General features: G+C 43.0%; 3 protein-coding genes across 10 annotated transcripts; 2 read left to right on the forward strand and 1 right to left on the reverse strand.

Moving 5' to 3' along the window:
* Positions 1-14959: 14959 nt before the first annotated feature.
* Positions 14960-15127, forward strand: CTXND2 (cortexin domain containing 2). The gene has a single exon (XM_045203504.1). The coding sequence runs from the start codon at positions 14960-14962 to the stop codon at positions 15125-15127; it is 168 nt and encodes a 55-aa protein (XP_045059439.1).
* Positions 15128-21374: 6247 nt separating this feature from the next.
* Positions 21375-49302, forward strand: SETDB1 (SET domain bifurcated histone lysine methyltransferase 1). Of its 4 annotated transcripts, none has more exons than XM_045203538.2 (22): positions 21375-21505; positions 22689-22959; positions 23873-24024; positions 30590-30624; positions 31026-31125; positions 31793-31918; positions 32084-32285; positions 32849-32922; positions 34180-34370; positions 36784-36913; positions 37583-37778; positions 37870-38028; positions 38660-39328; positions 39766-39882; positions 43973-44142; positions 44723-45351; positions 45949-45977; positions 46088-46220; positions 46505-46670; positions 48051-48262; positions 48504-48592; positions 48777-49302. In XM_045203538.2, the coding sequence occupies exons 2-22, from the start codon at positions 22700-22702 to the stop codon at positions 48892-48894; spliced, it is 3957 nt and encodes a 1318-aa protein (XP_045059473.2). In that variant the 5' UTR covers positions 21375-21505; positions 22689-22699; the 3' UTR covers positions 48895-49302. The 4 variants fall into 4 exon arrangements, with proteins under 4 accessions (XP_045059473.2, XP_024425878.2, XP_045059474.2 ...); XM_024570110.3 differs by lacking the exon at positions 21375-21505 and adding an exon at positions 21530-21689; XM_045203540.2 differs by lacking the exon at positions 21375-21505 and having other exon boundaries at positions 22820-22959; positions 23904-24024.
* A 246-nt stretch (positions 49303-49548) lies between these two features.
* Positions 49549-59064, reverse strand: CERS2 (ceramide synthase 2). Of its 5 annotated transcripts, none has more exons than XM_053914665.2 (11): positions 58782-59064; positions 53449-53622; positions 52934-53051; positions 52601-52719; positions 52364-52421; positions 52005-52055; positions 51670-51762; positions 51353-51481; positions 51036-51142; positions 50758-50911; positions 49549-50566 (listed from the first exon to the last, which is right to left on the reverse strand). In XM_053914665.2, exons 2-11 carry the CDS (start codon positions 53619-53621, stop codon positions 50426-50428), a joined length of 1143 nt encoding a protein of 380 aa, XP_053770640.1. In that variant the 5' UTR covers position 53622; positions 58782-59064; the 3' UTR covers positions 49549-50425. The 5 variants fall into 5 exon arrangements, with proteins under 5 accessions (XP_053770640.1, XP_053770642.1, XP_053770639.1 ...); XM_053914667.2 differs by lacking the exon at positions 58782-59064 and adding an exon at positions 58579-58730 and having other exon boundaries at positions 49549-50563; XM_053914664.2 differs by lacking the exon at positions 58782-59064 and adding an exon at positions 58579-58730.
* Between the last annotated feature and the right edge of the window lie 3562 nt (positions 59065-62626).

Raw genomic sequence — 62626 nt, forward strand, 5'->3', positions numbered from 1 at the left:
TGCCTCCTGGGGAAACCTTATCTGTTGATCCCACCACTGATCTGAACCACATAACCCTTCCATTCTTTCCCTAGAGCATCGGCAGCAACTTCTGTGGCCATACATGTCTCATAAATGGTACAAAGTTTACATTCATTGTCCACTTGAATGAGTTTCTGGCAGCCAGGGGCTGAGAAAGAGATGTGCAGCTTCATCCTGGGACAGCCGACTGCCCCCAAGGCACCATGGAAAAGAGAGGAGTGCCACATTTCAAAAAGGATATAGACACACTAGGAACTCTTCAGTGGAAAAAGACTATAGTGATAGAAATACCATAAGGAAATGAGTCAAAAAGTACTTGATACCTATCTTCAAATCCTGAAAATCTGGTGTATGGAAAAGATATGTGTTGGGCTACATGGCCCTAAGTTAAAAGTAGAGCAGTGCTAAGGAGGCAGATCTGGCTCAATGTAAAGAAAACCCTTAAAAGAATGGACCTTAGGAGATAGCCCCTGAAGGCTCCTGAGGAAACCACTTAAACAATTAAAGCAGGGGCTTTCAGAAAAAATCAGAAGGCTGATACAAGATGACTTTTAATGGTTCCTTCCAACGATGCGATTCTATGATTTTGTATCTTTCATGTATCATGCATTCCACCACACTGAATTAGGCAGAATTTCCCCCAAAGTTCTTGTGCTTTATTGTCTCCATCACTGTTCTTTCTATGCCCATAGGGCCTAGTTTTTGTGCCGTGCTTATTAAATGGTAAAGGATGCATTGAAATTAAATTTAAAGTTGATAGAGTTCAGGCCCTGGCCGGGTACCTCAGATGATTAGAATGTTGTCCTGATACACCAAGGTTTCAGGTTCAATCTCCGATCAGGGCACATACAAGAATCAACCAATGAATGTATAAAAAAGTGGAGCAAAAAAATTGATGTTTTTTTCTCTCTCTCTCTCCCCCCCAACCCCTGTTCCTCCTTCCTTCCCTTATTTTCTCTCTCTAAAATCAATAAATAAAAATTTTAGAAAGTTGATAGAGTTCAAATAGTAATAAAGAGAGATGGATTTGTAAATTCTTTATCAAACCGCATAAGTCTGAAGGTGAAATAAAGTGAGAAGAGCCACCGTAAAGGAGTGTATCTTGACCTCACATACCTTAGGACTCCTGTCTGAGTAAGCCCGGGCCAGGTGGGTCAAAGAACACTTTATCTCACAGACTCTGTATTGTCCAAATCTTACATCTCTTCTGCCTCTAGCCAGACCCAGGAATGCAAACTATCTCCCTTAGGTGAATTTTTCACCAGGAAAATCTCTAGTTAGAGATAAAACAGATGGCTGGAAATCCCATTACCAATGATCTTAAAAACTTTCCTTGACACAGAAATTCTGGGGTACACACAGCCTAAACTTAAATTGGAATCCTTTCTTCAAATCATATCATACATTGAATATCTATTACATTCCTAGCGCCAAATGAACTTAACGCAGAAGAGTTGTGAGAGCTTTGAATTATGGGTTCCAGGCCTTCTTAGCTTCCCTTCACTGTTGACGTTAGAAATTTTCAATGCTGCACAACTGTGACACATAAAGAGTGTGCTCCAGAACACCACTAAATGAAAAATTTAAACAGCATTGAATTTCAGATGCTCCACAGGAAGCAAAAAAAGGTGAAAGAAATGAGCAACATGGTAACCTAAAGAGGATAAAAAGAGCAAACACTTGCATAGCAGATGGCATGTGCCAGGCACTATTTTGTGTGTTCTACATTCATTTATTTAATTTCAACATCTACCTCGTAGGACTGTTATTTATTATCCTCATTTTATAGATGAGGAAACCAAACCTCTGAAAGGTTAAGTAACTTGCTCAGGATCGATCACCAAGCTTTATTAGAGCAAGGATCCAAATCCAGATGGATTGGCTCCAGAATCCATGTTATCCACCACCGTGTTATATTTCACGATTGCCTTTAATTTGTTTTTGTTGAGCGTTGACTTATCTGGAAAGAATGCCCCTTGCCCTTCCAAAATCAAAAATTGCATGGACAAGCAGGAGTTTCCGATGAGCTCTCTCCCTAAAGCTCTTTGGCTCTTCAAAGGACTGCACCCTCCCTCCGCCCCCACCACACACACACACACACAAATTGATCTCTGGAGCCAATGAGTACTGCTGTCCCACAGAACTTTTGTGTGTATGTGCCAATGAGGCCAATTTCTAATTATGCACTAATGAAAAGTTTAATTTGATACCATATTTAATTTTTCTAATTTCCCACAGGAAGTGTTACTCCTCACAAAGAGTTTTAGCAATCAAAAACGTTTCTTTCTTTCCTGACTGGTATAGCTCAGTGGATTGGGCGTCATCCTGCAAACTGAAGGGTTACTAGTTCGATTCCGGGTGGGGGTATGTGCCTGGGTTGCAGGCCAGGTCCCCAGTTGGGGGTGTGCAAGAGACCACTGATCACACACACATTTCTCTCCCTCTCTCCCTCCTTTCCCCTCTCTCTAAAAAATAAATAAATAAAATCTCTTTTAAAAAACCAAACATTTCTTTCTTCCAGGAAATAAAAGGGCTTCTCTTATCTCAGGAGAATTGATGGCTATCAGTATTGGTTTGATTTTCAAATATCTTTGTTTTAAAATAAATTAAATTATAGCCCTGGCCAGGTAGCTCAGTTAGATAGAGCATCCTCCTGATATGCCAAGGTTGTAGGTTTGGTCCCCTGAGAATCAACCAATGAATGTATAAATAAATGGAACAAATCTATCTCTCCCTCCCTCTCTCTCTCTCTGTCTTTCTCTCAAAACAATAAATAAAAAATAAAATAACAAATTCTATTTATATAGATAAGACCTGCTTATCTCCCTACCAGTTATGAGGTGGAATATCCTGGAAGTCCAAATATTAGTCTGATGGGAAAAGCTGGAGGGAGCTTAGCAAGGATCTGCCATGGGGAAGATGAATTAGACATACACATGTAAGAAAAAATAAATGCAGCTTAAGTATAGAACTGGAAAGCCTACAGTCCAAGTCACTGCAACAACTATGGGTTTTGTTGTTGTTTTAAAAAAAATGTCTAGGTACTCTCCCAGAATACTTCAGTTCATTCCACAGAAGTGATACATGACCTATTCTTCACATGTAGAGGGTTTGCACAGCCCTGAAAACTCATTTGGGAAGTAGATGAGTATAAGCTAATGAATTAGGGAAACTTGTCATTGTAATGCAAATTATGATTATAAGATAATAAGCGCCATTATATCAGTTTTCAGGGAATTAGAGTGAGTCATTCTAATGAAGACTTTGGCTTATACATTGCTGTGGCCAAAAGCCCCATAAAATACATCAAGAAGAGTTTTGGAAACAAAGCTGAAAATACGTCCTTACCTTTGTATATGATCTAGGATACCATACACATTTTTTTTAATTTACAAATATAATTATGTGTACTACTTTTTTTTCTTTTCCATTCTCCCACCCCTCCCCTTTGGCAACCATTGGCTTATTCTCTATATGAGTCTTTTTCTGGTTTTTTTTTCATTAATTTTATTTTTTTAGATTCCACACATAAGTGAAATCATATGGTATTTTCTTTCTCTGACTTATTTCACTAAGCATAATGCCCTCTAGGTCCTTCATGTTGTCACAAATATCAAGATTTCATTTTTTTATTGCTGAATAATATTCATATATATATACACACATGCACACAAACATAACTTTATCTACTTATCTATTGATGGACATCTAGGCTGCTTCCATATCTTAGCTATTACTAATAATGGTACAGTGAACATTGAGGTGCATATGTCTTTTTGCTTTGGTGTTTTGGACTTCCTTGGATAAATACCCAAAAGTGGAATTGCTGGATAATATGGCAGGTCTAATTCTATTCCTCTATTTGAGGAATATCCATCCTGTTTTCCACAGTGGCTGCATCAATTTACAATCCCACCAACAGCATATGAGAGTTCCCTTTTCTCCACTTTCTCATCAATATTTATTATTTGTTGATTTATTGATGACAGCCAATCTGACAGATGTGAGGTTTCTCATTGTGATTTTAATTTTCATTTCCCTGATGATTAGTGACATTGAGAATTTCTTTATAAGTCTGTTGACCATCTGTATGTCCTCTTGGGAGAAATGCCTACTCAGGTGTTCTGCCCATTTTTAAATTGTATTGTTTGGTTTTCTGGTGTTAGGTTGTATGAGTTCTTTTGAATATTTTGAATATTAACGCTTTATTGAATGTATTATTTGCAAATATCTTCTTCCATTAAGTAGGTTGTCTTTTTGCTTTGTTGATTAAGTGGGGTGAATTTATTTTAATATAATTTTCACTGTGCAAAAACTTTTAGTTTGATGTATTTAACTTTCAGTTGTATTTAACTTCATTTGAAATAATTTGTTAGGTTGAATTGTGACAGCTATCATATGAGTATGCACTAAAAAAAAAAAAAAAAACTTACCAAAATTGGTGAATTTTTGCCCTGGCTGGTGTGGCTCTGTGGATTGAGTACTGGCCTGCCAACCAAAGTGTTGCTGGTTCAATTCCTAGTCAGGGCACATGCCTGGGCTGCAGGCCAGGTCTCCAGTAGGGGACACAGGAGAGGCAACCACACATTGATGTTTTTCTCCCTCTCTTTCTCCTTCCCTTCCCCTCTTTCTAAAAATAAATAAATAAAATCTTTTTTTTAATTGGTGAATTTTTGTGCAGCCATTTTAATATTGAAGATGGAAGAAAATATGCAATGTTTTCAGCATATCATGCTTTATTATTTCAAGAAAGGTAAAAATGCAACTGAAATGCAAAAAAAAAAAGATTTGTGCAGTGTATGGAGAAGTTGCTGTGATTGATCAAACATGTCCAAAGTCATTTGTGATGTCTCATGCTGAAGATTTCTCACTGGATGGTGCTCCACTGTTGGCTCGACCAGTTGAAATTGATAGCAATCAAATCAAGACATTAACTGAGAACAATCAACATTCTACAATGCAGGAGATAGCCAACATACTCAAAATATCCAAATCAATAAAATTATTCGTGAAAAATGAAAAAATGTGTCTTTTATTATACAAAAAAAAACTAAATAGAGTTTTGGTCAACCCAATATTTATGTACTATTCATTTCTCTTTTTTTGTGAAATGCCAGTTCATGTCTTTTGCTAATTTTCCTATTGAGTTGTTTGAGTTTTTTAAATTAAGTGGGGTGAATTTATTTTAATATAATCTTGGATACTAAAGATGTATGGCAGACCTAACTAGTGTGACTCAGTTGGCTGGACGTTGTCCCACTGCAGGTCACTGGTTTGATTCCCAGTCAGAATATGTGCCTAGGTTGTGGGTTTGGTCAGGGAACAAATCCATGAGAGGCAACAAATTGATGTTTCTCTCTCACATTGGTATTTCTCTCCTGCTCTTTCTCCCTCCCATCCCCTTCCTCTGAAAGGAAATAGATAAAAATCTTAAAAAAAAAAAAAAAAAAGTATGGCAGCCCTGGCCAGGTAGCCCAGTTGGTTAGAGAGTCATCCCAATACACTAAGTCTGTAGGTTTGTTCTCGGTCAGGGCACATACAAGAGGCAACCGATGAAAGCATAAGTAAGTGAAACAACAAATCTATGTTTCTCTCTCTCCCCTCCATTTTCCTCTTTTTCCATAAAATCAATAAATTTAAAAAATGTATAGCAAATATCTTCTCTAAGTTTATTATTTGTATTTTAACTTATAGTGTCTATGGTATTCAGAAGTTCTTAACTGTAAAGTCAAGTTAGCCAATCATTTTTGTGAAAAATGATTATTTTAAAAATATATTTAATTGATTATGCTATTACAGTTGTCCCAATTCTTTCCCCTTTACCCCCTCCACCCAGTACTCCCCATTCCCTCCAGCAGTCCCCCCTTAGTTCATGTCCATGGGTCATGCATATCAGTTCTTTGGCTACTCCATTTCCCATACTGTTCTTAACACCCCCCTGTCTATTCTGTACCTACCAATTAGTATTTCTTAATCCCTGAACTTTTCCCCCCATTCTCTCCCTTTCCCTTCCCAACTGATAACCCTTCAGACGATCTACCTGTCTATGATTGTTTCTGTTCTGCTTGTTTTCTTTGTTTGTGTTTTAAATTCAGTTGTTGATAGTTGTGAATTTATTGTCATTTTAATGTTCCTAGTTTTGACCTTCTTTTTCTTAAATAAGTCCCTTTAACATTTCATGTAATAATGACTTGGTGATGGGGAACTCCTTTAGCATTACCTTGTCTGGGAAGCACTTTATCTGCCCTTGCATTCTAAATGATAGCTTTACTGGACAGAGTAATCTAGGTTGTAGGTCCTTGCTTTTCATGACTTTGAATACTTCTTGCCAGTCCCTTCTGGCCTGCAAAGTTTCTTTTGAGAATTCAGCTGACAGTCATATGGGAACTCCTTTGTAGGTATCTCTCTGCTTTTCTCTTGCTGCTTTTAAGATTCTCCCTTTATCTTTAATCTTTGACATTTTGATTATGATGTGTCTTGGAGTGAGGCTTCTTTGCATCCACCTTGTTTGGGACTCTCTGTGCTTCCTGAACTTGTATGTCTACTGCTCTCACCAAACTAGGGAAGTTTTCTTCCATTATTTTTTCAAATAGATTTCAAATTCATTGCTCTTTCTCTTCTCCTTCCAGCACCTCTATGATGTAAATGTTGGACCACTTAAAGTGGTCCCAGAGGCTGCTTATACTCTCCTCATTTTTTTGGAGTCTTTTTTCTTGTTTGTTTTTTGCTTCCTTATGTTCCAAACCATTGATTTGATTCTCAGCTTTATTCACTCTATTGTTGTTGCCCTGCAAGTTGTTCTTTATTTCAGTTAGTGTATCCTTTGTTTCTGACTTGATTGAAAGGGCTGCTGGTTTGATTTCCTGTCAGGGGACATGCCTGGGTTGCAGCTAGGTCCCCAGATGGGGGTGTATGAGAGGCAACCAATCCACTCTCTTGCATATCGTTTCTCTCCCTCTTTGTCTCCCTCCCTCTTTGTCTCCCTCCCCTCTCTCTCTAAAAATAAATAAAATATTTTTTTGAAAAAGAAGTTTGAAGACAGTGCAAAGCTGCTAAAGGATTTTAATCAAAGGACTGTGAAAAGTAATATAAACGAAGCCACTTCAAAATGGAGTCGGAGTTGCCATTCCAGAGAAATGAGAAACACTTATCAAACCTCTGAAATATTTCAATGTTCAAAACAACCTTTGGAGTGAACCTAATGCAGCACTGTATTCCAAACTGCTTGCAAAGCTAACAAAAGCAAACATTCTGACTACTGGGCTGAAAATTAAAAACATCCTTTAGAATCAGCTTCACCAGGTATAGCTAAAGAATAACTTGGGTTATTTGCACCTATAGAAATTCCTTCCTTCTGTTTATGTAATTATTCCCCTTTCCTTTCTCATAAAAACCCCTTGCCTTCACCTCCAATGGGAACAATATTTGGATTTCTGCCTGAATCAGTGCTTCCCTAACAGCTACTCTTTTGGATCTCAAACCCTCGTTGGCCTTTCACTTTTGTCTTTCATTTTTAGGTTAGCAGGACTGATCAATTCATGTTTATGAAAGATCAGTTTGTGGCTTGGAGGGAATAAGAGTGTTTTCAGGAAATCAGAAAGCGTTTGCATGAGTCTAGCATTTGATGGCCTAGGAGGTACAGTGCTGGCCAAAGGCATAAAGAAAAGGAAATTGATTTGAAAGATAGTTTGGAAGTAGGCCCAAAAAGATAATAACAGATATAGGGAGTGAGGAGCCATTGAAATGTGGAACATAATAATGCACACGACCCTGCTCTCTAAGAACACTGTAGAAAGATTAAGTCACAAATGACCCATTAAACCATTTTTCAAAACAAATCTCTTGGCATTTTCTCTCTCTAGGCTTGAATGACATCCAGGGCTCTTTCTCAGAGTATGTGCTTTTTTTGTTTGTTTGTTTGTTTGAATCCTCACTCGAGGACATGCTTATTGGTTTTAGAGAGAGGGGAAGGGAGAGAGAGGGGAAGAGAATCACCAGTCAGTTGCCTGTCATACATGTTCCAACCGGGAACAAATCTGCAACCTAGGCATGTGCCCTGACTGGGAATCGAACATGTGATCTTTTGTTTTACAGGGATGACACTCCAACCAACTGAGACACACTGGCCAGGGCTCATGATGTGCTTTTCATGGTTTCCTCAGAAATTCCCTCACTAGGGTTGTCTAACTTCAGATCCCTCAAGAGTCAATGTCCTTCCTCTGGCAGGTCTTCACAATGCTGAATCCAAGTTCATGTCCAGCCACATTCTATTAAGGTAAGTTCATCCTAGCAGGAAGCCCTCTTGGCCTGCATCCTTTGTTATATGCCCTCCACCCTGGCTGGTCCCTATCTGTGAGGTCCATATTTGGACCTCAAGAAAGAAAAATTCTCTTAAATCAATTCAATTGCAATTCTGCCTTTTTCTTTGTGGCCTTAGACCTCTTCAGCCAACCTCTTTTCTTCCTTTCTTTACTTTTTTAGATTTTATTTTATTATGGTAAGAACATTTAACATGGGATCTACCCACTTAAATGTTTGAGTGTGCAATATATTATCATTGACTGTAGGTACAATGTCATACAGCAGATCTCCAGAGTTTATTCATCTTGCATTACTGAAACTTTATGCCTGTTGATTAGTAACTTCTTTTGGTGCATGGGATGATGCTCCAACCAACTGAGCCACTCGGCCCGTGATTAGTAACTTCTTATGACTAATGATGTTGGGCATCCTTTCATGTGCTGATTGGTCATCTGTATGTGTATATCTTGTCTTAGAGAAATGTCTATTCTGACCCTTTGCTCAATTTTTTATTGGGTTATTTGTATTATTTGTTGTAAGAATTCTCTATGTATTCTAAATACAAGTCCCTTGTCAGATACATGATTTGCAAAATTTTTCTCCCATTCTGTGAGTTGTTTTTTCACTTTTTCTCCAATTTACATTTTATAAAATCAATATTTTATTGATTATACTATTACAGTTGTCCTGATTTTCCCCCCTTTAACTCCCTCCTCCCAGCATCCCCACTCCCTCAAGCAATCCCCACACCATTGTTCATGTCCATGGTTCATGTGTATAAGTTCTTTAGTTACTCCATTTCCTATACTGTACTTTACATCCCCATGGCTATTCTGTAACTACCTAATTGTATTTCTTAATCCTCTCACCTCTTCACCCATTCCCTCACACCCCCCTCCTATCTGGCAATCATCAAAACACTCTCTGTATCCATGATTCTGTCTGTTCTTCTTGTTTGCTTAGTTTGATTTTTAGATTCAATTGTTGATAGATATGTATTTATTGCCACTTTATTGTTCATAGTTTTGATCTTCTTTTTCTTAAAAAGTCCCTTTAACATTTCATGTAATAATGACTTGGTGATGGAGAACTCCTTTAGTTTTTTCCTATCTGGGAAGATCTATATCTGCCTTTCAATTCCAAATGATATATTTACTGGGTAGAGCAATTGTAGTTACCTGCTTTTCATGACTTTAAATATTTCTTGCCAGTCCATTCGAGCCTGCAAAGTTTCTTTTTCAAAATCAGCTGACAGTCTTATGAGGATGCCTCTGTAGGTAACTAACTGCTTTTTTCTTGCTGCTTTTAAGATTCTCTCTTTATCTTTAATCTGTGGCATTTTAATTATGATGTGTCTTGGAGTGGGCTTCTTTGCATCCACCTTGTTTGGGACTCTGTCCACCTTGTTTGGACTTGCATGTTTATTTCCTTCACCAAATTAGGGAAGTTTTCTTTCATTGTTCTTTCAAATAGATTTCCAATTTCTTGCTCTTTCTCTTCTCCTTCTGTCACACCAATGATGTGAGTGTTGGACCACTTAAAGTGGTCCCAGAGGCTGCTTATACTCTCCTCATTTTTTTGGAGTCTTTTTTCTTCGTTTGTTTTTTGCTTTCTTATGTTCCAAATCATTGATTTGATTCTCAGCTTTATTCACTCTACTGTTGTTTCCCTGTGAATTGTTCTTTATTTCAGTTAGTATAGCCTTTGTTTCTGACTGGATCTTTTTTATGCTGTTGAGATCCTAAGTTCTTTGAGCATTCTTATCACCAGTTTTTTGATCTCTGCATCTGATAGATTGCTTATGTACATTTCATTTGGCTCTTTTTCTGGAGTTTTGATCTGTTCTTTCATTTGGGCCATATTTCTTTGTCTCTTCATTTTGGCAGCCTCCCTATGTTTGTTTCTATGTATTAGATAGAGCTGGTATCTTGGTAGTGTGGCCTAATGTAGTTGGCCCTGTAGGGTTCCAGTGGTACAACCTCCCATATTACTTAAGCTGGGTACTGGTTGAGTACACCCTCTGCTTATAGTTGAGCCTTGATTGTTGTTTGAAAGTCAATGGGAAAGATTTACCCAGGCCAGTCAGTTGCAAGGCCAGGCTGTGACCACTGACCACCACACTGTACCCTCCATGGAGAATCAGCTGTGCAGGGGCGGGGTCTTGGTACTCTGACATGGTCTGTACCTGCCCACTGGGTGCTCAGGCTTTCAGGTTTCCTGGGTGGTGAAGGGCAGTGTTAGGCCCCACCTGTGTTTTGACCTGGGTCACCAACATGAGCTATAAATCAATCTGAGATGGCTGCTACTTGCGCTGGGCTCGGAGATTCCTAGGTGAAGTCAAGCTGTGAATCTAGGATGGCTGCTGCTAGTGCTGGGCCTAGGGCTCAGTGAGGCCAGCTTTTGCTTGTTTGAGAGGATTTGGGAAGTTGTGAAAACATGAGGCAGAGTCCCAGGGATCTCCAGTGCCAGTGAGGAGCAAACAGTGTTAGCCAGGTTGATGGAGTCTCAGATATGGCACCAGCTTGCCAGTTCTGTGGAGGGAGGGCTCAGAAAAGGAACAATGGCCTCTGCTCACCTTGATGCTAGACACTTCGGTTCCTCCCAACGTACCACTGGTTCCTTTCAACCTGCTAGGTGCTAGAGCTCGAAGTGAGTCTGAGCAGGTGAGTTGTGTGTGAGTTTTTTAAGAGAAACTGCTTGAGGCTCCAGCAGTTTTTCCCAGAGACTCAATCTCTGCTGGTTTTTGCAGCCAAAAGTTATGGAGCCTTATCTTCCTGGAACTGGAATCCTGGACTGAGGGGCCTGGTATGGGACTGGGATTCCTCGCTCCCAAGATATCCCTCCCAAATTTGTATCTACCACGTGGTGTAGGACCAGCCCATTCTGCTTCTCTGCCCCTCCTACCAGTCTGGATGAATGTGGTTTCTTTAATTCTGTAGTTGTCAGACTTCCATTCAACTCTATTTCTGCCCATTCTGAGTGATGATTGTTCTATGTTTTAGTTGTAATTTTGATGTGGTTGCAGGAGGAGGCAAGCCATGTCTGCCTATGCTGCCATCTTGACTGGAAGTTCATCTTTTCACTTTTTTCATAGTGCCTTTTGAAACACAAAAGTTTTGGGGCTTCTGGCCAAGATGGAGGCATAGGTAGACACACTGTGCCTCCTCGCACAACCAAAAGAAGGATAACAACAATTTAAAAACAAAAAACAACCAGAACTGACAGAAAATCAAACTGTATGAAGTCCAACAACCGAGGAGATAAAGAAGAAACATTCATCCAGACCGGTAGGAGGGGCGGAGACAGGCAGCCGGGGCGGAGGGGACTTGCAACAAGGGGGCAGCTGGCGGACCCAGCTAGGTAGAGGATTGTGGAACAGGGCAGGCCAGGCTGCAGCTAGCAGACCCCACAAGGTGGTGACTGGCAGACCCTGCCGCCCCACATTCGCGCATAGATAAACCGGGAGGAACAGCAGGGGAGCAAAACAGACCTCGAAACCCAGGGCTCCAGTGTGTGAAAATAAAGCCTCAAACCTCTGATTGAAAACACCCGTGGGAGTTGAGGCGGCAGCAGGAGAAACTCCCAGCCTCACAGAAGAGTTCGTTGGAGAGACCCACAGAGGCCTACAGCATGCACAAGCCCACCCATCGGGAATCAGCACCAGAGGGGCCCAGTTTGATTGTGGATAGCGGAGGGAGTGACTGAAATCCGGCAGAGAGTGGAGCAAGCGCCACTGCTCCCTCTTGGCCCCTCCCCCACGTACAGCATCACAGCGCAAGACCAGTGTTACCCCACCCCGGTGAACACCAAAGGCTCCACCCCAAGACAAAAAAAAAATGGCCCAAATGAAAGAACAAATCAAAGCTCCAGAAAAAATATAACTAAGCAATGAAGAGATAGCCAACCGATCAGATGCACAGTTCAAAACACTGGTAATCAGGAAGCTCACAGAATTGGTGAATTTGGTCACAAATTAGATGAAAAAATGAAGGCTATGGTAAGAGAAACAAAGGAAAATGTACAGGGAACCAATAATGATGGGAAGGAAACTGGAACTCAAATCAACGGTATGGACCAGAAGGAAGAAAGAAACATCCAACCAAAAAAGAATGAAGAAACAAGAATTTTAAAAAATGAGAAGCTTAGGAACCTCCAGGACATCTTGAAACGTTCCCACATCCGAATCATAGGGGTACCAGAAGGAGAAGAGGAAGAGCAAAAAATTGAAAACTTATTTGAACAAATAATGAAGAAGAACTTCCCCAATCTGGCAAAGGGAAGAGACTTCCAGGAAGTCCAGGAAGCTCAGAGAATCCCAAAGAAGCTGGACCCAAGGAGGAACACACCAAGGCACATCATAATTACATTAGCCAAGATGAAAGAGAAGGAGAGAATCTTAGAAGCAGCAAGAGAAAAGGACACAGTTACCTATAAAGGAGTTCCCATAAGACTGTCAGCTGATTTCTCAAAAGCGACCTTACAGGCAAGAAGGGACTGGCAAGAAGTATTCAAAGTCATGAAAGGCAAGGACCTACATCCAAGATTACTGTATCCAGCAAAGCTATCATTTAGAATGGAAGGGCAGATAAAGTGCTTCTCAGATAAGGTCAAGTTAAAGGAGTTCATCATCACCAAGCCCTTATTCTATGAAATGTTAAAGGTATTTATCTAAGAAAAAGAAGATAAAAAATATGAACAGTAAAAATGACAGCAAATTCACAGTTATTAACAACCACACCTAAAACAAAAACAAAAGCAAACTAAGCAAACGACTAGAACAAGAACAGAACCACAGAAATGGAGATCACATGGAGGGTTACCAACAGGGGAGTGGGAGGGGGAGAGAGAGGGGAAAGGGACAGAGAATAAGTAGCATAAATGGTAAGTAGAAAATAGACAGGGGGAGGGTAAGAATAGTATAGGAAATGTAGAAGCCAAAGAACTTATATGTATGCCCCATGGACATGAACTATAGGGGGCAATGTGGGAGGGAGGGAGTAGGCAGGATGGAGTGGAGTGAAGGGGGAGAAATGGGATAACTGTAATAGCATAATCAATATGTGTGCATACTCAATATGTAATGCATAATCAATAGTATTAATCAATAAGAACACAATTTTGTGTTTTTAAAAAAGAAACACAAAAGTTTTAAATCGTAGTGAAGTCTAATTTGACTTTTTTTCTTTTGTTGCTTGTTCTTTTATTGTCGTATCTAAAAATTCTTTGCAAGATCCAAGGTTATGAAGATTTACTCATTTGTTTTCTTCTAGAAAACAAATAGTTCTTGCTATTACACTTGCTTGTAGTTCTTGCTCTTACATTTAACTTGTTGATCTATTTTGAGTTAATTTTTTAATATATTGTGTAAAGCAAAGGACCAACTTCATTCTTTTGCATATAACGATCCAGGTGAACCAGTACATTTTGTTTTCTTTCCTCATTGGAGTCTGTTGGCACCCTTGTTGAAAATCAGTTGACAATAGCCCTGACAGTGTAGCTCAGTTGCTTGGGCATCACCCTGGAAAGTGAAAGATTGCTGGTTCAATTCCTGGTCAGGACACATGCCTGGGTTGCAGGCCCAGTCCCTTAAACAATTGTTGTTTTACTCTCTAGCTCTGTTTCTCCCACCCTTTCTTTTTCTCTAAGAATAATCACTTTTTTAAAAACACTTGACAAAATACATATGAGTTTATTTCTGGATTATCAGTTCTATTTCATTGATCTGTATGTCTATTCTTATGCCAATACCACTCTCTTAGTAACTTAGTAGCTTTGTAGTGAGTTTTGAAATTGGGAAATGGGAGTCCTCTGACTTCATTCTTTTCTTTTTTTTTTTAAGATTTTATTTATTTATTTTTAGAGAGAGGGGAAGGGAGGGAGAAAGAGAGAGAAACATTGATTGGTTGCCTTTCACATGCCCCCAACCGGGGACTGGCCTGCAACCCAGGTATGTGCCCTGAACAAGAATTGAACCAGTGATCTTTTGGGTTTGCAGGCACTCAATCCACTGAGCCATACCAGCCAAGGATGACTGTTTTTATCAGTATCATTTTGGTGGACTACGTTTTAATAACTGAAATTGATCACTTCTGGGGTGTACCTGATTTTTCATTGACTTGGGAATGAGAGCAGTTAAACACCTAGGAAAGAAAACAAAACAATTTTGTGCTCATACACAGTAAGTTAAGACTCTACAACAAACTAGTTATGATAACTAGTCTTAGAATTTGAAAAAAATCTTAGAGAAGGATTTGGACTTAACACAGAATTGGGATGTTCAAGACAGATTTTCCCGGATATTATAGGGCAAGGGATTCCTGATTTCTGAATTATACATATTTATTCATGTTTTGCCTTGGAAAAAGTCTCCAAATATTTTATGCTTTTATGTGTATGTATATATTGAAAGTCACTTATACTAACTTTATCAGTTTCATAAGCACTTCTTCAATAAATCTTGCTGATTTTATTATTTCTGCAAAACCTCTTTGGTTTCCATATAGTGTTATTAAGAAAATATATACACGCATATACAAACCAATAACTTTGTTTTATCCTGTCGTCTAGGAATATGACAAAACTGAAGATATACTTGAGGAGATAGCTACAGCAGGACAGGGTCAAGAGGTGTATTCCCATGGATGATTCAAGCCTGTCCAGCCCTGTCGATGTAGACAAAGGCTTTGCCATTGCCTTTGTTGTTCTTCTGTTTCTTTTCCTAATAGTGATGATTTTTCGCTGTGTTAAATTGGTGAAGAATCCCTATGAGGCCAGTTTCCCAACCACAGAACCATCTTTGAGCTGAATTATGAAAAAGCCTGGTAGACTCCCCATCACAGAAGATTTGAAACTTTTTATACTGAAGATGGAGATCCAGATTTTATATTATTTCACCTCCCTAATTCTCACCTTTCTCACTCTTGCATTCTACAATAGACACATGCGGGTGACTTGAGAATAATAAAAAGAATGAAACTCCGACTGGTCTACATTGTTCCTATTCAGGAAAATGGTTACAAAAGTGGGGCAAAGACAGGTTGAATTCATTGATTAAAATACAGCTATGATGTCAATGACAAATACAATAAGATATTATTATCCAAAATTTATTAAAAAACTCACACACACACACACAAAAAAAATCCAGTTAAAACATGGGCAGAGTATCTGATAGACATTTCTTCAAAGAGGACAAACAGATGCCCAATGGACATATGAAAAGATGCTCAACGTCACTAATCATCAGGGAAATGCAAATGAAAAGCACAATAAGATATCCCCTCATAGCTGTCAGAATGGCTATCATCAATAAATCAACAAACAAGTTTTGGTGATGATGTGGAGAAAAGGGAACCCTTGCACCTTACTGGTTAGATTGTAAATTGGTGCGGCTACCAAGAAAAACAGTATGGAGGGTCCTCAAAAAAATTAAAAATGAAACTATCTTATGACCCAGCAATTCCACTTCTGGGTACTTATTTGAAGAAACCCACACTAATTCAAAAAGAGATATGCACCCCTATGTTCATTGCAGAATTATTTGCAGTAGCCAAGATATGGAAGCAACCTGTTATCCATAAATAGACAAGTAGATTTTAAAAAGTGGTGGTACATATATAATATGAAATATCACTCAGCCATAAAAAAGAATGAAATTTTACCATTTGCAACAACATGAGTGGACCTAGAGGGTATTATGCTAAGTGAAATAAGTCAGACAAAGAAAGAAAAATACCATATGATTTCACTTATACGTGTTATCTGAAGAACAAAATACATGAACAAACAAAACAGAAACATACTCATACAAAAAAAACTGATGATTGCCAGAATGGAGGGGTGTCAGGGGCCTGGGTGAAAAAAGGTGAAGGGATTAAGAAGTATCAATTGGTAGTTACAAAGTAGTCACAGGATATAAAGTACAGCATAGGGAATATAGTGATTTAAAAAAAAAAAAAAAGGCCACAGGTTTTAATTCTCCAGTATCCATGTTTTTAAGATAGGACAGTTAGCCATAAATTTATGATGTAAAGTAATACAATTTTCATGAGGCTTGGTAAGGTTACCTAAAACTAGAAGCCCTCCTAGAGGGGGTCCTGGGAGGTCCCTTTAGTCATATGAATGAATGTAAGGCCAGCAGGAACCCACTGTACTAGAGTAAGAGTCTAACAGGATCTTTTTGTGTGTAAGGTTTCATACAATCTGTGGCCCTTCTCAAGTGGGCAAAGCTCTAAGGTAGAGGTGAACTAATTTGCCTGGGGTAAGTTCCTTAATCTCTATCAGCCCAAATTTTCTCTTCTATAGAGTAACATTGGTGGGTTGAAAAGAAACCCTCAAAAAGATAGGTCCGTGTCCTCACCCCTGAAACCTATGGCTGTGACTTTATTTGGAAAAAGGGTCTTTGAGTGCCTATGCCCTTCTCACCCACCTTGACTAGGCCTGTTCTCTTGCGTGACAGCGTATCACAAATAAACTTTGCTTACATACCAAAAAAAAACCAAAAGGAAGAAAAGGGTCTTTGCAGATATAGTAAAGTTAAGAATCTCAAGATAAATTCATCCTGGATTATCCAGGTGAGCCCTACATGACAAGTGTATTCTGTCATAAAAGACAGAAGAGGAGAAGACACAGGAAGGCAGAGGAAAAGACCCTGTGACAATGGAGGCAGAGACTGGAGTCATCCAACCACAGCTAAAGAACCCTTGCCTGGAAACCACCAAAGCTGGAAGGCAAGAAAGGACTCTCCCCAGAGCCTTTGGAGGGAGTGCAGCCCTGCCAACACCTTGATTTTGGACTTCTAGCCTTCAGAACTGTGGGAGAATACATTTCTGTTTTTTATAGCCATCTAGTTTATAGTAATTTCTTATGGCAGTCACGGGAAACTATAAATATAAATATATATATAGTACATGATGATGATAATAATGATGATAAAAATGCAAAAAATTCCTAGACCCTGCCTAGTTCCCCAATCCTTCCTTCCAGAGGTGACTGCTGTTAAGGTAGTTTGTTGCATATATGTGTGTCTTTACAGACGTTTTCTTTTTAATGTAATATGTGTGAATAAACGATCTATTTTCATGTTTCAGAATTCAAAAAGTATAAAATGGTGTACTGTGAAAGTCCTTACTCCAACCGTGTCCCCCATGCTTCCATCCACCCTCTCCAGCAATAACCAGTGTTAATTTCTTGTCTCCTTCCAGTGATATTTTAAGTGAGAAAAATATACATTTCTGCCATCATTTACACAAACAACAGGGTGTAAATGAACGTTCCGCACCTGCTTTTCTCACCTCATAATATGTCTTGAATATCACTCCGTATAAATGCACAAAGAGCTTCCTTAACTTTTTTTTTAAACACAGCTTAAGAGTATTCCATTGTTGGGGTGTGCCATAATTTGTTTAACCGACCCCCTGCTGATAAAAATTGACATTGTTTCTAAATATTTTGCTGTTTCAAACAATGTTGCAGAAGATAAGTTAGCATTTATATCATTTGAAAGGTACGCACTTTCAAAGTATGCAATTTCAAAGCTATGTAGTTTAATTCCTAGAAGTTGAGTTGCTGATTGAAAGAGTATTACAGAATTTACACATTTTTTCAATTAGTTGTCAACATTCAAAGCTCAGGAATTTTCATATAAAAATATGGATTTTTAAGTTTACTTGGAAAATGATGGATCTGACAACACTGTAACTATCAAGCAGGACAAAAGTTAGCTGGAGCTAAGTAGCAACTGCTCCCTGTAGGAGGTATTTCCCAGGTCACCCAGCCCATTTTGCTCCTTTACATTATTTTTCTGATGCCTGAAACCCTTTGAGTTTTTAATCCCTATCTTTTGTTTTGATTTTGAGATCACTCAGCAATCTTTAGATTATGATCTAATTCCCCTTAAGTCTGTCTGCAGGGAAAGGATCATTTGTCATTCCAGGGTTTGGCCCCTGTGCTATGATATCTCATGGTCAAGTACTAAGTAGCGTGGGTTGTGATTTTTCAGTGTATCACAGTGTATTATGAATGAATGTGCTGAGCACACCAACATGAGTATTCCAAATGATTTATCCGTTACTTATTATTTTATATTATTCAACTGGCAATAAACTGTCTACCTCAATCATTTTTAAAGTTTAATAATGTGAGTTATTTACAATAGGGCCTGCACCTTTGACAGAGTTAGTCTTCAGACCTTGACAAAAACAAAGCCACAGCTTGGCCCTCTAATTATCGAGGTCCCGCTCTAGAAAGGATTACACAGCTCAAATGTACCTTTCCTACAGTGCTTCTGATATTTTAGTGAGCAAACAAATTGCCTGGAGGTCTTATTAAAATTCAGATTCTGATTCAGTACATACTTAGTGGGGCTAGCGAGAGATTTAAAATCTCTAACAATCTCCCTGATTTGAACGTTGAGTAGCAAGGTCTTAGAAGACACTTCCTGAGTCCCACTGCTGATTTCTAACAGTCTGACCTCTTCAGCCTTCTCAGGGCAATGAAGAAATCAGACTGGAATATGATGCCCCAAATTGCTCCTGTTTATCTCCAACAGGCCCCATTCCTCATCTCCATACCTAAAACACCTCCACACACGTCAGAAAGCTGAAAATCCAACTAATAGAAACACAATCAGAGCAGAGCAAAGCTTTCTCCTCATCACATGTTACAGAGCACCACATGTACAGGGCAATAAGTCAGGTGTCTGGGGGAACAAAGATGATTAACACAAGACCTCAGCATTGAATTAATAATGACTTGGCAGAGGAGAGAGGGACATACACAGATAACTCACAAGTGGAAATGAACTAAGGTCATGGAAACACAGAGAAGTTAATTCTGAAGAGGGTGACTGATGGTCTAGGACAGTGACTCGTAAACTCTGGTCCCAGTACCAGTAGGATGCACATCACCTGGAAAAATGTTAGCCATGCAAATTCTCAGACCCACCCAGACCTACTCCAGGGGTGGTGAGGGACAGCATTGTGTTTTAACAAGCCCTCCAAGTGATTCTGATACAGGCTAAAGTTTGACTGCCAGTCTATAAAAACTTAGGGAGTTAAAATTTCACCAGACAGAAAGGGAAAGGGCATTCCAGGAAAGAGATCACCATGAACTAAGGCACAGAGATGCAAAGTAAAATATATAAATATGCTGGGGAAATAGCACATAATCAGGAGTATGAACAGAGGAATGGGAAACACAGACAGAGAGGTAAGTTAGGGCCAAATTATGAAGATCCTGAAAATTGTGAAGTTTGAACTTTGCTTTATAAAGATAAAGACAGTTTTAAAGCAAGGGAGTGACATGACCAAAACCGCATTTTATTTTTCATTTTTTAAAAGATTTTATTTATTTAGTTTTAGACAGAAGGAAGAGAGGAAGAGAGGGAAAGAAACATCAGTGTGTGGTTGCCTCTTGCGCACGCCCCTTATGGGGGACCTGGCCTGCAACCCAGGCACGTGGCTCCAGACTGGGAATCCAACCGGCGATTATTTGGTTTGCAGGCCAGTGCTCAGTCCACTGAGCCACGCCAACCAGGGTCACAACTGCCTTTTAGAACTGAATTTAGTAGCACCCCTGGCCTCTAGAAGTCAATAGTGGGAGATAGCCGACATACTTAAAATATCCAAATAAATAAAGTTATTTGTGAAAATGAAAAATGTGTCTTTTATTTTATGAAAAAACTAAATGGACTTTTTAGCCAACCCAATATCTAGAGAAGCCCCTCGCTTCTCTGTACTTTAATTCCCATGTCTCCACAATTGGAAATAGGCACTTAGAATTCCCCCAGGAAAATGGTGGGCAAGTGAAATGAGTACAGTGAAAGTGTGGTCAGCAGGAGAGAATTTCCAGGACTCTGATAATCGAGGCTGCTTGGTCTCTGTTTCCAGTATTACACAGCAGGTTATGGTTTATACTTTTTAAATGAAGTCAGGTGCAGTTAGTGTAAAGATTGTTGAACAAATTAAAGCAATAATGGATACTATGGTAGTCAATAGTGCTGATTCATCAAATATACCTGGTTATCCCTCCTTCCAGAGATGGAGCCCGGTTTTTCCTGGCCCCCTTGTGGTTGGGTAGGGCCTTATGACTCATGGTTGTAACTGACAGTGTCCTGAGTCACTTTAATTGCCACTGTGAGACCCTCTAGCTTTCTTTCCTTCTGGTATGATGACTCATTAGCCTGGGTTTCTAAGCCGCTATCGTGAGCAGAGCTCCACTGCCAAATTTCTAGAGATGATTATGCAGCGTGAACAAGAAATGTGCATTGTTTTTTTGTTGTTGTTTTAAGGTTTTGGAGTTGCCACAACATAACCTAGTGTATCCTAATACAGATACTATTTTAACACATCAAATTCTTTCAAGTTAAATAGATAGTTAACATCCAGTCCTAATGAAGGTGTGGGAAAAGAAATACTTCCAGAGATTTGCTAGTGGGCGTAAAAATTGTTTCAACTTTTTTGAAAAGCAGATTCTATTAAAATGACAAAAAACTACTTTTTTTTTTTTTTTTACCTCAGATTCCATTCTGGGGACTCTCTTCCACAGAAATAACAGTACTGCTTTTCAAAAGGATGTTAATGTTTATCGCATTATTTATAGTGGCTAAAAACGGAAAATAATCTAAATTTCTAAATAAGGTTTAGTCAAACTGTGAAGTATTATGCAACTGTCAAAAAGACAAATGCTACCCTTTTCACTGACTTCAAGGTATGCCTGGATCCCCTCCCCGCAGAAAAACCCCATACGCATGACCCTGTACGCACAAGCCTACAACTAGGCTGTTTTATCTTAAAGGAACAGGGGTGGTAAGTGATGGGGGAGCAGAGGACATCATGTTTTTCTTCTTGCATCTGCTATTCCTCAACTTTTACAATTTGTGTGGCTTTTGTAATTAAATTCAAATAAAAGAAAAAAGTCTAAACGTAAGACCGCCAACTGAGTCCTTAGACAGTAAGCTTGGTATTGCTGCCACTAGTTGGGGAGGGAGGAAGAGGCGGAGCTTCTGTAATGTTACCAGACCACGCCTACTTTACCCCACCAACGGCTTCTCACGTGTGCCCTAGCAGGCTGGCTTTCACGCAAGCGCACTCGCCTAAGTTTGTCTTAGTCTCTGAGGGGCACCCGGCTGTTTGGGATTTGACCCCGTTAGGCTACCGTCGTGGGGACCGGAACGGCACCTAAGGTTTGCTTCCGGGCGTCTCTTTTGCTTCCCTTTCCCTCCCTCACGGTTTTTCCCCTCCCCCTATCCCCCTTTCCCTTTTCGTTCTCTCCCATGGAGGCCGACCTCTGAGTCGTGAGTCTGAGGTCTGGTTGGTGAAAAGGAGCTGTTGTGGTTGGAAGTAGGGAGGTGTAGGAAATTCACTGAGGTAATTGGAGGCCAGCGGCTTGTCTGAAATGTTTTGTTTGTTGGTGGAGGTCGGGCGAGGGTGGGAAGGAAGTTTTCCCCTGAGAGGCGAGCGGGGCGGGGTTGAGCAGCGTGTGCCGGGGCGGGGGACGCACCTCTAAAATGAGTAGCACGGGGGTGGGGCGATGTATGGGCAAAGGGAAAATGGGGGCTTGTGACAACTGGCGTTGGGGTCGCAAGGCGTTCTGCCTTTCAGTGTTACTTTAACCGTTTGATCAAAAAAAAAAAAAGCAGCTATAATTGGATTTTAGATTTTAGGTATCCCTATTTTATTCCTAAGGATGCTTTATTTCCCTCTACTTTGGAGAACCCTCTTTGCTGCAGGTTTTTCTGTGCTTAAGTATTACAGACTTTTTAAAAAGTAAATTTCCACATGGAAGCAAAGTAATGTGAAGGGAACAAATAATTAAACAGAAGACAATGAGTTATAGATCAGCTCCTACTCTCCATATGGAGATATTTGTTCAAACTAGGCAGTAGCATTGCAAAAATGTGTTTAGTCAATATTAAACAGATCACAGAAATACAGACATACCTTTTATTCCGCTTCATAGGTATTATTATTATTATTATTTTTTACAAACTGAAGGCAAAGACTCTATCAGCAAAAAGGTTAACGTTCACTTTATTGAGATACTTGCTTTATTAAGGTCTGGAAGCCCAACCGGCATGCCTGTGTCTTCCTCAGTAAATTGGTTCTCTTCAGTTTCCTAAAACATTTCCAGTAGCTCCCTGCTAAATAATATATGGCCTCTCAAACTTTTGAATCTTACTCAGGTTTATAGTCTATAACATAAGATGAGAACTACAAAATTTTATCATATACTGGAGAATAGGGAGAGGGAACATAGAATCAAACTTAACAATACTTGAATATCAAGGAATGAGTTTTATTAGGGGACTAAGGTTCCCTATTTTCATAATGACTCCAAAGGTAATTTTCATTTTTTGTTTTATGTAGAAGATAATAGCATGTCATCCCTCCCTGGGTGCCTTGGTTTGGATGCAGCAACAGCTGCAGTGGAGTCTGAAGAGATTGCAGAGCTGCAACAAGCAGTGGTTGAGGAGCTGGGTATCTCCATGGAGGAACTTCGGCAGTTCATTGATGAAGAACTGGAAAAGATGGACTTTATACAGCAACGCAAGAAGCAGCTAGCGGAGTTGGAGATGTGGGTAATACAGAAGGAAGCCGAGGTGGCCCATGTTGACCAGCTCTTTGATGATGCCTCCAGGTGAGGACGACATGGGAAGTAGGAGGGAATCTCTCCATTGGCATAAAAATATGAATTTTTAATGTATAATTCATCATGATATTATGCTAAGCACTTTATAGTTTCCAAAGTGCAGATGTGTAGAACCTTACTCTTCCTCAAAAGTTAGAGTCCAGGCCTTGGCCAGGTAGCTCAGTTGGTTAGAGCACTGTCCCGATACGCTAAGGTCGTGGGTTCAATCCCTGGTCAGGGTACAAACGAGAATCAACCAATGAATAAGTGGAACAGTGAATCGATGTCTCTCTCTCTCTCTCTCCCTCTCCTCCTCCCCCTCCCCCCCTCCCCCCCTCTGCCTCTCCTTCTAAAACTCAATTTAAAGTTACAGTCCAATATCTTATCTCTTAACCACCCATATATAGAATATTCATCTGTATTAGAGCCAAATATACGATCAGCAGTAGGGGAGTCCAGGTTTTGAGTCCCTTCCCCTTCCTCTTGCACTCCACTTCAGAACATTTGCTTTGTTTTCTTAGTAGAATTGTCTAGGGAGTAGAGATCATAAAGAGTTACTTTCTTGTGTAACTGTGAGTGTTAATAAGTTCCTAGAACCCTGAATCTATTCCTAAACTCCCAGAACATTTGTTCCTGGTACCCTAATTGTCACTTACAAACATTTTCAAATTACAACAAAGTAAATAATGAGGTATGGTTCACAGGACCATACTTTGGGTTTATTTTGGATTTTTGAGAAACAAGTCTAGAAACACTATTTAAACGTTTCTCTGTGGGAGAAGCATTCTAAATTCTAAAAAGAGATACTTGGAATATGGCTGTTTATAAATTAAAGTCAGCTTTTACTTAAATTTATATAAATTCTAATGGTTCCTGCACCTCCTGCTGGCTTTGACCTTTTCTACATGTGTTCCAATATTAGGGCAGTGACTAATTGTGAGTCTTTGGTGAAGGACTTTTACTCCAAACTGGGACTAGAGTACCGGGACAGTAGCTCTGAGGATGAAGCTTCCCAACCTACAGAAATTATTGAGATTCCTGATGAAGATGATGATGTTCTCAGTATTGATTCAGGTAAGAGATGAAGCTATGGAGAGGAAAGTCTCAGGATCAAAACTGAAACACTGGAAAATGAGCAGATAGAAGATAAAAGAAGAGAGGAGAAATCATTTTCACTAATTCCATATTCTAACTGTTAGGCTTGTCTGTTACAGGAAAAAATAGAACGTTGTTATTATCATAGATGTCCCCTTTGTGCTACTTCCTGATTGAATTACCTTCCTTTCACCTTTCCATGTAACCGCTCGCTATTTTGAATTCCCTTGCTTTTCTCTATAGGTGGCATTAGCACCTATATATACATCTCAAAACATTGTTGGGTTTGTATACTTTGGAACAGTTTTATGAAGGTATAATTTACATACTATAAAACTTACCCACTGTAAGTACAGAGTTTGAGTTTAGTAAATTTATACAGTAGTATATAGTCTTCACCTCGGTCCAATTTTAGAACATTTGATCACCCCAAAAAGTCCCTTTGTGCTGTTTGCTCAATCTCCATGTGCCCCTCACCCTGGCACTGCTGATCTGCTTCCTTTCTGTCAAGTTTTGCCTTTTCTAGAAATTTCATGTAAATAAAATCACAATATGTCTTCTTTTGTGTCTGGTTTCTATTACTTAACAAATATTTTTGAGGTTCATCCGTGACTTGTTGCATTTATCAGTAGTTTGTTTCTTTTTTTCTCAGTAGTACTCCATTGTATGGCTATACTGCGTTTTTATCCATTCCTCAATTGGTAAACATTTGTGCAATTTACCGTTTGGAGTCATTATGAGTGATGCTGCTATGAACATCACTCATAATGATGCTGGTTTATAAATCTTTATGTGGACGGGTGGTTCATGTCTCTTGGATAGTCTACCTAGGAGTGGAATTTTGTTAGGTCTCGTGGTAAGTGTATGTTTGAGTTTTTAAGAAGTTGCCCTGCAGTTTTATGTTCCCCCTAGCAAAGTGTGGCAGTTCTGGTTTCTCTACATCTTTGTCAGTACTTGGTCTTACATAGTCAGTCTTTTATTTCAGCCATTTTAGTGGGTGTGGTAGGTGTCACATTATGATTATGGTTTGAATTTCCCACGGACATTGTGCTTATTTTTCCATACTCATTTGCCATTTATGTATTCTTTGGGGAAATAACTACTCAAATTTTTGGCCTTTCTAAGTTGGGTTGTTTGACTTGACTTACTTACTTAGAAGACTTAGTATCCTTTAGGTGCAGTTCATTTATCAGATACATTTTACAAAATTTTCTCCCAGATAATGATCTTTTCATTTTCTTAGTGAAGTCTTTAGGGTTGAGGGTGGTTTGTTTATTTTCTCTATGGCTATCCAGTTGTTCTACCACCATTTGTTGAATAGACTGTTCTTTTGGTATCCTTGTCAAAAATCAACTGGCTGTCTATGGGAGTGTCTATTTTGTCACATTGGTCTAAATGTCTACCTTTATACCAGCACCACACTGCCTTACTTTCTATAGCTTTATGTAAGTAGTAAAATCACTTAGTGAAAAGCCTCCAAAATTATTTATATGTCATATATATTCCAAGTAAATTTTATAAACAGTTTATAATTTTCTACCAAAAAAAAATTTTTTAGCTGCTAGGATTTTTAGTAGGAACTGTGTTGAATCTAAAATAATTAATTTAGGAAGTATTGCCTTTTTCACTGAGTCTTCTAATGCATGAACATGGTACAGCTCTCCTGAGTAATTCTTTATGATGCTAATGCAAGTGGAATTATTTTCTTAATTTCATTTTAGGATTGTTCGTTGATAGAATGTAAAAATATAGTTGGTTTTTGTATATTGATCTGGTAGCCTTATTAAGCTTACTTACTAGCTCTAGAAGGTTTTTATGGATCCATTAGTATTTTCTATATATTAGATCATATTGTCTGCAAATAAAGTTAATTTTACTTATTCCTTTCTAATCTGGATACCTTTAATTTCTTTTTTTATCTTGTTGTACTCACTAAAACCTCCAGGATAATGTTGGATAAAGGTTGTGAGAGCAGACATCCTTTCCTTGTTCCCGATCTTAGGGGGAAAGCATTTGATCTTTAAGCATTAATTGTGATGTGAGCTATAGGTTATTTGTAGATATTATTTATCAGGTTTAAGGAAGTTGATTCTAGTCCTAGTTTGCTGAGTGTTTTTATCATAGCTGGATTGAATTTTAGGTTTTTATCAGCTACTTTTTCTGTATTTTTTGGATATTAAACCAACCTTGTATTCCTGGAATAAACCCCTCTCCCTTTGTTATAATGTATAATCCTTTGTATATGTTATAGTATTGGATTTGGTAGTATTTTGTTAAGAATTTTTGTACTGCCATGGCTGGTGTGGCTCAGTGGATTGGGCGCCTGCCTGTGAACCAAAAGATCATCAGATCAGTTCCCAGCCAGGGCACATGTCTGGACTGTGGGCCAGGTTCCCAATTGGGAGTATGTGAGAGGCAACCAATCGATGTATGTCTCACACATTAATATTTCACTCCCTCTTTCTCCCTCCCTTCCCATCTCTCTAAAAGTAAATAAATAAATATTTTTCAAGAAAAGAGAAGAATTTTTGTACCTACATAGACAACAGTATTGATGATTACCAGAGGGAAAGGGAGAGATAAATGGTGTAGAAGGAGACTTGACTTAGGGTGGTGAAAACACTATATAATATACAGATGATGCATTATAGAATTGTACCCTGATACCCTGACAGATTTTATTAATCTGTCACCCCAATAAATTCAATTAAGAAACATTTTTTTGAACCTATGTTCATGTAGGCTGTTTGTAGTTGTATTGTTTGATTTTCGTATCGCGGTAATATGGGCCTTATGAGTTAGGAAGTATTCACCCCGCTCCTCTGAGTTTGTGTGGAATGATACTATTTATTCCTTAAAGGTTTGATATATTCAGCAGTCTTGGCCTGGAACTTCTTTGTAGAAAAAGAATTTTTTAATAAGCTTTTTGGTTGGGATAATTTTGCATAAAACAGAGAGTTCTGTATACCTTTCACCAGTTCCTTTGAATATTAATATATTTTGGTACATTGGTTAAAAGTAAGAAGCAAACATTGGTTCATTGCTTTTATCTAACCTCCATACATTGATTTCTAGACTTTTTCTTTTCTAGGATCCAATCCAGGATACCACATTGAATGTATTGTGGGGAGGTTTTAAATCACTAATTTATTTTCTTTACCTGATATGGCTATTTCATACTTTCTGTTCCTTCTGAAGTTAGTTTTTATTAGTTTTGTGTCTTTCTAGGAATTTTCCATGTTAATATAAATTGTCTAAACTATTGCCATAAAGTTGTTCATAGTATTTTCTTATGGTCCTTTTCAGTTTCCATAAGTTCTGTAGTGATATCATTTCTTTCTCTTTTTTTTAAGTTTATTTTATTGATTATGCGTTACAGTTGTCCTATTTCTTTCTTCTTTTTATCCCTGTCTTCCCTGCACCCCTCCTGCCTCCAGCATTCCCCCTTAGTTCGTGTCCATGGGTCCTACATATAAGTTCTTCGGCTTCTCCATTTCCTATACTGTTCTTAACCTCCTCCAGTCTATTTCGTGCCTACCAATTAGCTTCTTACTTCCTGTACTTTTTCCCCCATTCTCCCTCCTCCCCCTCCCCATTGATAACCCTCCATGTGATTTCCATTTCTGTGATTCTATTCCTGTTCTAGTTGGTAGCTTAGTTTGTTTTTGTTTTTTAGGTTCAGTAGTTGATAGTTGTGGGGTTTTTGTCATTTTACTGTTGATAGTTTTGATCTTACATTTCTCAGATAAGTCCCTTTAACATTTCATATGATAACGGCTTGGTGATCATTTAACTTGACCTTATCTGGGAAGCACTTTATCTGCCCTTCCACTCTAAATGATAGCTTTGCTGGATAGAATAGTCTTGGATGTAGGTCCTTGCCTTTCATGACTTTGAATACTTCTTTCCAGACCCTTCTTGCCTGCATGGTTTCTTTGAGAAATCAGCTGATGTCTTATAGGCATTCCTTTGTGGGTAACTGTCTCCTTTTCTCTTGCTGCTTTTAAGATTCTCTCCTTATCTTTAATCTTGGGTAATGTAATTATGATGTGTCTTGGTGTGTTCCTCCTTGGGTCCAACTTTTTTTGGACTCTCTGAGCTTCCTGGAGGAAGCAAAGCATATCTACCTACTCCTCCGTCTTATCCAGAAGACTCATTTCTTATATTGGTTATTTGGATCTCTTTTTCTTGGTTAGTTTAGCAAAGGTTTATCAATTTTGTTGCCCTTTTACAAGGAACCATTCTGGGGGTTCATTGATTTTGTTTTTCTACTGTATTGTTCTTTATTGATTTCTACTCTGATCTTTATTTTCTTCCTTCCAGCTAACTTAGGTTTGATTTGCTGTGCTTTTTCTAGTTTCTTAAATTGGAAGCTTGGATTATTACTTTAAAAATTTTATTTATGTTTTAAAGATTTTACTTTTTTTAGAGAAATGGGAACGGAGGGAGAAAGAGAGGGAGAGAAACATCAACATGTGAGAGAGACATCGGCTCTTGCATCCCTGCAATGGGGGACCTGGCCTGCAAGCCAGGCATGTGCCCTGACTGGGAATCGAACAGGTGACGTTTTGGTTTGCAGGCTGGTACTCAATCCACTGGGCCACACCAGCCAGGTCAATTATTATTATTATTATTATCATCATCATCATCATCATCATCATCATCCTCACCCAAGAATATGCTTACTGACTTTAGAAAGAGGGGATGGGGCCTGTAGACTCCCCGCCTCTCCCCCAATGGTAGACCTCAGGATCCTCCCGGCTGGCCTACCCGCCATTGCCAACAAGGAAGCAGCTTTTGATGATGCAGTAGAGGAACGTGTGATCAATGAAAAGAAAGAGGGGATGGGAGGGAGAAAGAAACATTGATTTGAGAGAGAAACATCAGTTAATTGCCTCTTATACAGCCCTGACCGAGGACCGAACCTGCAATCTAGGCATGTGCCCAGACTGGGAATCAAACCCATGGCCTTCTGGTTTACAGGACGCTGCTCCAGCCAACTGTGTCACACCAGCCAGGGCAGAAGCTTGGATTATTGATTTAAGACCTTTCTTTCTAATATAAACATTTAAAGCTGTGAATTTCCTTTTAAGCATTGCTTCACCTGCATCTTATAAATTTCTATATGTTGTATTTTCCTTTTCATTCAACTCATAAGTTTTTTATTTCCTTTGTGATTTTTCTTTGACCACTGGGTTATTTAGAAGTATATTGTTTGACTCCCAAATATTTGGGAATTTTCCCAGATTTCTTTCTATTGTAAATTAACGTCATTGTTGTCAGAAAACATACTTTGGATGATTTCAGTTATTTAAAATATATTTAGGCTTTTTTAGTGGCCTAGGATATTGTCTGTTCTGGAGAATGAACCATGTGTGCTTGAAAAAGAATGTATTCTGCTGCTGGAGTGTTTTATAAATAGTGCAACAAAAATTAATCTTGCATGATGAACACATATTATGACTATTTATATGAAATGTCTAGAATAGACAAATCCACAGAGACAGAAAGTAGATTAGTGGTTGCCAGTAGTTTGGAGGAGGCTAGAATGGGGAGTTACTGCTAATAGGTATTTTTATCACCCTGAAAAGGAAACCACATACTCAGTGGTTTTTCTTTTTGGGGTGATGAAGATGTTCTGGAATTAGTGAAGTGAGTTAATATAGCTTTGTGAATATACTAAAATCCACTCAAACATTTTTAAAGGGTAAATTGTTTTAAAGATTTTATTTATTTATTTTTTAGACAGATGAAGGGAGGGAGGAGGAGAGGGAGAGAAACAGCAATGTGTGGTTGCCTCTCACGTACCCCTACTGGGGACCTGGCCCACAACCCAGGCACGTGCGCTGACTGGGATTTGAACCAGTGACTCTTTGGTTTTCAGACCAGTACTCAATCCACTAGCATGACTAAAGGGTAAATTTTATAGTATGTGAATAGCTGATTTTTTAAATTTTTAATGAAATTTTTTTTTAATTTTTTATTGTTATTCAATTACAGTTGTATGCCTTTTCTCCCCATCCCTCCACCCCACCCCAAATTTTCAATGAAATTTAAAACTTATTTTTTCAGTTGCACTAGCCACATTTCATTTGCTTAGTAGCCACATGTTAACAGGTTGGATGGTGCAGATACACCATCCAGCAGTTCTATCATAGCAGGAAGTTCTGTTGTACAGCATTATTTAAGAATAAATATTTTTGCTTAACTTATTGATTTACATATCTTTTTTCAGAACACTCAGATAATCCATAAGTAAATTATTGTTGTAAAAATTCAAATATACAATTTAAATATAGAAAAACCCCAAATCCTATAAACCACCTACCCCAGTACTTTACCCCCAGTTAGCACTGTCATTTATTTGCTGTGTATCTCTTTGAACCCTTTTGGTGCTTTTACATATATATGTGTATCTATGTTTACTTTTCAGTTGCTATCGATAATACTTCCATGATAGTGCTTTTAAGTAGCTTAGTTCTTGGTTTCTTGAAAATTCTTGTGTTAAGTATCTGACACTCATTAGAGTTTATTTCATCCATAGGTGATGCTGGGAGCAGAACTCCAAAAGACCAGAAGGTGAGTTGGAAAGGGTAGGGGAAAGGTAAAAGATAAGAATATGAAAATGGGAGAAACTTTTGGCCTGACATAAAATCATTCACTCTGTAATCAGCCCTACTTGTTGCAGTCTGTAACAGACATACAAATGCAGAAGAGGTTACTTAGAGATTCATGCACTGAGTGCTATATGAATGTAGAATTTGGCAGCGCTGAGCTAGTTGAGATTAATCAAGGATGGCTTTCTAAAACTGACTGCTGAACCAAATTTGTAAGAAAGGGCAGTTTTGCCTGATAAAGTAACCATAAGCTGCCAAACATAACTAATCTATTTTGTTTTTTGAAAGACAAGATATTTCTTATTTTAAAGTTACTTCTAACCAATGCTGCTATTTCAGTTTCCTTTATCCCTTTCCTTACAGCTCCGTGAAGCTATGGCTGCCTTAAGGAAGTCAGCTCAAGATGTCCAGAAGTTCATGGATGCTGTCAATAAGAAAAGCAGTTCCCAGGACTTACATAAAGGTTAGGGTCAGGAGGTACCTCGATACAGGTGGGAGTGCATTCCGACAGAGATTTCATGGATAACTGACTTTGTTTTAGCTTCTCAGACTCCTTCTCTGCCTCTGTTGAGTTCTTTTAACACCACAGGCTATACAAATCAGTATAAGATTATGATTTTGTTTTTCCTTGTTCTCTGCTTAAGTCTTTTGCCAGCTGCTTTTCCAGTGTGTGATGGTTTATCCCAGTATCTTTTTAGCTCGTGCTCATGACTACTTCTTCCATATGGAAACCAGAAAGAATAGAGTAACTCAGATACTTAAAAGCAATCTGAGGGAAGCTTTGTGTATAGGATGGGGCTGTGAACAGGAAAATGTTTTATAAATGCTATTTTGTATTTAATGAGTGGTAATGTTGTTGTTAATGAGTTGTAAACAGTTGGTTAGAATGAAATGTTCTTGAATTACACTTGAATTTCAATTATTCAAGTTTTTCCTGTTAGCATAATAGTTGAGTCAGCTATGTTTCAGCTATGTTATATGTTTTTGCCCTTGACCAAGAGAGCAGCAGAAGTGGCTAAGGATCAAAAATTATTCCATTTTCCCTGACTACCCTGCTGCCCTCTCTACTTTTTCATTCTCTCCCCAGTCTGTGCCATATCTCTTTACAAGAACGTTGCTTTCTTCCATAGGAACCCTGAGTCAGATGTCTGGAGAACTGAGCAAAGATGGTGACCTGATAGTCAGCATGCGCATTTTGGGCAAGAAGAGAACTAAGACATGGCACAAAGGCACCCTTATTGCCATCCAGACAGTTGGTATGTTCAAGCTAGAGGAGGAGCTAATGAAAGGCAACCTGCAGGTCTCCATTGCTGATTGTTTCTTTTCCCTGCAGCCTTGCCTTTTGTCTCACACAACAGCCAGGATTTACACAGAAACTGATGGTTTTTATAAATTTTTGTCTATCTTTCCCTTTAACTCAGGGCCAGGAAAGAAGTACAAGGTGAAATTTGACAACAAAGGAAAGAGTCTACTGTCGGGGAACCATATTGCCTATGATTACCACCCTCCTGCTGACAAGCTGTATGTGGGCAGTCGAGTGGTGGCCAAATACAAAGATGGGAATCAGGTCTGGCTCTATGCTGGCATTGTAGCCGAGACACCAAACGTCAAAAACAAGCTCAGGTACCTGGACAGAGGATTGTAAAGAGAGCAGAGGCTGGGAGCACAACACCTGCCCTGTTCCAGTCTTAGTCCAGATCTCACAATTAGCCTTTGTGCTCTTAGTCTGCAGTAGCCAAAAACCTTTTCTCTCTCTTTGCCACTGGAGTCATGTGGGTGATTCTCTCTTTCTCCCTGCCCCCTGCCTTTTTTTTTCCCATCTTAAGGAGAAAACTTGGAGGAGATCTAGGAAGAGTAATCAGGATGGATTAATGGTTGGGGAATAGGGAATTCATATAGAAGGAAGAAATAAAGTGGAGACTAAGTGGTTTTCAGAATACAAATCTGATGATGGAACATAAATAAATAGCTCTTGGAAAAGTGGGGCTATACTAGGTAGATTAAGGGAGAATTCTTACTGCCTGGGGTTGGAAGAAAGAATAACAGGAACAAAGTAGGAAACTGGAATATCTTCCCTAAAGTGTGTCTTGTTTGATCAGGAGGAGTGGAAGCTATGATAAGATAATGCTTGTAGGTCATGTTAAATATAATCCCCTGATCTTTCTACTATGGTTCTTTCCTTACAGGTTTCTCATTTTCTTTGATGATGGCTACGCTTCCTATGTCACACAATCTGAATTGTATCCTATTTGCCGGCCACGTGAGTATCCCTTCTTTCTTAGTTCTGTTCATTTTCCTGTACTTTGTATTTCTTCTAAAGACAACCAGTTGATAAGCCCTAGTGTTTTTAGTGCTTCAGTCTCAAAGAACCTAAGTTTGATTAATGTCCTTTGCAAGATACAGTTTTATTTGTTCATCTCCAGTGGTGGGTTTTGTAGCCAAAGAGTGAAACACTGGAAGATCATAACTGACCTTGGGTGGACAGTCGTATCATAGATGTGTTTTGCTTTCATGTCTAAGTTATTTAGATTTCAGAAGATATTAGTCTCATACTTATTTCCTAGTCTCATGCTTCATCTAATATGTATAACTCTGTAGGCTGAATGGTGCTTTCTACAGAAGCTATGTTAGATGGGGGGCTTTATGGTGTCCTCCATACCTGTGACTAAGGCCTGGGGACAGACTCTTACAGAAGCAACAGGGATTTTGTTTTGTTTTATTTTGTTTTAAGGGATTTTTTAAAATCTTCACCAAGGATATGTTTATTGATTTTAGGGAGAGAGAGAGAGAGAGAGAGAAACATCAGTGTGAGAGAGAAACATCAATCAAACCCACAACACAGGTGTATGGGACAATAGTCCAACTAACTGAGCCAGGGCAGAAGCAACAGTTTCTGATCACAGAAGAGTCAACCAACACTGCTGTGTTTCCACATAATGTAGCAGTAAATGTATTCAGGATCCCTTAAAAGGATAAAATTTTTTTTATTAATTTCCTGGTGCCACCTGATCTTTTTTTGGTTTACTTTTAGACATATCAAGTTAGCAAGTATTTTTGTTGAATTTTCCTAAGGAGAAACTTCCATTTTTATGAAATGAGTGACTCGTCTGTATTGTATTTAATATTTACTTCATTTGTATGGGCATTTACATATCAGGTTCAATACTTTTTTTTTTAATTCTCACCCGAGGATGTACCCATTGATTTTCCGGAGAGAGGAAGGGCAGGGAAAGCAACATTGATGTGAGAAAAACCAATCAGTTGCCTCCCATACACACCCCAACTGGGGATTGAACCCACAGACTTTTAGTGTATGGGATGATGCTTCCAACCAACTAAGCTATCTGGCCAGGGCTTCAGTTCAGTACTTCAGTTTTGCTTCTCTTGAGGCTATGATTTCATTGACTATTCTGTCCCTCCCAATTAAAAAATACCAAACATCTCCTTGCCAACCATTTTTCCCTATCAAGACATGCCCTACATGCCCTCTGTCAACTCTGCTTCTTCCTTGGGACAGTGAAAAAGACTTGGGAGGACATAGAAGATATCTCCTGTCGAGACTTCATAGAGGAGTACATCACTGCTTACCCCAACCGCCCCATGGTGCTACTCAAGAGTGGCCAGCTTATCAAGACTGAGTGGGAAGGCACGTGGTGGAAGTCCCGAGTCGAGGAGGTGGATGGCAGCCTAGTCAGGATCCTCTTCCTGGTACTGTTCTTCCCTGGTTTTTAAGGCAGAGGTTGGGTGGTTGGGGGAGCATAAGAGGCAATAATGAGGATGATTTTGTAGAAGTCGATAGTTTTCTAAATTCTTCTTTGTTTCAATTAGTATATCCTGCATTTCTGACTGGATCTTTTTTCTGCTGTTGAGGTCCTCACTAAGTTCCTTGAGCATCCTTTTAACCAGTGTTTTTAACTCTGCATCTGATGGGTTGCTTATCTCCATCTTGTTTAGGTTTTTTTCTTATGTTTTGATGTGTTCTTTCATTTGGGCCATGCTTCTTTGTTCATTTTGGCAGCCTCCCTATGTTTGTTTCTATGTATTAGGCAGAGCTGCTGTGACTCTCTGCCTTGGTATCGTGGCCTAATGTAATTGGTGTCCTATAGGGTCCAGTGGCACAGCTTCCCCCATCACCTAAGCTGGGTACTTGAGGTATACCCTTCGTGTGGGTAGAGTAGACCCTCATCTTGTAGTTGAGTCTTGATTGCTGTTGGCAGGTCAATGGGAAGGATTTACCCAGGCCAGTCAGCTATGCCGGGCCGTGACCACTGACCACCAACCTCCACACTCTGTGGAGGATCAGATGTGCAGGGGCAGGGTGGTGGTGTTCCAGTGTGGTTTGTAGCTGTCCACTGGGTACACAGACTCTGGGGCTTCTCAAGTGGTGCAGGCCAAGGTTAGCCCCCACCTGTGTTCTGCCTGGGGCCACACTGCATGAGCTGTATAGCAGGCTGCTACTTATGTTGGGTTTGGAGGTTCCCAGGTGAAGCCAAGCTGTGGATCTAGGCTGGCTGCTGCTAGTGCCAGGCCTAGGGCCACTCAGCAAGAGGTACAGGGGATGGGGGCTCACTGAGGCTGGCTGTTGCTTGTTTGATAGGATTTAGGAAGTTGTGAAGCATGAGCCAAGACCAGCTATTCTTATAGAAAAGTCACAGTTAACAGTGTGGGTAGGCCTGCAGGTTGGGTGAGGCCGAGTCTCAGGATCTCCAGGGTGGGGCAAACAGTATTGGCCAGATTGATAGTCTCGGAAAGGGCACCAGCCTGCCTGCTCTGTGGCTTTCTGGAGGGAGGGCTCAGAAAATGTACAGTGGCCTCTGCCTGCCTTTTGATCTGGGGGAAAGCTGTCCTCCAGCTCCTGCCTTGATGCCAGACACTTCAGTTCCTCCCTGTATGCCACTGGTGCCTTTCAAGCTGCTACCCTGGTGCTGGAGCTCAGAGGGAGTAAGTCTGAGTAAGCTCGTATACAGGTTCTTAAAGGGAAACTGCTTGGGATCCAGAAGTTTCTTCCACCATCTCAATCCCCACTGGTTTTTGTAGCCATAAGTGGTGGAGTCTTATCTTCCTGGCACTGAACCCTGGGCTGGGGGGACCTTGCGTGGCCTGGGGCTCCTTGCTCCCAAGATATCCTTCCTGAATTTTTATCCCCCACCTGTGGGTGAGGGACCAGCCCATTCTGCATGTGCGCCCCTCCTTCCAGTCTGGATGGATGAGGTTTCTTTAATTCTGTAGTTGTCAAAGTTCCGTTCAACTCTATTTCTGCTGGTTCTGAGTGATGGTTCTGTATTTTAGTTGTAATTTTGATGTGGTTGTGTGAGGAGGCAAGCCATGTTTACCTATATTGCCATCTTGACCAAAGTTGTACTTAGTTGTCTTTAACTATATTCATAACAATTTTTTAGATTGTATTGTGACAGCTGTTACTATCAGCATGCATTTAAATCAAACATCAAAAATGGTGAATTTCTTTGTAGCCATTTTAATATTAAGGATGGAAGAACAATATGCAACACTTTTAGCATATTTTGCTTTATTATTTCAAGTAAGGTAAAAATGCAACTAAAATATAAAAAATGGTGCAGCATATGGAGCAGGTGCTGTGACTGATGAAACGTGTCAAAAGTTGTGTGCTCACTGGACAATGCTACTTGAAGTCGATAGCGATTAAATCAAGATGCTAATTGAGAACATTGAATGTTATACAAAGCGGAAGGTAGCCAACATATTCACAATATCCAAATCAATAAGGTTATCGGTAAAAATGAGTAACGTGTCTTTTACCTTACGGAAAAAACTAAATGGCCTTTTTGGCCAACCCAATATATCTCCTCTGAGCTATCCCAGCTTTTTGTTTCTAAGGCTTTATAAGCCTGCTAATAATTCTAATACTTAGTAAAAACATCTGTTGCTCCTGAAATTTCTTCAGCAAGGAATATTTGTTTTTCTTCTTTATATTCCTCATGTCTGTCATGAAGCCTGGCACATAAGTTTATTGAATAAGTAAGGAATTCAGGGTTCATCAGGGAGATTTCCCCAAGGAAGCACATGGTGTATATTGTCCACAGATGGCAGAATAGTCTAGCCTTTAACCCATTCCCCTCCTTTCTCCCACCCAATGCCCCAGGATGACAAAAGATGTGAATGGATCTATCGAGGCTCTACGCGGCTGGAGCCCATGTTCAGCATGAAGACATCCTCCGCCTCTACATTGGAGAAGAAGCAAGGGGGACAGCTCAGGACACGTCCAAATATGGGTATGTCCTGAAAGACACCCCAGGGGAGGGTGGAATGGGACAAAATAGCAAAGGAGAGTATATACAACCGTTCTTTTGTTTACCAGGACAGACACCACTGACTCATTGGAAATAGGACGTGTTCCCTGCGTTGTTGTCAGTGGTGCTGCTGGATTTGTGGTGCTCCCTCCACGTGCTGTGGCTCTGATTCGTTCTAAACAACCACATAAAAATCAGAAGCAGCTGGCTTAGGTTAGGGGTGTTGGTTGTGGTAGTTACCTCTGTTACTCACATGAGAATAACTGCTTTTTGTCATCTATAGTCAACTTTTTTAAAGCCTAAACTCTTTTTGTTTTTATATGTTCCAGGCATACTTTCTGGTTGGGTGTTTTCTGACTACATTAGTTGATCGAAGAATGTATTTTTGAAAGTTTTCGCTAAAGTATAACACAATTATTAACATCATAAATCATCTTAGGCAAGAAGATAAAGTTTTATTGATTCGAAGCCCGCCTATGCCAGTGTTGCCACCCATTGGTGTAAATACTGGGAACTGACAGTCTTAGCTCTTACTCAGAATGTTTCTGTTTATGCTTTTTTTTATGTTATATAAATGAGGGTGAGGTGTGTGCATAAATACAAGTGACACAGCTCTCATCTTCTCGGTGGTCAATTTCCTTTTTCCTGTAGGTGCTGTGAGGAGCAAAGGCCCTGTGGTACAGTATACGCAGGATCTAACCAGTACTGGAACCCAGTTTAAGCCAATGGAGCTTCCGCAGCCTACTGCCCCAAACATCCCACCTGCTCCTACACCTGTCCCACCTGCTACACCCACCCCTCCTGCCCCACCTGCTCCACCGCTGTCCCCCCAGGCAGGTGACACTGAGTGAGTGCTTCTCCTTCTTTTTTTGCCAGTTTCTTTCATATTTCTTATTTCTATATTCTTTACCATTATGATCTCTTCTCTAATCTCCTAGAAACTTGGAAAGCCAGCTTGCCCAGTCACGGAAGCAGGTAGCCAAAAAGAGCACATCTTTCCGGCCAGGATCTGTGGGCTCTGGTCATTCCTCCCCTGCGTCCCCTGCACTCAGCGAAAATGTCCCTGGTGGGAAACCTGGGATCAGCCAGACATACAGGTGAGAAAACTCTGACTCTTGGGTGGGGAGGGAAGTGCACATTGTGGACTGTGTGGTCACTTACAGTGAGGTTCCTTGGCTCCGTGGGGTTATGGATGGTGAGGAGTTTGGATTTGAAAAGAAAGCTTTAACAATGGAAGTTTCCAGGAAACAGAATGTAAAAATAATTGAATTAGAACCTGGGTGCCTAGAAATATAGAATCTACAAAAAGTCATTTGTTAAAATTTCCTGATAAAAATGTGGTGTCATCACTGGTACAATAAAAAGGGAATACTACAGCCACTTTCATTGGATTGTGGGAGTTAGGACATTTATAGGACACGTAGCAGGAAATAAAAGCATTTGTAGAAGACTGGACTCTGTTTCCATAATTCACAGGCAAAAAAAAAAAAATTAGAGAAAGGTACACACACTATTGAAATAGATCAGTCAGTGCAGAGTAACTAGGATGTTTCATTGTCCGGGTTTTTTGGTAAGGCGAGGGAAAATCTGACTTTCTTGTGCCATCTTTAGCTTCAAGAGCATGGCTATTTGGAAGGTTAGAGAAGTGGTTTAGCCAGCAGGAGAGGTAGTTACTCAACAGAGAGATCCTGTCTTATTCTTACCTGATCTGTTGCATCTCATTTGCAGATCACCTTTAGGCTCAACAGCCTCTGCCCCAGCACCCCCAGCACCCCCAGCATCCCCAGCATCCCCAGCATCCGCAGTCCTCCCAGCCCTTCCAGCCCTCCCAGCCTTCCATGGCATGCTGGAGCGGGCCCCGGCAGAGCCCTCCTACCGCGCGCCCATGGAGAAGCTTTTCTACTTACCTCACGTCTGCAGCTATACTTGTCTGTCTCGAGTCAGACCTATAAGAAATGAGCAATACCGGGGCAAGAACCCTCTGCTAGTCCCACTACTTTATGACTTCCGGCGGATGACAGCCCGGCGCCGAGTTAACCGCAAAATGGGCTTTCATGTTATCTATAAGACACCTTGTGGCCTCTGCCTTCGGACAATGCAGGAGATTGAACGCTACCTTTTTGAGACTGGCTGTGACTTCCTCTTCCTGGAGATGTTCTGTTTGGATCCATATGTTCTTGTGGACCGCAAGTTTCAGCCCTATAAGCCTTTTTACTATATTTTGGACATTACCTATGGGAAAGAAGATGTTCCCCTATCCTGTGTCAATGAGATTGACACAACCCCCCCACCCCAGGTGGCCTATAGCAAGGAACGAATCCCAGGCAAGGGTGTTTTCATTAACACAGGCCCTGAATTTCTGGTCGGCTGTGATTGCAAGGATGGGTGCCGGGACAAGTGAGTTCGTGGGGTATTGTTGGCCCTGCTGTGGTTGCATTTCTTTCCACCTTTTTCTTTGCCTTATATGTACACTCCTTTCCCCATCTCCCTCTGCGTATTCCCTCAGCTGGAGTTCCTGCCTTAAGGTCTGCATGAAAGCTATGAAACAGAGATGCGAGGGTCAACTCAGCCCAGCTGCATAATCTGTCTGGTGGTGTTTGTTTGACTCTCCTTTGCTTCCCTTTACCATGCTTTCAGTTGCCGCTTTGTTTCATTCTCTTTATCTTATTCTCACTATGTCATGTTCTTTCTCTGTCGTTTCCTTTTTCATTTACATGTATGAGAAAAGAAAAAGAAATTTCACTACCTTATCCCCCCCCATCCTTTTATTAATACTGCTTGCTTTTAAAGAAAGTCTCATAGCTCTAGCTGTCATATCCTTCTATCTTATGTAGGTCCAAGTGTGCCTGCTATCAGCTAACTATCCAGGCTACAGCCTGCACCCCAGGCGGCCAAGTCAACCCTAACTCTGGCTACCAATACAAGAGGCTAGAAGAGTGTCTACCCACAGGGTAAGTAGTCAGGGAAAGTGAAGCACCTCAGACTGAGGAGCGTGTTCTTGTTCATCTGTTTGTAGGAACCATCAGAATTCTAAAAATTGGAACCAAAAATAGAACAAATGAAATAAGCATTTATTTTATCAATTGGATCTTATTTATTGAATCCCAGAGCTTGTTTCTTCCTTGGGCTTTCCTTGAAATGAAGGTATAGAATGATTGAACAGTGTCTAATTTTCTGTTGCAGTTAAAGGTGATCTTAATTTTATAGCTTTGTGAATGTCCTAGCAAATTATGGCTTGCTCCGACAAGTGAGTCTGAAATGTGTTCAGAGAGGAGAATAAGGTAGAGACCTGATTATTTACGACTTTATAAATAAGAATAAAAGTTACAGTCAAATTTACAGTGCAATTAGGAAGCTGTTGGAGGACCTTGAGGAGTCAAATGGCCTGATCTGCCTTTTGAAGATTACTCTGGCTTCTATAAGGAGAATATGTCATAGGCCAGCAAAAGAAGAATTTGGAAGACCAGTTAGGAGATATAAGTGAGAGGTGGTGGTTGCTGGTACTAAAATGAAAGTAACAGAGGTGAAAGAGGATAGATTTGGGATACATTTGGAGATAGAGCTAAGAACTTGATAGATTGACTGTGGATGGTGGGAGGGGAGGGGCAGAATCAAGGACAATTCCTAAATTTTATCCTTGAGCGACTAAATGGATGTTGATGCTTTTTATTGAGATGGAAGACCAGAGGAGTTGCAGATCTGAGTGAAATTCAGCTTCTGTTCTAGCCATGTGGAGTTTGAGATGCCTGTTAGACAGTCCAAGTGGAAACATTGGGAAGGCAGTGAGATTTCTGAGAGAAGTATAAGGGCTGCAAAGTAGCAGTTGGTGTTTAAAGCCTGGATGAGTTCACCTAGAGAGAATATTGGTAACAGAACAGAAGGGGGCCCAGGAGTCAGCCCTGGGCCCTCCAGCTAGAGACTGAGTAGAGGAGGTGGAGCCAGCATGTGAGATTGAGAAGGACCAGTCAGGGAAATAGAAGGGCAGTAGGAGAGTGAGTTATAGCATGGTAAATTGTGAACATGTGAACTAATAAGCCTGGTGCTCAAGATAACATAATTAGCAGAGAGAACAGAAGAAGAGAGGAGAAAAGCATCAGTGAAGTAATTCAGAAATTTTCCCATAATTGAAGGGTCTGGGTTTCCAGGGCCAATCAGATCCCAGTGTAATGACTGAAAATAGATCCCCACTAAAACACATGATAATAAAAAAAAAAATGTGATCACTGAGCCCACAGAACACTGAGGACAAAAAGAAAATCCTAAAAGCATCTAGAAAAGAGAGACCACACACACACGCGCAAAATGACATAAACCTTAACCAAAATAACATTGAAAGCTAGAAAGCAATTAAGAAATTTCAGAATTTTGGGAATTATTTATGGGAAAATTATTTCTAACCTAGAGGTCTAAATATAAGCAAACTCTTAGTTCAGTGTTAAAAGTAGACTAAAAACTTATTTTATACATGAAACTTTTTCATTACTCCATTTCTTGGAAAGTTACTGAAAATGTTTACCAAAATGAAGATATAAAGTCCAGAGAGAGGAAGGCATATGGATCCAGGAAACAGAGGACCCAACTCAAAAGAGGGGTGAGAGAAATCCCACACAGGACAGTGAATGGGACCGAAGGAGGCGTCCAGGCTGACAGCTGGGTATAGAGAATAGCCAGTGTGAGAGTGGGCCAACCCTGGCTGCAAAAGAGACTTCAGGAAAATGAACAATTTGATAGAAAACCTGCAGTGTGTCTGAGTATCTTCAGAGGATATTAGGACTACTGAAGAGATCAGGAAATGAATTTGTGCTGAATGCATAGTGAAAACTAAGCAAAGGAAAAGACAGTTACTAGCTTTACCTGCATCACTGTGTCATTTATGTTTTCTTTTTTTTTTTTTAAGATTTTATTTATTTATTTTTTAGAGAGAAGGGAAGGGATGGAGAAAGAGAGGGAGAGAAACATCAATGTATAGCTACCTCTCACATTCCCCCAACTGGGGACCTGGCCTGCAACCCAGGCATGTGCCCTGACTGGGAATCGAACCAGCAACCCTTTGGTTTGCTGTCCAGTGCTCAATCCACTGAGCCACACCAGCCAGGGCTATGTTTTCATTTTAAACAAAAAAAAAATTGAATCTTTTAACAATTTTTAGATTTATCAGTGCTGAGTAGTAGATGAGTATTCATTGTATCTTTTTTACATGTTTGAAATGTTTCATTAAAATGTTTCAAATGACCACAAATAATATATGACTCCTGTGCTTAAACCTCTCTAATAATAGCTTCCAACTCTACTTTGGATTTTATTCTAACCCTTAATCTTCGGTCACAAGACACTGTACTGTCTTGCTCCTTCCTATCTGTCTCCCTCCACAACTATTCCAGCCACACTGATATTCTTCATTTCCTGGATGCAGTTCACCCAGTGTTTGCCAGACTACGTTGAGGGCCTTTACATGCTGTGCCCTCCTCTTGGCATCCTCCCACTGTTCTTTGCGTAGTTATCTTCTTTAACTTTAGACTCTCTCAGCTTTATTCTCACCTCGGAGAAACCTTTCCTGGTCACTCTAAAACTAGGTCATTTTCACTTTATCATTCAATCATTGAGCACCCCATTTGTGTCCTTTATAGCATCTGGGACAACTTCCATTTATTATATTTGGAATATATTTATGTATTTTGTTCTTCTTTTCCATTAGAATGTAGCTCCCTGAGGGCATGAACCTTGTCTATCTTGCTCACCATTGTATCACTAGCAGCTAACTTACCCAGTGCCTGGCACATAGTAACAACTCAGATTTTATTGAATGAATAAAAGATACTCACCATAGCTACTCTGAAAGTTTCATCTGGGGGTGATTAAACCTGAGTTCAAATTTTGGCCTCATCTTTTCCAAACTGGTCTTATCGGCTGCAGCACAGGCTCTGAACATTGCCACCCAAGGACTAAAAGTTACTTGATAAGATGCTGGTTTTGTGTTTTGTGAAAACTCATTGAGCTGTAGAAGTGTATACTTCTCTCTGTGTAATTAATTTTTTTAAAATTTTTATTGTTATTCAGTTACAGTTGTATGCCTTTTCTCCCCAACTTTAAATTTGTTTTAAGTTAAAAAATACCTTATGTGCCTACTTTGAGGAGAAAAAGAATGTATGTAAAGCATTGATATAATGCTAAACACAAAGTATACGTTCAATAAATAGAAGCTGCTCTTACCATCTTTGCCCCAGAGATACGACTGATGTCATCAACCAACTGACAGTACTGTTATCTTTCCAAAAGTAAATGTTTCCCTTCAATTTACATACCAAGAAAATAAGTCGGATCCTAATCATGAGCAAAAGAGATGGAGCAGAAACACTGATACTTGAAAAGATGGCAATTTTCTCAGTATAACTTCTTCCTTTAATGTTGATATTTGCTAGATCTGATTAACTTCAATAGTTTATTTAAAAAATAGTTGTTAAATCCCTTTAACTAGATATAGAATGTAAACTCCCCGAGATTATGAGATTAGAGATTACGTTTTCCACCATTGTGTCCCCAGTGTCTAGCATAGCTCTTGTTGTTTTAATGAATTTTCACTAAATGGAATAAAAACTTTACCAAAGAAAGAATCTAATGAACTTTAGTACCAGCTCATCCTCTTTACTCCCTTTCAGTATCTATTATATTGGCTTCAGCGTTTGTCATACACCTTTATTTTATGCATCTATTTCTCTACAAATTGACATAGCTTATCTACTTATTTTAAAGGCTCTTAATCTATGTTCACATCATAGTTGCTTGGCTTTTCTCCAGGTTGGGCATCCTGGTATTCACTAACTGTAGTGCTATAAATATCTGGATAAATCACTTTTCCCCTTCTGAATTATTTCCTTTGGCTATATTCCCAAATGAATCAAAGAGCATAGATAATTCAGTAAATCTGCTTACATAGTCATTACCTAATAAATGATGGTACCTTAAGAATTCTAACAGTTCTGTGGATTCAGTGGATGCTCTAGTGATTGTGTCATGATTGATTTTATTGTACCCTCCTCCCAGAGTTTATGAGTGTAACAAACGCTGCAAATGTGACCCAAACATGTGTACAAACCGGTTGGTGCAGCATGGACTACAGGTTCGACTACAGCTGTTCAAGACACAGAACAAGGGCTGGGGTATCCGCTGCTTGGATGACATTGCCAAAGGTTCCTTTGTCTGTATTTATGCAGGTTGGTGATGAAAGGTTTGCTTTCTGCAGTTAGGACATGGTAGGGAATTGAATCAGAGACAAGTTTGAACATAAGAATAAAATGCTTGACACATGAACTTGGGAGTAAGAATAGGCCAGGATTTTCTTCTGTAAAGAGCAGGATGAGTAATGTGCCTATCTGGGTGGATTAGGGGACAGAAGTGCTTCATAAGGACAAGAGTGAAAAGGGTTGAAATTGTGAATGTGATGATGTTTCAGAGAAGGGGCATGGTAGTAGAGTTGAGTGTATCATTTTCTCCCACATCACTCTGCCCTGCTACTCCACCCAGAGATCTTTGAGTGTAGCTGAGAACTCTCTTTTGATAAACAAAGTAAAGAGGAACAATGGGAAGGCAGAAAGGGCAAGATACAAAACTACAGTAAGCATCTTATACTCTCCTAGACAAGACATAAAGAAGGGGGTATCGTCAAAGAGAGGTGAGACCCCACACTGGAGGCATTTTGACTTTATGTGCTGGTGGGCTAGGTGTGGTGGGATGACCCTTCTTTCTAAAAGACTGGCATAACTCTGGAAGGCCTTTAATTCTCTTCATTCCCAGGCAAAATTCTGACAGATGACTTTGCAGACAAGGAGGGCCTGGAAATGGGTGATGAGTACTTTGCCAACCTGGACCATATCGAGAGTGTGGAGAACTTCAAGGAAGGATATGAGAGTGATGCCCCCTGTTCCTCTGACAGCAGTGGTGTAGACTTGAAGGACCAGGAAGATGGCAACAGCGGCACAGAGGACCCCGAAGAGTCCAATGACGACAGCTCAGATGATAACTTCTGTAAGGATGAGGACTTCAGCACCAGCTCAGTGTGGCGCAGCTATGCTACCCGGCGGCAGACTCGGGGCCAGAAGGAGAATGGATTATCTGAGACAGCTTCCAAGGATTCCCGTCCCCCAGACCTCGGGCCCCCACATCTTCCTGTCCCTCTGTCAATCCCTATGGGTAGCTGCAATCCACCTTCCTCTGAAGAGACACCCAAGAACAAGGTGGCCTCGTGGTTGAGCTGCAACAGTGTCAGTGAAGGTGGCTTTGCTGACTCTGATAGCCATTCATCCTTCAAGACTTGCGAGGGTGGGGAAGGCCGGCCTGGGGGAGTCAAAGTGGAAGCTGAGAAGACTTCCACCTCAGGGCTGAGCTTCAAGGAAGAGGGAGACATCAAGCAGGCCAAAAAAGAGGTAAACTCAGAGAGTGTTGGCTTTTGTGTAATCTGGTGATAACAGCCTCAGTGCAGTCCTACCATGAGTCTTCACACATTAATTATTTACTTAATGGATATTCTGTGCTAAACCTGATTGTCTCCCCTCCAGCCAGCACAATCCTGGTGTGTGTTTTAAAAAAAATTATTTTAAAATCAACCTACTGGGTTGATTCATTCCAATGTAAAGGCTTTATAAGTAATTTTTTATTTTTATCTACATCATTATTTCCTTCTCTGAGAGAAGAATTTTAAATGTTTTTTAATGATGTTGAGACTTACTGCATTACAGGTAGTGAACTGTGTCCCTTGTCCTTGTAAGACTCTGCCCGTGTCTTTTATGAACATTTTATGCCTTATCATTAGGAAGGGTTGAAGACCGCTCCCGGATAGTTTGCTGGTGAGAATATGAATGCTGCTGTGAAGGTGTAGTCATTTCTCCACACACACCTTATTTGAGAGGGCGTATCTCTCTCACTGGCTAATGTCTTTGAGGTCATTTGAGATGAATCTAAGTATTGGATTTGTTACCTAGGACCATAAAAACATTTAACCCTTCACTTGCTCTCATTTCCAGGACCCTGATGACCGAAACAAGCTGTCAGTGTAAGTGCCTCTTTTGACCTATTTCCAAACCTGCCTTCTCTCAAGCCCACAAAAGAAGGCAAAGAAACAGCCAATAACCTGATTCCTCTCATTGCTTCCCCTCCCGTCAGAGTTACTGAGAGCTCTCGAAATTATGGTTACAATCCTTCTCCCATGAAAACTGAAGGACTTCGCCGCCCACCTAGTAAGACTAGTATGCATCAGAGCCGACGCCTCTTGGCCTCAGCTCAGTCCCACCCTGAAGTAAGTGACCTTTCTCAAGCTGTACCATACCCCAGCCTTCTGTTTTACTCAGAATCTGATTGAAGGAATATCCTCCTCACCCTCATCAAGTCCTTCACCACAATTTCTGTTAGAGCTTTTCTTGCTTGTGTGGCCTTGACTTCCTGCCCCATTTTTCTCATCCAGCATGTAATCTGCCTCTTGTCTATAGCCTCAGCTCCTTTCTGACTAACTGTAAGAGCAAGAACTTGAAGGGGCCCTCTCCATTTACTCTCTTCCTCCTTCTTACTCTTCTGCCCCCCCAGGATGTCCTGACTCTGTCCAGCAGCACTGAAAGTGAGGGGGAAAGTGGGACCAGCCGAAAGCCCACTGCTGGTCAGACTTCAGCCACAGCAGTTGACAGTGATGATATCCAAACCATCTCCTCTGGCTCTGAAGGCGATGACTTTGAGGACAAGAAGAACATATCTGGTAGTCTGGAAGAATTTGGGGGGCGGTTGGAAGGAACCATGGGAAAGTTGAGATGGAGATTTTTTATTTTTATTTTTTTAATTTATTGATTTTAGAGGAAGGAGAGAGAGAAACATCAGTTTATTAGTTCACTTATTTGTACATTCATTGGTTGCTTCTTTTATATGTCCTGACTGGAGATTGAACCTGCAACCTTGTTATAATGGTCAGTGCTATAAACAGCTGAGCTACCCAGCCCAGGACCTGTCTTTTGGTTTCTGTCATTGTTTTTAGTGGCTAGACATTTATATACTTGCCTAGCACCAAACGGTTATTATATTATTGACTATATTCACTATATACTGTACTTTATATCCCTATGACTATTTTGTAACTACCAATTTGTACTTACTAATCCCTTATCTTTTTCACCACCCCCCCCCCAATCCTCCACCTATCTGGCAACCATCAGTTTGTTCTTTGTTTTCTGTATCTGTGTGTGTGTGTTCATTTATTTTGTTCTTTCAGAGTTCTCATATAAGTGAAATCATATGGTACTTGTCTTTTTGTCTGACTGACTTCACTTAGCATAATACCCTCTAGGTCCATTCATACTGTTGCACATGGTAAGATTTCATTCTTTTTAGGACCTAGTAATACTCCATTGTGTGTATACATATCTTACATCTTCTCTAACCATCTATTGATGGGCACTTGGGTTGCTTTCGTATTTTGGCTATTGTAAATAATGCTGCAGTGAATCTAGGGATTGCATATATCTTTTCAAATTAGTGTTTTGTTATTTGGATAAAGAGCCAAAAGTGGAATTGCTAGGTCACAACGTACTTCTATTTTTACCTCTTTGAGGTGCCTCCATACTGTTTTCCACAGTGGCTGCACCAAGTTGCAAACCTACTGACAGTGCATGAGAGTTCCCTTTTCTCTACTTCCTTACCACCTGTTTGTTGATTGACAACCATTCTGACAGGTGTGAGGTGATATCTCATTGTGGCTCTAATTTTCATTTTTCTGATGATTAGTGACATTGAGCACCTTTCTATATATCTATTGGCCAAGTGGGGGTAGAGAATTTTTAAAGGAAGAAAAAATTCAGATCTTAAGAATTGAAACATTTCTGTAAGGGCTCCCTGGCTCCCAGCTAAACTGTTAATATTGTTTGACACGTCTCCTTCCTGTCTTCTTTCCATATCCCTACTCTTCCCTCAGCCCCTTTATCCAGCAGATCTAATCCTTCTTGAAAACCCTGCCATTTAGGATCTTTGCCTGAGTCCCAGTTTATTGTTATTCCTGAGCTGCAATGCGTGGAATGAAATGGGGGCAGACTATCCAGTCATGAGTTGGGATGGGATGGGTCCTGACCCTGTCCTCCTTCCTGCTTAGGTCCAATGAAGCGCCAAGTGGCAGTAAAATCAACCCGAGGCTTTGCTCTTAAATCAACTCATGGGATTGCCATTAAATCAACCAACATGGCATCCGTGGAAAAGGGGGAAAGTATACCTGTCCGTAAGAACACACGCCAGTTTTACGACGGTGAGGAGTCTTGCTACATCATCGATGCCAAGCTTGAAGGCAACCTGGGCCGCTACCTCAATGTGAGACCCCTTTCCCTCACATCTAGATGCTGGATTATCCCATGGTCTTTAAATTTCTAGTATTTTAACACAATTACATAAGCCTACCTTTTCTTGCTATAAATTCTTAAAGAGGTAGCTTTTTTCCCAAACTGCTGTGATGGGGAGGATCAGGTGGCATCGCTTTTCACCCAGCTTGCATTCACCCCACAAAGCTGGATTGTTTCCATGGTTCTTACTGCTCCTGTCCTTAAACCTACAGCACAGTTGCAGCCCCAACTTGTTTGTCCAGAACGTCTTCGTGGATACTCATGATCTTCGCTTCCCTTGGGTGGCCTTCTTTGCCAGCAAGTAAGAGGGGGTCAGAAAGAGGGTGGTTGGGTAGGAAAAGCAGCCCAGGATTGGGAAAGGGCAAGGACTGTGGAAATTCTAAGCACCCCTTCTCCATCTGTGATCCAGCTCCACCTGTACACTCTATGCCCAGGCATCCAGGCTATCTGCTGTCCTCCCATCCCATCCTTTTCTTCCTTCGTAGGAGAATCCGGGCTGGGACAGAACTTACTTGGGACTACAACTACGAGGTGGGCAGTGTGGAAGGCAAGGAGCTGCTCTGCTGCTGTGGGGCCATCGAATGCAGAGGGCGTCTTCTGTAGAGGACAGCCTTCTTCCTAACCTGAATCCTTCCTGAGCTGACCCACCCCCAAAAACTGGGTCTTCCTGACTGTTGAACTGTGACCTACCCACCAGGTCTCCAGTCCAGCTACTACCCCAGCTCCTAGTAGATAGAAATGGGGGTTCTGGACCAGGAGATCCCTTTCAATGTGGTGCTAGCAGGCAGGGTCCCTCCTCCACCCCCGAGGCACTAGGGGGTTGTGAGAGGTTACCACTCTAACCTGGGCCTGACGTCCCCTCAGCCCTCCTGTTGCCCATCCCTCCCATCTACATTTGTTCAAGTGTTCATGCTTCTAACACACTGTATTCCTGGTGTGAGGGCTGTGTATTTACTATCCCTGGTTTGTATTGTTTCTTGAAAGTCTTTTAATAAGATGTTAAGACTAAGATTGTGATTTGATTTTCTTTTCCTTAGCCCCCATACTCCCATTTCTGGGCCTTTCAATAAGCAATCTGTTTCTCCCATCATTCCCAGTGGGCAGCTGTCATTAATCTTGTACTTTCTCTACCTTTGCTTTTTCTTATTTGCCACATGAATTTTTTTTTAATTGTTTTGTAACCATGAGGAAGGCATGAGAAAGACTACCTTAGTTTATTTAGTTGATCCCCTTCTAATTCTTAATAGTCTCAGACACTTGTTGCCATGTTTTACTTAATCTTTAATATATTTTAATTAAAAAAACCATTAACAGTACATTTTGGTCTGAAGTGGTCCCACTGCTAAAAGGCCAGGTGCTAGCTGTAATTCTGGCTTTAAAACCAAAACCCCGAATGTTTAATAAATAAAAAAATTAGAACTAGTTGCCATTCTACTCCAAACCAGCTAGCCTAGAGGAAAAGGCCAGAGAAAGGAGGCAGTAAGATCTTGGACCTGTGACTACAGAGGAACAGCTGGCAGAAAAGTAACACAAAGACTGTCTGAGCAGTCCCCAGTATGGCCCCGCTTTTTGGCAGAGGTAGGGTAAAGGTCATGTTTACCCTCCTACACTCAGTTCATTTGCATCTTAGGAGAGAAAAGGTTAAAGTCAGCTCAGCTTTGGTTTCTGGTCCAAGTTAGGGAGCTTAGAAAGGTGAGCCTTGGTCCAACTTTGGCAGAATGAGGCCCACAAATGGGACAGTAAGGCACGACCCTCGCTCTGGAGGTCAGGGGGTCAAAGGCAAACAGCTAGGGCCAAATTCTGAAGGATAAGGAATGTGAGTTGTAATCCCCACCCCCAGAACTGAGGAAGGGTCTCAAAAGCAACAGAAGGGACAAGGTGGAAAATAAGACTACACCCCCCACCCCCGTGACAAAGAATATCACCAGCCCTTCCCCAGGTAGAGACGTGGGGATAGGTTGGTCAGGATTTGGTTTAAAGGCAACTGGGTGACAAGCAGGAGATGGGGGCAGAGAAAAGAACTCACTTCTGGCTTTCTCCTTTTTCTCCAGAGCTTAAAGTGACCCTATTGGGGGGGGGGGGGGAACAGTTCCTTGGCTTTACACATTAATCTGAGGGTGGTAGGGACAGTGGTTCAGTCATTCTTACGATGGTTGTTGATGAGGATAGGGTGGCCGTTGGCTAGGGACCGGCTCTTTGCTCCTCCCCCAACTACAGCCTCTTCCCCCTCTGAGCTCTCTGTTTCTTCTCGGTCACTGCGTTCATCTTCTACCTGCTGTGGAACAGGATAAGGAGGTTTACTTGATGTTCTCAAACCTCTAAGTACTGCCTCTCCGTGTGGGCTTGTTCCAGCTGTTCCCAGGGCCCCTTGGGAGGTTTTTAGAGGGTTGCTGGTGTGGGAGGAAGTTCGGGCAGTTTCTAGAGTTGAGGATAGTAAGACCTACAAAATGGGGAGAGAGCTTTCACCTTTCCAGTTACGAACTTGTGGGCCATGCGCAAAATGAGGTAGGCCCAGAAGATATGCAGCATCTGTAGCACTCCCATCATGGAGTTAAAGAAGTAATAGCCAAAGAAGGCAGGATAGAGCTCCAATGGGTACACCACAGTGCAGTGCAGGATCCTGGGGACGGGAAGGGAGAGACCGTTGTAAACACAGAAAGGAGGGTGTTGAGATGGAGGGATAGATAAATGGCAGGAGGCAAGACTCCTGATTTCATGAGAAAAGTACAGTCTGGTCTACTCACCAGAAAGGCAGGATGACCAGTCGGGTGATGATGAAGACGATGGCAAAGACGATGAAGATGTTGTTGCAGGTGTTTTTCCATCCCGCATAGTTAAACATCTTGGCTGACTGCATAGACAGCCCCCAGCCGTCATCATGGGCTCCTGACTCTCCCGTACACATTCACATGTACACCCGTTACCACACTGGCTCTGTACCCCCAAATCCTAGGTCCCAGGAATGTCACACACACACATACCCACAAGCCCCAAAGGACAGAGGGACAGGAGAACCTGCACCAGGGTCTCTGGGTTCAAAGAAATGCCCAGAAAGCCTGACCTCCAGCAGATAGTCGGAAGAGTCATGCAGAGCCATGATGAGAGTCCCCGCTCGGATGTAATTGGCAAACCAAGAGAAGCTGATGAGAATGATAGTGGCCACGTGGTGGATGATCTGTTCCTTGAAATCCTGTAGAAAAGAGGTAGGCTCCAGAGGACTTTTTCCTGTCCTCAAGCTCCCACTACTCCTTCCTCCCCCCTCACCTTTAGTTCCCCATATCCCACCATTCCACCCAAAGCGCCCACAAATCAAAGAGGGGACTTCATCACAGCTTCATATGGGCTTCTAGAGTTAATGGCACAGCCCCCTTGACCCACCTTTCGCTTAACATCAGAGGCGATGCTGAAGAGCAGGGACCAATAGAAAGAAAGCTCAATCATGTAGTACCAGTACTGAGAAGGGATGGTGCTCTAGGGGAGAGAATGGGAGATGAGGTACAGGGCCCCAGAGTGACTGGACCCAAGACGTGTGACCCAAGTGATTGGTCACACCTCTCCAAAGGAGCACTTCTGGCCTCCAAGATTGTTTAGCACCATGACTCCAGACCCTCCTGCCTTGTGCTCCAGAGATGGTCTCTTCGTGCACCTTAGTTCTATGCTACACTGATTCTCCTCATCACCCCCTGTAAGGAAACCAGGGTTTCTTCTCATACCTGTATGGGGTATCCCTCCCAAACTTTCTTCATGTCATAGAACCAGGGTTTCTGTAAAGAGACAGTGAGAGGTTAAAAGAGGCTGGTTGTGGCTCAGTGGGTTGAGTGCTGGCCTGCAAACCAAAAGTCACTGCTTCAATTCCCAGTCAGGGCACATGCCTGGGTTGCAGGCCAGGACCCCAGTTAGGAGTGTGCAAGAGGCAACTGATCCATGTTTCTCTTGCACATCATTGATGTTTCTCTTCCTCCCCCCTCTCTAAAAATAAAATCTATTTTTTTAAAAGGTACCCAAATTCTGTGGCCTCCCCCCAACACCTTGCCATAGAACCTACTCCCACTTCCCAGTAATCCCCACTCACATCCACAATGACAGCCATGCCAGCAATGAAAGCAATCAGGTAAAATGTGAATCTCCAGCTGGAAGAGAAAGTGGAAACAGCTAGAAGAGTGGGGTGGGGGAAGGGTACAACCCTCCAAGTACCCCAGAGACCTTCAGGAATGTCTAGACAACCATATCGATCTGACCTGGGTGAAATCTCACCCTGCATACAGCCATTGCCCACCCTTCCCAGCAAGGTACATCCAACCTCCCCTACCAGGCTTCTCGGAACTTCTTGAGGAGACTGGGCCGGTCCTGGTTGCGGCGGCGGCGGAACCATCGCTCTACCTGGCGGCCAGAGAGCCCACTCTGCCGGGATAGCTGCTCTACCTCCACCTGGGTGTAGTGAAGAAGCCCATTGCACTTCGCTTCAAAACTCAGCAGTGCCCAACACTGTTCTCACCCGCTCCAAGTAACAAGCTCGTAATAAGTCTGTAGCACTGCTCTCCCATTTCTTCACCCACCAGAGCTGATATTCCAACCCATTCCTTCCTTTTCCCTCCTACGAGAACCCAGTAACTTTTAATTAGAGCAGATCTGCAGCTCATACCTGTTTAGGATGCTTGCCGCTGGTCAGGTAAAAATGCTCCAGGGTGGGGTTAGGAGGAGCCCGCAGCCGAGTTTTCTCCTTTACATTCAGAAGGGCAGCCAGTGGTGTGGCCACGTAACTGAGGAAGGGACATGAGTGAGAAGTGTCTGGCTCTCTTGAAGCACCTCAGTGTCTTGGTAGCCCCTAAGCTGGGAGGGGAGAGGACTGCAAGCTCAGACTTTACTCAGGCCTCAGTTTCCTGGCAATCCCCTCTCTGGCCTCCTTGGGCTGCTCAGAGCTGACAAAGCTGCCTGTGTTTACAAGTGGCCAGGCAGGGTGGAGGGTGAGAACAAATAACCATTGACAGAAAGGGCCAAGGGGTGCTGAGCCCTCAGGAAGACAATGCTGCCTTCAGTGGGGGACACAGTAGGCAGGGACCTGGGTGGCCAAAACACCGTATATGACCAATTACACAGCAAGACACACACTTGAAGTGGGCGTCCAGGGAAGGCATGGAGGTAGGCTAGTATGCTCACAGCTCAAAGAAGTGTCGAATGATGAGGAAGAGCAAGGCCAGGGGTAGTGTGATATAGAGGTCTGAGGCTTTGGCGTAGACACGTCCATCTCGGTCTTCTAGATCAGCCCAGGTTAAGTTCACAGGCAGCCACAGCCGTTCCCACCAGAAGTAGTCATACAAGGTCTGGAGCATCCTAAGGGGGTGCGGGGGGAGGGCAGGTAGAGGGCATCAAAGGGGACAGCCACCGGGGAGAGAGAAATAAGTTTTCATGGTTTAACAAAAGGGGCAGAGGGCAGAGACTCAAGTCCTGGGATGTTGAGCTGAACTTGGACAAATCATTTTCCTCATCTGTAATATGATGGCCTTCCAGTTCTCTCATTTACCATTTACAACAATTGAAGGTGATCTGATACCCCTGCCCCCAGGAAGTCCTGATAGCCTAGAATTAAGAGTCTCGGTTTTCCCATCATTTTGCTATCCCAGCATGGGGGACAGGCAGGATCTGGTCTTAGAAGTCAGAGGCACCGCCCTACCCCTGACTCTCCAGTCTCAGCCAAACAACAACTGCAGGCTTCCTTGCTGGGGAAGTTCAAAAACAGATTCCAGAGCTGGGGCAAAACCTCCCTTCTCCTTCCCTACAACCCATGGTTCCTAGGGAAAATTAAGAGGCCAGAGTAAAGCAAAATTATGTTCCCAAATGGGCTGAGCTCTAGGACAATCAGTGGACTACTGCACACAAGATTAACACCCATGCCAAACTGCCCAATTCCTTCACATAAAGCAGAAGGGTTTTTTCAGAAACAAATGGCCCTGGCTGGTGTAGCTCAGTGGATTGAGCACCGGCCTGCGAACCAAAGGGTCACCAGTTCGATTCCCAGTCAGGGCACATGCCTGGGTTGCAGGCCAGGTCCCCAGTAGGGGGCACACGAAAGACAACCACACATCCACAATGATGTTTGTCTCCCTTTCTCCCTTCCTCTCTCTAAAAATAAATAATCTCTTTTAAAAAAAGACAAAACTGCAGAGAGTCAAGGACTGGAGAATAGAGAATGTAGAGAATGGAGACAGCAAACCAAAGCTCTGGCGGGGTTAGACATTGCTTATTAAGGTTCATCTGAAAAAGAAAACGCTAGTCCGCAGAGGAACACCCGTCACAATACCTTCAGCTCAGGAAGAGCTGCTGCTTTCCCAGCCTCCCCTTTCCTCCACTGAAAAGAAAGGTAGTCCTGACCGGTGCAGCTCAGTGGGCTGGGCATCATCCAGCAAACTGAAAAGTCACCAAATTCTTGTTCAGGGCACATGGGTTGGGGGCCAGCCTCCCAGCTGGGGGTGTGCAAGAGACAACCAATTGATGTTCCCCTCCCACATAAATGTTCCTCTCCCTCTCCCTCCCTCCCTTCCCCTCTCTCTAAACGTAAACAAATAAAATCTTTAAAAGAAAGAGAGAGAGAAAGGTAGTGGCTGGAAGAGGCGTAGTGACCACTTGGGCACTCAAATGAGAAAGGAAATGGCCTGTGGCCCGTGAGGGGCAGCAGCTGCTTGGAGCTGAGAGAAGCAGCGAGATGGTCCTGAAGAGTCAGTGATGCTGGAACCAGTACAACACCTGACAGTCTTGGGACTCAGCAGAGAACACCCCTTGGGGACAAGGGCAGTGACTTTCCAGGCTCCCTACCCCTCATCCAGGAGAGGTAGCAGTGTTCAGGCTGGCCTTGAGACTACAAGCTGACACGGAAGGAAGGCGGCCATGTGTCACCCCCATCCCCACTCCACCAAGGAGGAAGGAGAGAGAGTGGGGACACTGTCCTCCACTGTGAACTGGAGACCAGTGGGTGCCCCTGGCAGGTCACAGCTGAGCTGTCCTCTCGCCCCTCCTCCAACAGCTCCACCCCCACCCACCACAGAAGCACTTGCGAAATCCCTCTCAGCCTACCTCGGGTCAGTATGCCAGCTCAAGGACTTTACCCTCTTGTATCCCACTCTTGGATGAAATCAGAGGTCAGCACTGACAACAGAGCTTCAGTTCCACCTTCCCCCAATACCACACATTCGTACACACACACATGTACAGACAGACAGACACACACACACATTCCAGACCTCAGCTCACGAGGGCATGGCCCCTTCCAACTCTACCTTAGTCAGAATAAATATTTAATTAGTTAAAGAGATGGAAGTCTTTTGAATTGAACAAAATTAAACATAATCATCCACAATGTAACTTTTCCCACACAACCATGCACACACACATACACACTTTCTTCCTAGGAACAGTGGTAGAAAACAGTAGAGAAAGGACAAGACAGAATGCTGACAGGGAGGCACCTCTGGCTCTTCCTTCCCACCTCTTTGCTTAGCCTGACTGGAGGTGGGGAGTATATTGGGCCCAGTCACCTGACTCGTGTGTATCTTGGAGACCAACTTTGTCCTCTGCTGAGATCTAAAGCCAAGGGTACAGACAGGCCTAAATGTTGGGCCCCATCCCCACACTGGTCAGTGGAGACTGGCAGGGAAGTTTCTCTTGACAGGGACATTTTTGAGGACTAAAGATTCGGAAGGGGAGGTGGAGGGCTGGGTGGAGCCCCTCTCCCTGACTCCTGAATGTCTGCTGAATGACTCCTGAAGGCAGGGGAATGTCTGCTGCCGTCTTATTCCTACCAAGAAAGTGAGGAGCTGGGGAGGTAGGCAAAGAAAGTGTCAGGAAGTGGTCAAGGACAAGTGCCTGGACAGTGCAACTACTTTAACCCCAGGACAAGATATACCTGTCTCCTTCCAGCTCCCTGCGGGAAGACGGGCGTGAGCTGTGAACAAGAACGCCTGGTGTATCAGGAGTCCAGAAACAAAGATTGATGGGGGCTCGCCCGTACCTGGGCTTCAGGCTTTCTGTGACCACAGCCTTCCCTTGCTACCCAGTCCTTCCATTAGCAGAGGGGTAGTACCCCATCCCCCCTACCGGACGTGGCCCAGCAGGGACAGACACCAGATTCAGCAAGGTCAGGGCTTCTAACTCAACATGGGGAGGGCGAGGTAGAGGAGACAACAGGGGCTCCCAGTGGGCCTCACGGTGGCAGCCTCAGAGACTTCTTGGAACCAGCACTCCAAGCCAAGCAAAGGATCCCACAAACAAAAGGCCAGGGCAAGAAAGGGCGATGTGTCCTGAGGATAGGGAGACAACCTGCTTTTCTAGGCCCCGTTGGCCTACACGGCAATTCCTTGATTTTCTGGTAGAGAAAAATCACACCTACAGATTTTTCCACTCACAGAATTCACTCCCCTTACACACAGGAAGAGATGATAGGTTGTGTGTGTGTGTCTCTGACACACACCTGCCTTACAGACACAGACACCACTTTCTGAGGCACAGGCCAGCTGGACAGGGGCCAACAGAGCAGGGATTTCATGGGCATTGGGTTACCAGGAACTTGAGCTCGGCTCAGCCCAGTCCCCACCCTTTGCTCCAACTCAGACTGACCCCTTCACACCTGCACAGATGTATGCAAAGGGACAGGGGGTCCCTATGGGGGCTTGTAAACCCAGAGGGCTGTGAGGGCAGAAGTGTGAGTCTGTGAGAAAGGGGTCTCAGAGACTCAATGTGGGAACAGTCCCACTGGCTCTAAGAGCTCAGAAGGGTAAGTGGGGAAAATATAACAGGATCAGCAAGTGAGGAGAGAGTGACAAAGAGAGGGTCCCACACCAAAGCCTGAGGAACTACAAAAAAAAAAAAAAAAAAAAAAAGAGGACCTGAACAGTCTTCCTTGTTGAAAATTTACAGGCATGAACTACAAGGTTGTGAGCAATGGGTGAAGCCAGGAAGAGGTGTCATAGTTCCAGGCTGCAGTACAGGCCCCCAAGTCTAGCTTCTCTGGGCTATATCCCACCAGAAGGCCAACATACCACACCCAATACTGCACGAGACTACAGCCCCCAAGTAGGGAGAGGCCAGCAAGCTGAAGAGGCAGATGAGGGGCGATGCTGAAGGGCACAGTAGAGGATCAGCCAGCCTGTAGCCAGTGACAGGGGACAAGGAGGCCCTTCCTCCCAGGGGGAAAGCTGGCCAGAGGCCCCAGTGAAGGGAGTGCATTGTGAAGTACTAAGGGAGACAAGAAACTCTCTTGAACACACAGAGCTGTGCAGGTCACTGTATGATTAGGGCCAGGTCCTGGGGGACGAGGCTGCAGACAAGTCCTTATCTCTAGGAGCCCCATCACAGCTCCGCTAGGCCGCCCGCAAACACAAATGTGGGGTGATTGCCCGCTGGAGGCCTTCCCTGACTGGACTCTGGGAAGAGGGCTCACTCCATTCCTCAGCACCCTCAGAACCCCCTGACTGGGGCCTGGCAACGCAGGTGCCTGCGGCCAGGTTTGGATGCCAGCAATCGGGTTTGGAGTGAGAGAGAAACCCCCAAGCTCAGGCCAAAGATACGTGCCGCACACCTGTCATTAACCTACTTTCCAGAGAACCTCCGGGCCAATAATTAGCAAGGTGAGGCAGAGAAAACGAGTTCTCCCAGCAGGTCTCCCTCCACCGCTGCCACACACACACCCCATAACGGTTTAGGAGCCTTACCCTTGGGGGGCCGGGCAGAGTCTCAGCGCCACTCCTTCCTGTTTCCCGTTAAGCACATGGACGCTCCGGCCGCCCTCCCGGAGTGGCCACCGCGCTCCGGTGAGACCGAGGAGGGGCAAGCCCCTCCTCCCCTCCCACTCCCTCCGCGGGGGTCGCTCCGGCGGGGGCGACGCCGCGGCCCCCTGCCGGCCCGGGGCTCTCGCGCGAATGGTCACCAAACCTTGCTCGTCCACTACGAAGGGGCGCCTGAGGCTCGGGCCCGCCGCGAGCAGCCCCGCGGCCCCGTCTCCCGGCGCCTACCTGTTGCCCGGGAGGGCCTCCCCGCGCTCGCCGCGGCGCGGCCGGGAACGTCCAGGCGCCCCGGGCCGCCTTCCCCCAGGCCCGCCGCCATGAGCGCGCCGGCGGAGGCCCCGAGCCTGCGGCCGCCCCGGTCTCCGTCTCCGCGCCGCCCCCGCTCCCGCCCCGGCCGGGCCTCTCCGCGGAGCCGCGTCGGGGCGGCCCCACTTCGCCCAACTTCGCGGCGTCGCTGCCCGCCCCACCCCCGCGCGCAGAGCGCGGGGCTCCCGGGCCCGGGTCCCCCACTCACTCGGCGGCGGCGGCTACGGCGCGGAGCTGGGCGGGCCGGGAGCCGCTGCTCCGAGTCTCCTCGCGTCCGAGCCGCGGGCCCCCTCCGGACTGGCTCGGGCCGCTCCTCTCCTCCCCCTTCCGCCCGCCCGCCCGCCGCTCCCTCCCTCCTTCCTCCTCCTCCCGCCGCCCGCCGAACCCAGCTGAGCCGAGGCCGAGCCCAACCTGGGAGAGAAGGCCGCGAGCCACCCCGGAGCCGGGAGGCTGGGCGTGGGCCTGCGGCCCGGCCCCGGGCGGGGAGGGGAGGGCGGGCGCGGGCCGGCGCCTCCGCCGGGCAGCGGTGCGCAGCCCCCGCTCCCCGCCGCCCCTCTGCAGCCCGGCAGCCGGAGCCCCCGGGCCGCGCCCACTGGGATCGCGCCGGGGAGCGGTCCCCGAGGAGGGGAGGCAGTGCGGGCTCTTCCAGCCTGTGCCTCCCTTAGGGGAGCGATGTTGCCCTCGGGGGCCCCGCGCCAGACCCGCGAGGTGCCGGGGATCAGGGCCGCGGAGGGACAGTGACGCTACCCGCCCCGCCCCCAAATTCGGTCAGAGCCCTCAGCCGGCCCGCGGCCCCCGTACCCTCTGCCGCGCCGATTGCCACATTTCCACCTCCGGCCCCACTGGGCTGCGGTGGAAGGAGGGCGTCTGGGCTCCCGGCGGGCGCAGCCCGGGGGCTCCCTGCCCAAGTGCTGTGCGCCCTGGTCGAGCGCCCCTCCAGGGCCGACCCAGGCAGCGGGCCCAGGCGACTCCACTGCCCTTCCCAGCGCCGAGCCCGCGACCCCTAGGGCGTCCCCACGCCATCGCCGCCATAAAACCCACAATGCTAACACCCGAGAGCTGTGCAGCCCATCCCCGGCGGCACTACCTCCTGGTAGACTCCGAAAGAACCAAACACCTACTTTTGTTTTGTAAAATGCATTCCAGTTTTCAATCTACATCACATTTATCCGTGTTCAAAATCACATTAAAAAACGTTTTTCGCTTAATCGGGTAAAATCGATATTTCAGGAAGATGCAAGATGTTTATCCTAGAAAACTTCCCTTGACTCCTAACGTGGACAGAGCATGACTAAGACGTGTTTAAGGGTTTGTTTAGAGAGCTTCAAGTGAATCCGTGTAGAGGTTACAATTTTTTTACCTTGAAATGTTGGCGTTTTTATACTGTCACAGTTAAAGCCTCTGACAGGTTTATCCAGTTGCCTGGTTTATCTAGTCAAGTTCAGGTGCTCTGACAGTTCTTTTAGGAAGAAGTGTCACAGCGCCCCTCCTCCACGCGCGCGCACACACACACACACACACGCATGCACACGCGCGTCCAGTTTTAGAGCTTGGGCCTCACCATACGCTCTTTCTGGAGAGGCAGAGAGGCAGAAGCCGACTGATTTCCAACCTGTTTGTTCATTTGCTCTTTGCAGTGGGACCCACCCCCTGGCCCATCTCCCCATAAAGCAGCCCAGGGGACTCTGGCCTTTTTTTAGCTCCAGACCTGCCAGTTCCCAGCGACTCCTCTGGCCCTGTTTTTCTTTGCCCCAGGCTGAACACCTCCCGTATTAGCAAATCTTATATCTTTGGACCCCTTGGTAACCCCTCCCCCCTCAGCAGCCTGCCAATTCCCAGGTTCCCTCTACGTTTCTTGAGTGCCCTCCTCAGATTCCTCCTGGCCCACATGCCCTTTCCCAGCAGGCTTCCAGCACGTCCTCCTAGGGCCACAGCTAACCTTGGGTCCCTCTCTCATCCCTCCCCACATCTCTGTCCTACTTGGCTCCCCTCTTTTAGCTTCTGAACCCTTGCCTCAGGCAGTTTTTCTAGATGCCAGGCTTTCCCAAGGTCCCCACCAGACTTTTAAAAGGATTCTCCGACCCACAGGACTGAAGACCAGTTAACTTTTTTTAAGATAGCTATGCGGAGGGGAAGTTTGGGGGCAGATGTTATATTGCCAACGCCTGAGAAGTAAAGATAAGGGGGTGTGTCGCCCTTCCCCCAGGAGACACAAGAGAAAGTGGACTGAGGAGAGAAAACCCAGCCACAGGCAGCATAAACATGATGCTGCCAGTTCTGTCAGCAGAACTGGGGCACGTGCTAACACACCGGCCCTGGCTGCGCTAGGAGATTTTGACCACCACACTTCTGACCCCATCCCCCACTGTCCCTGGATGGCATAGCCACACCCACAATGCCCCAAGCTGCCTGCCTTGACTGACTCACTTCCTCCACGTGGCTGCTGAGGTGTCCCGGAGGCAGAGGACACCACCCCACCACCGGGCCTTCAGGCTGGGATTAGGTATCTGGGGCAGGCTCCTGGAACTGGCAAAGACAGGACCTCAGGTGTGGAGAGTGAGTCTTCCCAGATAAGATCAGGCTGCACGTGCAACACAGAAGCCTGTTTGGGTAAAGGAGTAGAGCTTGGCTAGTACATGAGCAGCGGGATTCAGGTGCCAGGAGTTCTGGGGAGAAAAAATTGCCAGGAGAAATTTCTATGTATTCTGGAATCATTCAATGCAAGATATGGTTATGTGCTGCATAATGATCGTTCAATCAAAAGGGACCACATATACGGACCAGGTGGCCCATTCAGATTGCAGTGGAGCTGAAGAATTCCTGTCACCTAGTGACTTCATAGCCATCTTAACATCGTCGTAGTGCAAAGTTGCACAAATTGATGAGGCTGTAGTTAAGATGGCAAATGACTTTAATCTGGGTATGAATGAGGACCACACTGGGAGCTGAGCTTAGTGGTGGTTCCTGAGGAACTGACTTGAGAAGTTGTTGGTGCTGGAACAGGAACACACAGCTGAAGAAAAGGCAAGAGGAAAGGAAACTACAGGAGAAGAAAAAGAAGAACCCCCAAAATATTCAGTGAAGTGTTTACCAGAAGCTTTTGAAGACTTCAACAAGCTCATTAAAAAGTTTGAAAACTTTATTTTTCTTTTCCTCCCTCTGGGCCTGTTCTTCTTTTCAATGAAGGTAATAAGAGCTAACATTTTTTTTTATTGTTCAATTGTAGTTGTCTCCATTATTCCCCCATTACTCTCCCCTGCTCTGCCCACCCTCTCCCACATTCAATTCTCCCCATCCCCGGCCAAGTAATTTTTTTTATTTAAAAAGTTTATTAAAGGTGTTGCCTTGTAAGTTTAAAAAACAAAAAAACATTTGAAATCAGGGACCCCAACACTGAAAGGTTTTCATTAACAGAGATAAACATTCATGGTACATTATCTGTGTTAAAGAACAAAATTCAGCTGAGTAAATTTGAAGATCTAATTGGCTTTATTAAGGAATTCATAAATCTCATGAATCGGGAAACATCGATTGGTTGCCTCCCCCCCCTCAACTCAGGACCGGGACCTTTCTGTTTCAGGAGATGCCCAACCCACTGAGCTACACCAGTCAGGTCAGTAGGGGTTTTATAAGGCAGATTATTTCACTAAAGTTGATTGGAAAATTCCAGACTCATTGATTTAAAATTCCACCCCTGGGAGAAGCCAAAACTGCAATTAGGTTAATTATTAAGTTTTGGTTTGGTGATCTAGCTTATCAAAAATGACTCCATTTTGGCCTATTTTTTCTTTTCAAAAATCTGCTTACAAACAAATCTATGATGAAATAAAAGGAAAAAAAAACAAGCAAACCACCATGGACATATTTTTGAAGTGACAGCTCCTCAAGAAGAGCCTCAGGTAGGTATTCCAGAAGAAAGCATTGTTATCATTGGAAATGACATCTCTGTACCTGTTCTTGCCCCTCAGACCTGCCAGTGGGACAAGATGTGGAGAGGGCACAGGGATGTTAAGGGTCCTGATCTGGGTAGGCCTAGGTTAATGTGTTTGTGTCCTAGGTGTTAACAAAAAAAATTTTTTTTAATTAAAATAAAAATTTTTAGGCCCTGGCTGGTGTGGCTCAGTGGATTGAGTGCCAGTCTTCAAGCTGAAAGGTCGCTGGTTCGATTCCCAGCCAGGGCACATGCCTGGGTTGCGGGCCAGGTCCCTAGTTAGGGGCATGAGAGAGGCAAGCAATCTATGTTTCTCTCACACATG

This window comes from Desmodus rotundus, chromosome 12 (assembly GCF_022682495.2).
Source record: "Desmodus rotundus isolate HL8 chromosome 12, HLdesRot8A.1, whole genome shotgun sequence".
NCBI classification, from domain to species: domain Eukaryota; kingdom Metazoa; phylum Chordata; class Mammalia; order Chiroptera; family Phyllostomidae; genus Desmodus; species Desmodus rotundus.

What these genes read in the sequence shown, in the direction of transcription:
- SETDB1 (XM_045203538.2), top strand. Translation starts at nt 22,700, where the DNA reads ATGTCATCCCTCCCTGGGTGCCTTGGTTTGGATGCAGCAACAGCTGCA. An exon ending in TGTTCTCAGTATTGATTCAG is followed by an intron (nt 24,025 to 30,589) that starts GTAAGAGATGAA and finishes TTTCATCCATAG; the next exon opens with GTGATGCTGGGAGCAGAACT. An exon ending in CCCCAGGCAGGTGACACTGA is followed by an intron (nt 37,779 to 37,869) that starts GTGAGTGCTTCT and finishes CTAATCTCCTAG; the next exon opens with AAACTTGGAAAGCCAGCTTG.
- CERS2 (XM_053914665.2), bottom strand. Translation starts at nt 53,621, where the DNA reads ATGCTCCAGACCTTGTATGACTACTTCTGGTGGGAACGGCTGTGGCTG. An exon ending in GCGGCAAGCATCCTAAACAG is followed by an intron (nt 52,720 to 52,933) that starts GTATGAGCTGCA and finishes CACTACACCCAG; the next exon opens with GTGGAGGTAGAGCAGCTATC. An exon ending in CCTCTGATGTTAAGCGAAAG is followed by an intron (nt 51,482 to 51,669) that starts GTGGGTCAAGGG and finishes TCTTTTCTACAG; the next exon opens with GATTTCAAGGAACAGATCAT.
- CTXND2 (XM_045203504.1), top strand. Translation starts at nt 14,960, where the DNA reads ATGGATGATTCAAGCCTGTCCAGCCCTGTCGATGTAGACAAAGGCTTT.